This window comes from Oreochromis aureus, linkage group 13, assembly GCF_013358895.1.
Source record: "Oreochromis aureus strain Israel breed Guangdong linkage group 13, ZZ_aureus, whole genome shotgun sequence".
NCBI lineage: Eukaryota > Metazoa > Chordata > Actinopteri > Cichliformes > Cichlidae > Oreochromis > Oreochromis aureus.
This window is the reverse complement of record NC_052954.1, coordinates 35,268,411-35,340,499: the sequence shown is the minus strand read 5'-3', so window position 1 is coordinate 35,340,499 and position 72,089 is coordinate 35,268,411. Positions and strand designations below refer to the sequence as shown.

At 43.2% G+C, this 72,089-nt stretch overlaps 2 protein-coding genes and 1 long non-coding RNA gene across 4 annotated transcripts in view; all 3 read right to left on the bottom strand.

The window, feature by feature from the left end:
- ppp2r5d (protein phosphatase 2, regulatory subunit B', delta) overlaps nucleotides 1-1,984 on the bottom strand; it is a 25,884-nt gene extending 23,900 nt beyond the window's left edge. The window contains exon 1 of the mRNA XM_039621834.1: nucleotides 1,194-1,984. Within this exon, the coding sequence (XP_039477768.1) occupies nucleotides 1,194-1,220 (27 nt within the window). The 5' untranslated portion in view covers nucleotides 1,221-1,984. The remainder of the gene's footprint in view (nucleotides 1-1,193) is intronic.
- A 21,967-nt stretch (nucleotides 1,985-23,951) lies between these two features.
- znf318 (zinc finger protein 318) lies at nucleotides 23,952-44,531 on the bottom strand. Of its 2 annotated transcripts, none has more exons than XM_031736089.2 (11): nucleotides 44,105-44,531; nucleotides 40,368-40,477; nucleotides 37,403-37,973; nucleotides 36,101-37,286; nucleotides 35,180-35,274; nucleotides 34,883-34,982; nucleotides 34,194-34,510; nucleotides 30,047-30,238; nucleotides 29,810-29,903; nucleotides 29,126-29,244; nucleotides 23,952-28,563 (listed from the first exon to the last, which is right to left on the bottom strand). In XM_031736089.2, the coding sequence occupies exons 1-11, from the start codon at nucleotides 44,360-44,362 to the stop codon at nucleotides 25,717-25,719; spliced, it is 5,889 nt and encodes a 1,962-aa protein (XP_031591949.2). In that variant the 5' UTR covers nucleotides 44,363-44,531; the 3' UTR covers nucleotides 23,952-25,716. The 2 variants fall into 2 exon arrangements, with proteins under 2 accessions (XP_031591949.2, XP_031591950.2); XM_031736090.2 differs by having other exon boundaries at nucleotides 30,047-30,235.
- Nucleotides 44,532-49,059: 4,528 nt separating this feature from the next.
- On the bottom strand, nucleotides 49,060-52,517 carry LOC120443240. Its single transcript, XR_005615266.1, has 4 exons — nucleotides 52,320-52,517; nucleotides 50,481-50,592; nucleotides 49,639-49,896; nucleotides 49,060-49,118 (listed from the first exon to the last, which is right to left on the bottom strand). It is a non-coding gene; the product is annotated as an uncharacterized LOC120443240 (long non-coding RNA).
- Between the last annotated feature and the right edge of the window lie 19,572 nt (nucleotides 52,518-72,089).

The window sequence follows — 72,089 nt, the reverse complement described above, 5'->3', positions numbered from 1 at the left end:
TGAGGCGACTTTTGTTGTGATTTGGCGCTATATAAATAAAATTGAATTGAATTGAATTGAATTGAATTGAACTCATTTTGGGGTCAGATGTTATTTTTGATCTCATTTTGAAACTTTATTAATATTTTTAGGTTTAATTTAAGTCTTGTTTTTTGCTGTATTTTGCAGTTCTCTCATTTTTGCAAAGAATATTTTTTTAAAGATATTTAAATGGAATAAAAAATATTTGATCGTTTAAACGCGTTTTAAATACTCGTTGCTGTGTTTGTGTTTTTATTTTATTCTTTAATACTTTTCTCGCTCATGTTTAAAATGTATTAATTTTTTTGTGTGATTTATTGAGCGAGTCGTTTTCATTACATAAATGTGACTTCAAACCTGCTTTTGTAAAATTATTTTCAGTTTAAAGTCGCCGAAAAATACAATTTCGGACATCGGAAACAGCCGATTAATCAATTACTCACAGAGAGAAGATCATCAATAATCAATGACTGTGGCCGTTACTTATCAGCAGTTTTTCTCTTTTGGCTTTCTTGCTGCTCCGTTCAAGTTTACAGACTAAACAAATAATCGATAACAATCAGCAGAACCGAACATAAGTGCTGGGTTATAAACTGATCAGTTATCTGATCATTACGATCAATGATTGATCAGCTCTGAGCGCTGCATCATTAAACAAATCGCTTTAATCCGGTATTTCTCTGGGTGTGTGAGGTGAGCTCAGACTGCGCTGTGAGCCTAGGAATCGCAGCATCCAGCGGGACATCTACCGGTCATCCTGTAGTCTCAGTTAACGGCTAACCGCTTCTAGCGCCTCAGACCCTCTCCTTCACCCGAGCCCTGCATCAATAATTCAGGCACAGTCAGCGACTCTTTCCGGAGCTCCGGCAACAGAGCACGGCTAATCACGGTGGCCAGCTACACGCTAATATCCCTGCTAAGTGTGCGCTCAAACACTCAGCAGGTGTGCGGTTAAACGAAGCGTCTCCGCGGCGGGCGCCGAGCACAGACTCGCGGCTAGCCGTTAGCTTAGCGGTCCTCTGCTAGCTGGGCCCGAGCTAACAGCTAGCAGGTGAGCTAGCCATTAGCTCGGTGAAATAAAACGTCTGAAGTCTCCAGCAGCAGAAAAAACACCCGCCACACCGAATCTCAGTGGAAAAATGCCCCGGGCACGCCAGTGACGCGGATCTTACCTTTTCTTTCTTGGTTTTGTTCGGCATCTTGACCGCGTTGCGGGGCTTTTCCACGGAGATTCCCTGATGTTCCTCCCCGGGACTCAGACGCTGTCACTCGGTCTGTCTCAGCTCCCTGCGACCTTTCCCGAGCCGCCCAATCCGATTGGCTGCCGGCCTGGACGTCTGCCTAGTGATACGTGGAGTGATTTTTCTGATTGGCTGAGTTTTAGTATAACGGCGAGGGTGAGGCTGCAGGAAGGTGAGGAAGAACTGGAGTCTTCCCCAGCAACATAACACCTTCAACCTGATGATACCGAGCCCCGCGGACCGGAGCGAGCCAGAGAATCGCCAGAACCACCCGAGTCCCCCGCCTGTCCCCGATGCAGCGGCAGCAACATGTTATAATCACACAGACAGGAGCCCGAAGCTCAAAGTTCCAGCTGTACCCACTCACAGAATCAGAACCCAAGAACACATCTCAGCACCTGAAATCATACTTTTGATTCTTCAGCATGAATTTGTTGCAGCAACATGCCTAACCGGGGGAAGACCTCAGGGGAGACCCCGAACCCCCTCTTCTGGTCTGGGAGCGCCTCAAATTCCACAGGTGGACCCAGAGGTGTCGCTGAGGAGAAGATCTGGAGTCCCTGCTCAACCTGCTGCCACCGTCATCAGCGGAGGATAAAGGATGATGGATGATGGGTCGATGGATGGAGGCAGCAACATGTTTGAATTAAGCAGCTCCAGATGTTTTCAGCTGTGTGCTGCAGGCAGTTTTACTTGTAATATTCCTTCTTTAAAAAAAAACAAAAAAAAAACAAAACTTATGTCATTTATTCATTTTTTCATTTCTTTCATTTTCATGTTTTCCAAGTTTGGGTGTTCTTTTTTATTTTACATTTTAAATTTATTATTTTTTCATCTCCATATTTTTCAAGTATTAGAGTCATTCCATGAAAATGGCACAATTTGAGTCCCTCTCGTCTCTTATGGTGTATTTCATCTATTGGGTCACCAAACTTTCTATTTAAACAGCTTTACATATATATTGAAATGTACCCTTTAATACAGTGTAAAAAAATTGAACTAATTTTTATCTTTTTATGGGAAATAATACAGTTTTTTCATTTGACACCACCTATTTTGTCATGTCCCTCATGGCCTTGATGAAAGTTTACTTTGAAAATACCAAATAAAAATATTTAAAAAGTCAATAAATTTTGGTATCAACCTAAACATCTATTTGTGCTTTTTTGCTGTTATATTTGTTTTTTTCAAATTTAATTGTTAATTATTCATTAAAATCACAATTATTCCTGTACCTGACTAGCCCCTCAACCCCGTTACATGAATGATCCCACCGCCATCAATACAATGGTGTGACCCAGAATTCCATATACATCAGGAAGTGACATCACTGAAGTCTTTTGGACAACAGGACCACAGAGACAGGCAAGTTGCTCCATTCTTTTCCTTTATTTTAGTCATTTATCTTGTGATATTGTGGTCGTCAACCTCAATGACTCAACACCGTAACATGAAAAAAAGAAAACTATTACTTATGAAAAAGTTTTTTGTTAGTTCATGAATATATGGTGATTTTGAATTTCATGCATGCCATGTGCTCTCTGTCTGGTATTCACTACATTGAGCAGCGGGCAGTTTGTGCAAAAATCTCAACCCAGTCACACTCAACCCTGTCATGTTTTTGATTGTAACGGGGTTGTGAGATTGTGATGGGGTTGAGATTTTAATACTTTGGTTGTTAAGTTATCCAATTATTTAAATTAATTATTATTATATTCAATCACCATTCTTATACTGCATGCATGCTGAATGTGATTCATGTTCCATGTTAAGGATGCGAGTAAGATGGCACCAACAACAGCAGCAGAAAGGCAAAGAAACTTCTACCTTTTCACTACAGAACTGGACAGAAGAGGATTCAAGGCTGGTTCTTGGAATTGTTTCAAGGCTAGTCATGGAAAAGGAGCACCAGATGGTGTTGGGGGAGCCTTAAAAAGAGCAGCTGACATGATGGTAGCAAAGGGGCATGACATCCCAGATGCAGAAGAGTTATTCAGGGCCTTTTCTGAAACAAACACAAGTGTGAAACTGTTCTTTGTGAAAAGTGAAGATGTTGAGGAAGCAATGGAGAAAATGCCAAAGCAGATACCAGCTGTTCCTGGAACCATGAGAATTCACCAGGTCATTACTGTAGCTCCAGGAGAACGGATGGTTCGTGATGTAAGCTGCATGTGCACAACACGGAAGCAGTTTAACTGCAAGTGCTTCAACACCAAGTGTTTCACTTTTGGCCAGAAGATAGAAACAGCTGTATCACAGACAGGTAGTGGGGGGAATCCAGAAAAAGAAATCCAGTGGGAAAGTCTAGAGCTGATTGGTAAATGGTGTATTCTCAGATATGACGATGATTTGTATCCAGGCATCAGTCTAAACATACAAACAATACAAGTCCAGGTCAAATGCATGCATCATGTTGGCCGCATCAGGATGATATCCTCTGGTACCTGTCTGATGATGTCCTTGAACTCATTCCACCCCCACGGGCTGTGACAAGGCGCCATGTGGAAGTCTTGAAAGAGGTGTGGAACCGACTCACAAGATGAATTCATGAAACAAAAGGCACATTCATGCATATATACAGACACACACACTGATGCAGGCACACACATGCAAAAACACTCTGACATGGACGCAGACACAGGCACTGATACAGACAAACACACTGAAATCGTTAACTGATTATTATTGTTATTGGTTCAACCAGTTCATCAAGTTTAATTGTATGTTATCGGAGCAAGGATGAGGTGACTTTTGGCACACCTCATGAGGCTCTCTTATGCCTAGACACACACACACACACGCATTATGTTACATTTGAGCAATTCACTTTACAATGTTTGTTAGTTGTTAATATGCTGTTGTGGTTGTTTTTACTTTAGATTAATAAAACTTAATTCTACTGCAATTTGTATCTGGTGTCCTTCCTATGGTTACAAAGTGAGATATAATGCTAATGGAAAGCCCTATACATTGAATTTAAGAGTAAACAACTGTTTATATGTAAAGCTGTCTCTTCAACCCTGTTACCATCTTCAACCCTGCTAGTCTCAACCCCATCACACCTACATTTTCATATATTATTTTCTTAAAATGTTGAAAAAATAATTTAATGTTTGGGGATTTCTGTCTAAAATACTGAGTGCTATCATATGATCATTGATTTTGATTACAATTCTTACTTAAACTAAATTTTTGATGAAAAATGACAAGATTGCTTTCACTCATTAGTTACATTTCAGGATTTAAGAGAGTAAAAATGTGTGATTTTATGTCATTTTTCTGTGTAAAATTATTGAATTAGTATGGGGACATCTAATTACTGTAAACATATTGATTTCTTTAGAAATACATTTTATGATAATAACAGAGAGCCTCCAAAGTGTCCATAACGGGATTGAAGAATTGCAGTCACTACATCTTGAAAATATGATCAATAATAAAAGAAAACTAATGCCTGAGATGGGAAAATGCCTTTTTCTGATAGTTAAATATATCCTTAATGATGTGGGATATACATATAAATAATACATTTTGGTAAAAAATGTGAAAACATCCAAGTCCAATTTTAACCATTTTCGTGGAATGACTCATTAACATTTATACAACAAGCTCTTCTTAAACACAGAACATTAGAAACTACATTTCATCATACAAAGAAAACTTGGTTTATGGATTCAAATTAGCGATCAAAGGAATTTTATTCACGCGTTCATACTGCTGTTCATCTCTCCCACAGATGTGAATTCATATTTTCATCTCAACAAGCTTCTCTGAACCTGCACATCTGCTTCAGCAACCAATCAGATCGCCGATGAGGACAGATGTTCCTCCAGATGTTTTCAGTTAGCATCAGACTGACAGAGCTCGCAGACTAATTTCAACTTCTTATTTTTAATTTATGTTGTTTAGAGACAGGAAAAAAAAAACTAACAAAAGCAGTGGTCCTTCACTTCAACCAAACTTTATTTGTCCAGCACAGAACAAATAGCTGACAGACCATCGGCCAATCAGCCGATCGCAGGTTTGATCATCAAAACAACATCAAAGAATTTAATAAAAAAATAAAAATACAAAACTGATTTTTTATATTCAGGCAAACAATGCAAAGAATAAATAAATCATTAAAAACATAGAGAAACATCAAAATCATAGAAAAGTTTTTTAAGATTAACCAGAAACTTGAAAGGGAAAAAAATCAAATGCATTAAAGCCCCTTTTTGAGCTTATAAACGAGCAAATCGAATGACCACAAAACATTAAAATGGTAAACTAACATTTAGAGAGAAAAAAGTGGAAAATTCACATTTTAATTTGGAATAAAAATCATTCAAATATGTTTAAAATTACTACAAACAAAAAGTAAAACATAGTTGTGACTCTTTAAAAACATAATAATTTACTGGCTTTGACCATAATTGACTTCATCGTGTTTTTCTGGCATGCACGCGCACTTCTGTACAGGTTCCCATCCTCTTACCTTACTCCAAGCAGAAAGAACCAGGATCCAGGACACACCTGAAAACCATCAGGCGTGACATATACCTGTTACACCAATCAGAAATAAGATGTGCAGTGCGATTGTGAGACACGTGGAGCTGCAGCTTAAACACAGTCTGTGTGGGAAGAAAGTTTTTAGACTTTTACTGAAGCAAAACTTGTAACAGCACAGACGTGAAACAAACGTACTCCACATTACAAACATATACATGTTACTAATGCATCATAATTATTGATGTATACATTTCTTACATCCAGCAGCTGTTCATAACTTATACTCGGTGGTTATCTGCACTCCAGGTAGTTTAGAGTATAAACCACAATATCTGCATCAGAAATACAGTAGAAACAGGAAGCAGCATCACGTAGAAATTTGCAAAGTACAGGTATGTTAAATCTGAGGGAAGTACTTGAGTAAATGTACTTGGTTACTTTCCTGCTGGTCTCATCTGAGGGGCTGTAACCTGGCCGCCTCCACCTGCGCCATGAAAACATTTGTATTGGACATGTGCAGCAAATTTCTGAGCTTTAAAGTAACAGAGGCTCATCAGGTCAGCTCTGATGTGCTTTGATCTGATCTTCACTCATTCATTCACCTGTGCTCACCTTGAACATGTGACTGGAGGACCCACAGGTATAAGATAAGATAAGCTTTATTAGTCCCACACGTGGGAAATTTGTTTTGTTACAGCAGAAAGAGGACAGTGCAAAGTTACAAAGCAAAAATTTGAAAAAACACGAGAATAGGATAAGATGATAAGAATAAGATACTGTACACAATAGAATAGAATAAAAATACTATATACAACTGAGTAAAATACAACGTTGTCGTGTTACTGCACATGTGTGGATGGGTGTGTTTGGTCAGCTGTGAAGTCTTTGTTGTGGAGTCTGACAGCAGTGGGGAGGAAAGACCTGCAGCCCCCCACTGTAGGAGCTGCTCAGTGCTGTCAGAGTCTCCTACAGGGGCTGGGATGTATGTTCCTAAAGAAGCACTGGTCAATCAATCACTGCTCACCTGCGAACGCCTCACTCCAGTTAAACTAATACCTCACCAACACATCGGACTTCGGCAGGTGATCAAGTTTCTGATTGATGACCTTTGATCTGGAGGAGCTCGTGTTTCCTCCACGCTCAGGTCAGAAAGGAAACGGATGCTGGAAATTTGGGTCACACCCAAACAGCAAAATGATTCCAAAGAGGAATCTTGACAGAGACGCATCGATCGACCGAGGGACTCAGACTGACAGCACACATAGAAACAGGAAGTGATGTCACTTCACAGGAGAAAATGCTGTTTTTTTCCTCACTGACCACAACTGAGACCCTCACAGGGTTTTCACTCATCATACATGACCAGTGTAAAATGTATTCCACTACATATTACAGATTACATGGCTCAACAGGTAGTTTGTAACGTATTGTGTTAAGTTATGCAATGAGAGTAACGTATTCTGAATACTTTGGATTACTTAATATGTAATCATGCTTTTTATAGCTACATGAATGTACTATTGCTGTGTGATTTATCAAATCAAATCAAAGTTTATTTATATAGCACATTTCAAAGACCGAAGTACACCAAAGTGCTTTCCATAAGATCAAAGTACAGATAAAATCAAAATATAATAAAATTATAAATATGAAAATATGATAAAATAGTTACATAATCCAATGCAATCCGGATGCAGTTTGCCCTAATTGACCTTAAATACAATGTCGAACATGTATGTTTTAAACGTGATTTAAAAGACTGAATAGAATCCGATGCGCCAGATATGGAAAGGAAGTGTATTCCATAACCTAGGTGCTGCAACGGCGAAGGCACGATCACCTCTGGTTTTCAAGCGAGACCTGGGTTGCACTAAGAGCAGTTGGTCTGATGATCTTAGTGCTCTTATGGGGCTATACGGGCAGAGAAGATCAGCTAGGTAATCAGGTGCCATGTTATTTAAAATTTTGTAAGTAAACAGTAAAACTTTAAAATCAATTCTAAATTTAATGGGAAGCCAGTGTAAGTTTGCCAAGACAGGGGTAATAGAGTCGTACTTTCTTGAGCCAGTCAAAAGGCGAGCTGCGGCATTTTGAACTAGCTGCAGTCGTTGAAGAAGGGCGAGTTGTAGGCCCATATACAAGGAGTTGCAGTAATCTAGCCTTGTAGTAATGAAGGCATGAATAAGTTTCTCCAAATCCTTGTAGGGAATATAAGATTTAGCCTTGGAAATTAGACGTAATTGATGAAAGCTGGATTTAACCACACTAGATACCTGTTTATCTCGTTTAAATGAGCTATCCATAATGACTCCAAGGTTCCTAACGGCATCAGTAAGATGGCTAGCAGCAGGACCAAATATGTCATTCAGCCGTCCTGAAGAAGTATCTCTGTCAAAGACGATAATTTCTGTCTTCTTCTCATTTAATGTAAGAAAATTTTGTGATAGCCATTCCTTAACATCCCTTAAACAATCAAGCAGAAGATGTAATGGGGAGGACGCAAGTCCTGTCAGATGGAGATAAATTTGAATGTCGTCCGCATAACAATGGAAAGAGACATTATGTTTAGCAAATATTGAACTCAATGGCAACAAATACAAGGAAAACAACACAGGGCCCAACACCGAGCCCTGGGGGACACCACAACGAAGGGGAGCAGGTGTGGAAGAATATTTACCTATCATTACTGAGAATGACCTATTAGAGAAATAGGATTTAAACCATGTAAGGACAGTTCCTTTTAGGCCAACTACTTGTTCAAGCCTTGTCAAAAGAATATCATGGTCAACAGCATCAAATGCTGACGTCAGATCCAGTAAGACTAAGATTGCGGGACACCCCGTGTCAGTAATTAGGAGCAGGTCATTAAAAACCCTTAATAATGCAGTTTCAGTACTATGACGCTGTCTAAATCCAGACTGAAATTTTTCATATAGACCATTTCTCTCTAAATAAGCCTGAAGTTGTTGAAGCACTATTTTCTAGGATTTTTGACAAAAAGGAAGTTTAGAAATCGGTCTGTAATTCGCTAGCGTATTATGATCAAGGCTAGCTTTCTTTATAACTGGTTGCACGACTGCGTGTTTAAAGGCAGTCGGAACACAGCCAGATGACAATGATAAGTTCATTAAAAGTAGGATACAGGGCCCGATGGTATCGAACGCCTCCTTAATTATGCGCGAAGGGATGGTGTCAAGCAAAGAGTTAGAGTTTTTCTGGGTGTTAATTAATTCTTTTAACGTCGTGAGTGATGCCAGTTCAAACTGATGGAAGGCAGCTGAACATACTGAGATTGGGGCATGATTTACAATCAGGGGGTGTGAAGCCCTTAGCAGTGAAATTTTATCTACAAAATAGTTCAAGAATTTCTCACAAAGGGCCGGGGAGGCATCCATCAAGACGTCAGGGCAGGGATTAACCACTGAGTTGAAGATTTTAAATAGAACTCGAGGGTTATGACTGTTAGTTGCAATAATATTTGACAAGAAGACGCGTTTTAGCCATTTTAGCGGCCTTCTGATATTTGGACCGGCTCATGTACAGGATGTCTAAAGACACCTGGAGTTGATCTTTCTTCCATTTCCTCTCGGCTCGGCGACAATCACGCCTGAGGGCAATGGTAGATTCATTTAACCAGGGTTGACGCGAGATTTTACGGCGCTTGGTCTTTACTGGAGCTACAGTGTCCAAGATGGAGGAGCATGTAGAGGTAATAAAGTTAACTAAACCATCAACCGAGAGGGAAGCATTACTAAAGTCATCATAGCAAACTGTGTTAGTAAAAGCCTCGGAAAAGAGGGTAACAAACTCCGAATTAATCAGGCGTGTTAGGCACTGTGGGCCCTCAAAGTTCAGATCCAGGTTACATGACTGGACGTTAAACATAACTGGGAAATGGTCCGAAATCCCAGCATCTTTAATGTCAGTGATGGAAATATCCAGGCCGTACGACAGAACCAAATCCAGCATATGCCCTTTAGTGTGAGTTGGTTGTTTAACCCACTGAGTAATATTAAATGAGTCAATGAGGGATAAAAATCCTTGGCGAGGTGGTCAGCCTCACAACATAAATGAATATTAAAATCACCACAAATAAGAACACGATCATTAAGCATGAGGATAGATCCTAGAAGGTCAGCGAATTCACTGATAAAATCCTTAATACATTTTGGAGGGCGGTACACTACCACACAGAGAATCCGAGAGGAACCAAGCAGCTCCAGAAGTTGTACCTCGAAGCTGGAGTATGAGGCAGAGGGCAATAGTTGCACTCTGAGTTTAGTTCGAAAAACCGAGGCTACTCCTCCACCCCTGCCCACAGTCCTAGGAGTGTTAAAGAAGGCGCAGTCTAGAGGGAGAAGTTCAAAAAGGAGAGGACTCACCGGGCGGATCCAGGTCTCCGTTAAAACAAAACGTCCAGCCTTGAGGCTAGGAAAAGTCATTAACAATAAAGGACTTGTTCGCCAGTGACCTAGTATTCAGTAGTGCCATCCGAAGAACGTCGATTGTGTCACTCCTAGATGCACGCCCCAGCTGGCGGAGATTGGTGTAATCCACTCCTCTTCCAGTATCCCGCTTCAAACTCCAACCGAGTGGAAACTCTGCTGGTTGTACCATTGGGGCTAGCTGGCCGGCATAGTGAATCCATCGATAGCGACACTGTCTGAGGGTATACTGAGAAAGCCAAGAAGCTTCTGAAATGGAGCGGCAATTAACCACTCCAAGTGCTTTTAAATGGGCTTTGATTCGAACGCGAACACCACTCCGTCTGTCCCGCTTTCTATGCCGTTTTTTGATTTATTACTATTACTGAAGGTTACTCGCCATACCAATACCAACTAGATTTTTAAATCTTAATATAAAATGAGTAACAGTAGGGTGGACATTAGGTAAGGCTGCACTTTTTGCAATGATCTCGTATAGAAAACTATTTCTGTATCAGTAATATGTTTTCTTTTTGTCTGCAAATAATCAGTTCCACATGATTATTTGCAGTTAGCAGGTTGCTAATGCTATCAAGTCTAAAAGCAGGCTATAAATACGTGGAGATCCTGAAGGCGGCTCCAACAATGATCAGATTATATTTTAAACATTTGTTCAGTTCTCTTCCAAACCCCAGCAGCTGTCTGTTGTAAGTTTGACTGTTTACTAAAATAAAAAGAAAAAGAAAAGTGTTCTAACAGCTTACCTGTTTGTTTTTATTCAGGCATACATGTGTACTAGGTTTATTAAGAGAGATGAAGCTTGTGTTTCTGTCATGTAGTGATTGTGCAATAAAGACTCCAGAGCTGTGATGTCATCAGCTACACGATCACGCTGCGTTCTCGGGAAGTCAAGACTCCTGTGTGAACTTACAAAGTCCGGACTAGCGGGAACGCGAGAACGGACTCATGTACTTGAGTATTTAGAAACGGCCTAACAGTCTGCAGTCTATGAACCAACCTCAGCTAACACCTCAGCGAGTAGCCTTCAGTAACAGTAATAAAAAAAAAACTAGAAAGCGAAAATTTCTGAAGAAATTTTATGTGTGCCTATGCCGCTGCTAATCTGTGTAGTTTGCCATTCTTACGGCTGCTTAGGGCAAAACTCAGAAGAGCAGCCATTCTCCACCATGAACTATGGTAAAAACAAACACCGCTCACACTTCACAGATGACAGCTTACAGTTTTGTGTAAAGATGAAGTTGCTTTGTACAGCCCCGATTTGCAGACGCTGTGCACAGAGGTTCATGAGCAGAAGTCCCCATTGTACCACGGCAGACCCGACAATGTTTGCACGAACACGCTTTGAAGCATTATGTTATGGACCACTTTTCACACATGGTTGGTGTACCCACACAACCGGCTGTAGCTTTTCAACTCACAGCCCGACACACACCCAAAAACAGCCGAGAGAGCACAGACAACGCCCGAGAGGCGTGATTGCAGATGCCGCTCAGGTGGGTCCACCTCCCTGCAGCGGCACTGCAGACCACGCCCGCCACACACATCAAACACGTAAAATAAATATTTATGCACTTTTGCATTCACTTTTTGTCTTTTGTTATTTTTACACAGTGTTCTGAATGATGAACAATGGTCTACAGCCAATCTTGTGTATTATTATACAAACTTTGGTTGTAAGATTCAGATAACTATTTAATAAAAGCTAAATATTTTATATGAGAGTAAGAAAGAAAAGTATATCTTTGTGTCCACCTTTCTCTGTTAATGGCCTACCTGGCCCCCTGGCAAAAGCTTTGCTAGATCCGCCCCTGCACAGTTACCAGCTGTCAGCTACACAAAAAAGGAGCTTGGTGTTTACAGAGAGTGCAGAATTATTAGGCAAATGAGTATTTTGTCCACATCATCCTCTTCATGCATGTTGTCTTACTCCAAGCTGTATAGGCTCGAAAGCCTACTACCAATTAAGCATATAGGTGATGTGCATCTCTGTAATGAGAAGGGTGTGGTCTAATGACATCAACACCCTATATCAGGTGTGCATAACTATTAGGCAACTTCCTTTCCTTTGGCAAAATGGGTCAAAAGAAGGACTTGACAGGCTCAGAAAAGTCAAAAATAGTGAGATATCTTGCAGAGGATGCAGCAGTCTTAAAATTGCAAAGCTTCTGAAGCATGATCATCGAACAATCAAGCGTTCATTCAAAATAGTCAACAGGGTCGCAAGAAGCGTGTGGAAAACCAAGGCGCAAAATAACTGCCCATGAACTGAGAAAAGTCAAGCGTGCAGCTGCCAAGATGCCACTTGCCACCAGTTTGGCCATATTTCAGAGCTGCAGCATCACTGGAGTGCCCAAAAGCACAAGGTGTGCAATACTCAGAGACATGGCCAAGGTAAGAAAGGCTGAAAGACGACCACCACTGAACAAGACACACAAGCTGAAACGTCAATACTGGGCCAAGAAATATCTCAAGACTGATTTTCCTAAGGTTTTATGGACTGATGAAATGAGAGTGAGTCTTGATGGGCCAGATGGATGGGCCCGAGGCCGGATTGGTAAAGGGCAGAGAGCCTCAGTCCGACTCAGACGCCAGCAAGGTGGAGGTGGAGTACTGGTTTGGGCTGGTATCATCAAAGATGAGCTTGTGGGGCCTTTTCGGGTTGAGGATGGAGTCAAGCTGAACTCCCAGTCCTACTGCCAGTTTCTGGAAGACACCTTCTTCAAGCAGTGGTACAGGAAGAAGTCTGCATCCTTCAAGAAAACATGATTTTCATGCAGGACAATGCTCCATCACACGCGCGTCCAAGTACTCCACAGCGTGGCTGGCAAGAAAGGGTATAAAAGAAGAAAACTAATGACATGGCCTCATTGTTCACCTGATCTGAACCCCATTGAGAACCTGTGGTCCATCATCAAATGTGAGATTTACAAGGAGGGAAAACAGTACACCTCTCTGAACAGTGTCTGGGAGGCTGTGGTTGCTGCTGCACGCAATGTTGATGGTGAACAGATCAAAACACTGACAGAATCCATGGATGGCAGGCTTTTGAGTGTCCTTGCAAAGAAAGGTGGCTATATTGGTCGCTGATTTGTTTTTGAATGTCAGAAATGTATATTTGTGAATGTGGAGATGTTATATTGGTTTCACTGGTAAAAATAAATAATTGAAATGGGTATATATTAGTTTTTGTTAAGTTGCCTAATAATTATGCACAGTAATAGTCACCTGCACACACAGATATCCCCTAAAATAGCTAAAACTAAAACAAACTAAAAACTACTTCCAAAACATTCAGCTTTGATATTAATGAGTTTTTGGGTTCATTGAGAACATGGTTGTTGTTCAGTAATAAAATTATTCCTCAAAAATACAACTTGCCTAATAATTCTGCACTCCCTGTATTTGTCTCTCAAAAACAGTTCATAACTTCCCTTTTTTCAGCTGTGGCTCCAGAAAACATCAGCTGATACTAGAAATTAAAATCAAATGAATTCTAACAACAGCTGATCAAGCTTAAACGTGCTGCTGTTCTTTAGCGCGATAAACAAGAGCGAAAAGCCGATCGTTGATCAGTTTCATGAGTGAAGTTGCAACTGGCGAGAGAATGACAGGGAGGCTTCAGAACGACAGAATAAATCGTAATGTTTTCTCTGAATGTGGGACGATTCCGTTTGTACGGCAACTCTCACGAACCAACCCTTATGAATAAAATAAAGTTCAACATCAGTAACTTAGCGCGCACACAGCTGTCGTGCTAGCTAGCACACAGTACGATTGTAAAAGGTCAGCACAACGAAAATAAACTACACCTAAACTCTGTTTATATCTGACCCAAATAGAGTGCAGTTCATAACTTCTTACCTGAAATTCAGTTCACCCCTCAGCTCCTGCCTTCGCTTTCCCTGATCCACGATTGACCTCCAGGTTAGCAACCACCTTCGCTTTCCCTGATCCACGATTGACCTCCAGGTTAGCAACCACCGGTCGATCGGCGGTCGCCTGCCCCGCCTCGTATGTGTGGTTCGCGGCATGTCCTTTCTGTCACACACCGTGGATAGCTGCCCTCTGTTGTAGCTCCGCCAGCTCCACCACCAAACAACTCAGTTATTTTTTCCACATCGACCAGCATCATCTGCCCATATAAGCGAAAAATAAGTCCAGCTAAAACACAGACTTGGCGAGCCATCGGGTGTTGCAACAAATTTTAGCCGCGTCACTATAAGCCAAGGCTGGGTGCTTTGAGGGTCGCTAGCAGCGCTAGCTAGCTATGCTAGCGGCGCTAGCTAGCCGGCTGGCTATCAGCAACACATAAGACAACTGTTGCTAATATGGGATGTCTTGATAAAACGAGCAGATATTTGAAGTTTACACACCTATATTCTCACCTGAAAATGTCTTAAAAGTTTAGTTTGTGACCTAGAAACACGAATAAAAGACATATAAAACGAAGTGGTGGCCGCCATTGTTTGACTCGGTAGAGGCCTCTGTAGAGGCGTGCTATGAATTGTGGGATATGGAGTTTTGGGCCAAGGATAGATCTTTTCGCCTGTACTACTCCGGGTATACCACTAGAGAGAGCCAAGACACCACAAATGAAGTCTGTTTCTATGGCGCCAAAAGTAGAATCTTTCTAAATTTGCACTAAAATATTAATATTTAAAAACTATAAAAGTCATGAACACCAAAAGTCGTACCATACTAGTCCAGCTCCAGCCGCACAAAATGATCTAACATATGTAACCCTATTGTCAAAACTGTTCGGCAGAGGAGCGCTGGAAAATTTTCACTAAAATATTAATATTTCAAAACTATAATAGTCATAAACACCAAAAGTCATAGCACACCATTCCAGATCCAGCCGCACAAAATGAGGTAACATATATGAAGCTTGTCTCAAAACTGCGGGCGGGTTTCGCTGCAAAATTTCAGGCGGAAACTGGAGAATAATAATAACTAGAAAGCGAAAATTTCAGAAGAAATTTTATGTGTGCCTATGCCGCTGCTAATCACTGTAGTTGCCATTCATACGGCTACAGAGAGCAAAACTCAGAAGAGCACCCATTCTCCACCATGAACTATGGTAAAACAAACACCGCCACGCTTCACAGATGACAGCTTACAGTTTTGTGTAAAGATGAAGTTACTCAGTACAGCCGATTTGCAGACGCTGTGCACACAGGTTCATGAGCAGAAGTCCCATTGTACCACGGCAGACCCGACAATGTTTGCATGAACACGCTTTGAAGCATTACATTATGGACCACTTTTCACACATGCATTCACTTTTTGTTTTTGTTATTTTTACACAGTGTTCTGAATTATGAACAATGGTCTACAGCCAATCTTGTGTATTATTATACAAACTTTGGTTGTGAGATTCAGATAACTATTTAATAAAAGCTAAATATTTTATATGAGAGTAAGAAAGAAAAGTATATCTTTGTGTCCACCTTTCTCTGTTAATGCCCTAGCTGCCCCCCGTAAAAGCTTTGCTAGATCCGCCCCTGCACAGTTACCAGCTGTCAGCTACACAAAAAGGAGCTTGGTCTTTGTCTCTCAGAAACAACTCATAACTTCCTTCAACTCATTCATGTCACCTAAAGTGTAAACCTGTTTCTCCATCACCAATTCAGCTCTGATGATTCAGTAAGGACATCTCCTGATTTCATCTTCATGCTCCAGCAAACATCAGCTGATACTAGAAATTAAAATCAAAAGAATTCTAACAACAGCTGATCAAGCTTAAACGTGCTGCTGTTGTTTAGCGCGATAAATAAGAGCGAACAGCCGATCATTGATCAGTTTCATGATTGACGTTTCAACACGCGAGAGAATGACAGGGAGGCTTCGTAACGACAGAATAAATCATAATGTTTTCTCTGAATGTGGGACGATTCCGTTTGTACGGCACGGCAACTCTATGAACTAACCCTAACGAATAAAATAAAGTCCAACGTCAGTAACTTAGTGCGCACACAGCTGTATATAAACTCCCGTGGCAGTACGATTGTAAAGGTCAACGAAAATAAATTACACCTAAACTCGGTTTATATCTGACCCAAATAGAGTGCAGTTCATAACTTCTTACCTGAAATTCAGTTCACCTCACGCTCCTGCCTTCGGTTTCCAGCATCATCGGCCCATATAAACGAAAAATAAGTCCAGCTAAAACACATACTGTCGGCGAGCGACCGGTGCTGACACGAGTTTCACCCGCCTCAATATAAGCCAAGCCTGGGTGCTTTTTTCACGAAGGGTCGCTAGCGGCGCGAGCTAACTATGCTAGCGGCGCTAGCTAGCTAGCCGGCTATCAGCAACACATAAGAGAACTGCTGCTAAATAAACTACACCTAAACTCGGTTTATATCTGACCCAAATAGAGTGCAGGTCATAACTTCTTACCTGAAATTCAGTTCACCTCACGCTCCTGCCTTCGCTTTCCCTGATCCACGATTGACCTCGCGTTAGCAAACACCGGTCGATCGGCGGTCGCTGCATGTCCTTTCTGTCATACACCGTGGATAGCTGCCCACTGTTGTAGCTCCGCATTATAGCACCACCAAACAACTCAGTTATTTTTTCCACATCCAGCTGTAACTCCGATTCTGTGCGAGCATTTGCGAGAGACCGGGAGGTGAAAGGAGAGAGAGTCCTCGCTGTCCATTTGCAGCCAAGCGCGGCAGCTAGCTAGGTAGCCGGCTAGCTGTCAGGCAGGACCGAGGTCGCCAGAGCATTGTCGCTAATATGGGATGTCTTGATAAAACAAGCAGATATTTGAAGTTTACACACCTACATTCTCGCCTGAAAATATCTTAAAAGCTTATTTTGTGACCTAGAAACACTAATAAAAGACATATAAAACGAAGTGGTGGCCGCCATTGTTTAACTCGGCAGAGGTGTGCTATGAATTGTGGGATATGGAGTTTTCCACCAAGCATAGACGCCATTGTGTTTACCGTAACTATTCAATGGTTCGCGCAACCTTAAAACCTCCAATGGTTCCTGAAAGCAGCGAGGCTGTGCGCGCCATTGATATTGTCATCATTACGGTATCCAAATAAGGGTAGACAGGCTGTACCACTCCCGGCATACCACTAGAGAGAGCCAACACACCACAAATGAAGTTTGAAATTTGTTTCAATGGGACCAAAAGATGGCGCCAACACACCACAAATGAAGTCTGTTTATTTGGCGCCAAAAGATGAATTGGCCTAAATTTGCACTAAAATATTAATATTTAAAAACTATAAAAGTCATAAACACCAAAAGTCATGACATAATAGTCCAGCTCCAGCCGCACAAAATGATCTAACATATGTAACCCTAATGTCAAAACTGTTCGGCAGAGGAGCGGGAAAATTTTCACTAAAATATTAATATTTAAAAACTATAAAATTCATAAACACCAAAAGTCATAGCACACCATTCCAGATCCGGCCGCACAAAATGAGGTAACATATATGAAGCTTGTCTCAAAACTGCGGGCGAGATTCGCTGCAAAATTTCAGGCGGAAACTGGAGAATAATAATAATAACTAGAAAGCGAAAATTTCAGAAGAAATTTTATGTGTGCCTATGCCGCTGCTAATCTGTGTAGTTTTCCATTCATACGGCTACAGACAGCAAAACTCAGAAGAGCAGCCATTCTCCACCATGAATTATGGTAAAACAAACACCGCTCGCGCCTCACAGATGACAGCTTACAGTTTTGGGTAAAGATGAGGTCACTTTGTACAGCCCGGATTTGCAGACGCTGTGCACACAGGTTCATAAGCAGAAGTCCCTCTGTACCACGGCAGACCCCGACAATGTTTGCACGAACACACTTTGAACCAGTACGTTATGGACCACTTTTCACACATGGTTGGTGTACCCTCCCAGCCAGCTGTAGCTTTTCAACTCACAGCCCGACACACACCCAAAAACAGCCGAGAGAGCACAGACTACGCCCGAGAGGTGTGATTGCAGATGCCCCTCAGGTGGGTCCACCTCCCCTGCAGCGGCACTGCAGACCACGCCCGCCACACATATCAAACACGTAAAATAAATATTTATGCACTTTTGCATTCACTTTTTTTTTTTGTTATTTTTACACAGTGTTCTGAATGATGAACAATGGTCTACAGCCAATCTTGTGTATTATTATACAAACTTTGGTTGTAAGATTCAGATAACTATTTAATAAAAGCTAAATATTTTATACAGGAGTGCAAAATTATTAGGCAAATGAGTATTTTGTCCACATCATCCTCTTCATGCATGTTGTCTTACTCCAAGCTGTATAGGCTCGAAAGCCTACTACCAATTAAGCATATTAGGTGATGTGCATCTCTGTAATGAGAAGGGGTGTGGTCTAATGACATCAACACCCTATATCAGGTGTGCATAATTATTAGGAAACTTCCTTTCCTTTGGCAAAATGGGTCAAAAGAAGGACTTGACAGGCTCAGAAAAGTCAAAAATAGTGAGATATCTTGCAGAGGGATGCAGCAGTCTTAAAATTGCAAAGCTTCTGAAGCGTGATCATCGAACAATCAAGCGTTCATTCAAAATAGTCAACAGGGTCGCAAGAAGCGTGTGGAAAAACCAAGGCGCAAAATAACTGCCCATGAACTGAGAAAAGTCAAGCGTGCAGCTGCCAAGATGCCACTTGCCACCAGTTTGGCCATATTTCAGAGCTGCAACATCACTGGAGTGCCCAAAAGCACAAGGTGTGCAATACTCAGAGACATGGCCAAGGTAAGAAAGGCTGAAAGACGACCACCACTGAACAAGACACACAAGCTGAAACGTCAAGACTGGGCCAAGAAATATCTCAAGACTGATTTTTCTAAGGTTTTATGGACTGATGAAATGAGAGTGAGTCTTGATGGGCCAGATGGATGGGCCCGTGGCTGGATTGGTAAAGGGCAGAGAGCTCCAGTCCGACTCAGACGCCAGCAAGGTGGAGGTGGAGTACTGGTTTGGGCGGTATCATCAAAGATGAGCTTGTGGGGCCTTTTTCGGGTTGAGGATGGAGTCAAGCTGAACTCCCAGTCCTACTGCCAGTTTCTGGAAGACACCTTCTTCAAGCAGTGGTACAGGAAGAAGTCTGCATCCTTCAAGAAAAACATGATTTTCATGCAGGACAATGCTCCATCACACGCAGCGTCCAAGTACTCCACAGCGTGGCTGGCAAGAAAGGGTATAAAAGAAGAAAAACTAATGACATGGCCTCCTTGTTCACCTGATCTGAACCCCATTGAGAACCTGTGGTCCATCATCAAATGTGAGATTTACAAGGAGGGAAAACAGTACACCTCTCTGAACAGTGTCTGGGAGGCTGTGGTTGCTGCTGCACGCAATGTTGATGGTGAACAGATCAAAACACTGACAGAATCCATGGATGGCAGGCTTTTGAGTGTCCTTGCAAAGAAAGGTGGCTATATTGGTCGCTGATTTGTTTTTGAATGTCAGAAATGTATATTTGTGAATGTGGAGATGTTATATTGGTTTCACTGGTAAAATAAATAATTGAAATGGGTATATATTTGTTTTTGTTAAGTTGCCTAATAATTATGCACAGTAATAGTCACCTGCACACACAGATATCCCCTAAAATAGCTAAAACTAAACACAAACTAAAAACTACTTCCGAAAACGTTCAGCTTTGATATTAATGTGTTTTTGGGTTCATTGAGAACATGGTTGTTGTTCAATAATAAAATTATTCCTCAAAAATACAACTTGCCTAATAATTCTGCACTCCCTGTATGAGAGTAAGAAAGAAAAGTATATCTTTGTGTCCACCTTTCTCTGTTAATGCCCTACCTGGCCCCTGGCAAAAGCTTTGCTAGATCCGCCCCTGCACAGTTACCAGCTGTCAGCTAAATAAAAAAAGGAGCTTGGTGTTTATTTCTCTCAGAAACAGTTCATAACTTCCTTCAACTCATTCATGTCACCTAAAAAAAGGTAAACCTGTTTCTCCATCACCAGTTCAGCTCTGATGATTCAGTAAGGTCATCTCCTGGTTTCGACCAGCCGCTTCTACAGCTGTGGCTCCAGCAAACATCAGCTGATACTAGAAATTAAAATCAAATGAATTCTAACAACAGCTGATCAAGCTTAAACGTGCTGCTGTTGTTTAGCGATAAACAAACAAGACAGAAAAGCCGATCATTGATCAGTTTCATGACTGAAGTTTGAACAGGCGAGAGAATGACAGGGGAGGCTGTCATAAAGTTCAACATCAGTAACTTAGCGGGCACACAGCTGTATAGAAACTCCATCGTGCTAGCTACCACGCAGTACGAGTTATTATAACTGATTGTAAAAAGTCAGCACAACGAAAATAAACTACACCTAAACTCGGTTTATATCTGACCCAAATAGAGTGCAGGTCATAACTTACCTGAAATTCAGTTCACCTCACGCTCCGACCGGCAGCCGCCTGCTTCTCCTGCCTTCGGTTTCCCTGATCCACGATCTACCACCGGTCGATCGGCGGTCGCCCGCCGCCTCGTTCCCGCATGTTCTTTCTGACACACACCGGTGGATAGCTGCCCTCGGTTGTAGCTCGCGTCAGCGACTACCAAACAACTCAGTTATTTTTTCCACATCGACCAGCATCTGGACAATCCACCGCCTTTCACTGTTTGTACCGTTACTAAAAAAACCCCTCATCGGCTCATAAAACGAAAAATAAGTCCAGCTATGACCCTGAGTCAAAAAGACAGCCAGCTCGGGTTAGCTAGCTACCTGTCTAGCTCTTTGCAGGCACCGAAAACATCAGAGCTAATATGGGATGTCTTGGTAACACGAGCAGATATTTGAAGTTTACATCTGGCCAATCCACCACCTTTCACTGTTTATACCGTTACTAAAATGAATAAATAAATAAATCATCGGTCCATATAACGAAAAATAAGTCCAGCTAAAACACATACTGTCGGCGAGCGACCGGTGCTGACACGAGTTTCACCCGCCTCAATATAAGCCAAGCCTGGGTGCTTTTTCACGAAGGGTCGCTAGCGGTGCTAGCTAACTATGCTAGCGGCGCTAGCTAGCTAGCCGACTATCAGCAACACATAAGAGAACTGCTGCTAAATAAACTACACCTAAACTCGGTTTATATCTGACCCAAATAGAGTGCAGGTCATAACTTCTTACCTGAAATTCAGTTCACCTCACGCTCCTGCCTTCGCTTTCCCTGATCCACGATTGACCTCCGTGTTAGCAAACACCGGTCGATCGGGCGGTCGCTGCATGTCCTTTCTGTCATACACCGTGGATAGCTGCCCACTGTTGTAGCTCGCGTTATAGCACCACCAAACAACTCAGTTATTTTTTCCACATCCAGCTGTAACTCCGATTCTATGCGAGCATTTGCGAGAGACCGGGAGGTGAAACGACAGAGAGAGTCCCTCGCTATCCATTTGCAGCCAAGTGCGGCAGCTAGCTAGGTAGCCGGCTAGCTGTCAGGCAGGACCAACATCGTCAGAGCACTGTCGCTAAATATGGGATGTCTTGATAAAACAAGCAGATATTTGAAGTTTACACACCTACATTCTCGCCTGAAAATATCTTAAAAGTTTATTTTGTGACCTAGAAACACGAATAAAAGACATATAAAAGCGAAGTGGTGGCCGCCATTGTTCACTCTGTAGAGGCGTGCTATGAATTGTGGGATATGGAGTTTTCAACACAAGGATAAAATCTTTTCGGCTGTACTACTCCCGGTATACCACTAGAGAGAGCCAAGACACCACAAATGAAGTCTGTTTCTATGGTGCCAAAAGCAGAATCTTTCTCAGGAGCCTAGAAATTGGCCTAAATTTGCACTAAAATCTAAATATTTCAAAAACTATAAAAGTTATAAACACCAAAAGTCACACCATACTAGCCCAGCTCCAGCCGCACAAAATGATGTAACATATGTACCCCTATTGTCAAAACTGTTTGGCAGAGGAGCTGGGAAAATTTTCACTAAAATATTAATATTTAAAAACTATAATATTCATAAACACCAAAAGTCATAGCACACCATTCCAGATCCAGCCGCACAAAATGAGGTAACATATATGAAGCTTGTCCAAAAACTGCGGGTCGAGATACACTGCAAAATTTCAGGCGGAAAAAGGAAAATAATAATAATAATAATAATAATAAGAATAATAAATCCGAGGAATAGTAATATGTGTGCCTCTTGGCATAGGCACACATAATAAATCCGAGGAATAGTGGAGAATAATAATAATAATAAATCCGAGGAATAGTAATATATGTGCCTCTTGGCATAGGCACACATAATAAATCCGACGAATAGTAATATGTGTGCCTCTTGTCATAGGCACACATAATAATAAATCCGAGGAATAGTAATATGTGTGCCTCTTGGCATAGGCACACATAATAATAAATCCGAGGAATAGTAATATGTGTGCCTCTTGGCATAGGCACACATAATAATAAATCCGAGGAATAGTAATATGTGTGCCTCTTGGCATAGGCACACATAATAATAAATCCGACGAATAGTAATATGTGTGCCTCTTGGCATAGGCACACATAATAATAAGAATAATAAATCCGACGAATAGTAATATGTGTGCCTCTTGGCATAGGCACACATAATAATAACAATAATAATAATAATAATAAATCCGACGAATAGTAATATGTGTGCCTCTTGGCATAGGCACACATAATAAGAATAATAAATCCGAGGAATAGTAATATGTGTGCCTCTTGGCATAGGCACACATAATAATAAATCCGACGAATAGTAATATGTGTGCCTCTTGGCATAGGCACACATAATAAATCCGACGAATAGTAATATGTGTGCCTCTTGGCATAGGCACACATAATAAAAACTAAAAATCACACAGCAATAGTACATTGAAGAGACTGAAGTTCCGCCCATCCCATTCTTCTTATGAAGTGTTGTCGGAAATGTATTCCTGCCCGTGCACTGCTGGTTCCGTGTTCATTGTGTAACTGACCACCAACATTAACAGGATGCTTACATTAGAGCCTCTTACTGTGTGTTTTGTTTAGGTTTACACCGGCTTGGAATGACCAAAATTAGAGAGGGACCAGCCTAACACATGAAACAGGAAACGACCGCCATGTAATCCATTTATTTTAACAAAATAACTGTATCCTAATTATCACCTATTTAAATGGTAACTGTAACAGAATACAGTTACTCATATTTTGTATTCCATTACTCCCCAACACTGTAGATACCCCCCAACATGGAGACAGGCTCAATCAGAGGCTTTACCTGAGACAGGTGAGCCCGCTGGGTCACAAACTGCAGTTTAATAATCGTATAATCGGCTTGAGTATTTGGACTTGTCCCTGACTACTTCTGCCATGGGCGCCACTGCGCGGTTCTCAGATTTGACACTCGGTCACAACTTCCAGAGTCGATCCAACTCTGGCTGCAGGAATCTCTGGAAGGATTCTTAATCACTGCAGATTATTCATCAAACCTTCAAATACAAACTAAATAAGAGAGAATATCACAAACTATTCTGGGTCAGAATCACCTTCTGCTTTATACTCTATAATCATCCAGACATCAGGCTCTCAGAACTTTACTAATAATATATAACTAATAATATTTTTTAAATCAGATTTTTGCCTTTTATCTGTAGAAGTACTTAAACCTGAGCCGAGCATCCCGTGTGCTCCCGTGTGTTCCGATTTTGTCCCTATTTTGATTGAATAAAGTTTCTTTCCCTTGTAATGAGCCCACAGAGACATGTTGGAGTTTCTCCTTTTATTAAAACTTTAACACGTTACAGGACAAGCAGTTTCAAACACAATGAAGGAAGAACATCTGATGCAGTTCCAGAGACTGTTTCATTCAGGGGCATCAGAACAAGCTTTCCAAGGTCGAAACGAGGCCTTAACTGTGAACCCCCCCAAACTACACTGTGCTCTTTGAAGGAGCAGTCTTCCAACTATCCCAGAACCCCATCAGTTTCGTCTGTATGAGGCCATTCAATAGGTGATGAGGGAACAACATTTCCTTTTAGTATGATACGCTCTGCTTTCCAACCATTTGTTTGAGACCCTAACAGGGATTACAGCCTCTCATCTGCAAGTTCTTAAACAGCTTAACCACAAATTTAGCACGTTACAGTGAGTTAATCTGGGTTAGCTGGATCAAACACTGAGAACCAGTGAAAGGACCATGACTCAGATCTTCGCCTTCACATTGACATATTTCCCAGACACTAAGAAACTTTTGACGATCTGGTTGCTAAATTAAGCCTCACCTCGTGTTCTGAGATGCCATATTCTCTGAAGGTTCAGGAACTTTGAGGTCCAGGTCTCAGGTTCTTTTCTAGCATTTCCCAGCCACAGATTTATCTATTCTGAGACAGATGATTCAGTTCAGACCCTTTACACAGGGGAAGACATCCAGCAAGTCTGAGATCAACAACAGAAAGGTCGCCTATATATAAAAAAAAAAAAAAAATACACAGATGCTTGAAAATTTAAGAAATGAGTCTGGGATGAACTGTCTGAACTTTGTTGGGCTTTTTTTGACTTCAGGAATCTTTTATTTCCCGAAAGGTTCTGGGCCAACATTTCCTGTGACAAGAAGCAGAAATGAGGTGAAACCAAACGGTTGGTCCAGATGAACTGTGAAAGGGTCCAAGGATTACAAAGTGTTTCAGGTTCACCTCAGCGTATGGAAATTCACAGGAGTCTTAGCAGACTCATCCAAATCATCATCATCGTCAGCTGCAGCTCCACTTACAACAGAGAGCACCTCAGACAGACACTGCTGCCTCAAAGGACAAGTTGTGTCATTACAATAAAAGACTGTGTGCTTTAGTGAGCCTGGTTTATGTATTTCAAGGACTGGGTCAGGCTGAAAGTCCGCAATTGTGTTTTTATTATTTAGAGCCAGGTAGCATCAGGTACACCGTAACTAAAAACTAACAAATCACAACCAGACCAGGTAAGCGCTCTGATTTTATAAGGTTTCTCATTCAGTAGATCGGATGACAGCCGTCTACATGAGCTCACTTGTCCTGTTAGGTGAAATCATTGTTCATTTAAATGCAACTCCAAAACGCAAAACACCAGCGCTCGCAGCTGCCGAATACGATCAAAGAAAGGAGGTTTATTGTGTTATTTAAACAGAAATGGCATAAATCAAGCAGTTTATAGGTTTTTTTGAGTATTTAAATTCTTCTTTTAGTCTATTTGAAACCTGCGATGTGTAAGCAAAAGCTGCATAACTAGGAGACTCCTGGGTGGGGATAAATGTCCTGGACACGTTTCTATGAGATCAATCAGACCTAAAAACAAATTCTGGAGAAAACAGTGAACAAAGGAATTCAACTAAACTCTAAATAAATCTGGTCCTTTAGACAGGTGAAGTCCTTCAGCAAGTGTCTATCTCGTCACTTTCAGATGCCCTCCAATATGTGACACACTGTGGCTTCAGCCTTTCTGAATGGCCCAGTGGTTAGAATAAACCTTGCCCCCATGTCATAAAGCCCAGTCGACTCCTACTCAAAGTTAAAATCATATTCAAAGTCCAGTGAGGTCATGTCAGAGGGCAGGCCCAGTGTTTCTGCAGTTATCTTCATAATCTGAGGGTTCGCCTCACTGGACGCCTCAGCCTCCGGCTGCGACGTAGAGCCAGGATCTACCATGTCCAAGTTCTTTGGGTCTGAAGTTGCAGCATCAGTGTCACCTGAAGCTGACTCGGGTTCTGGTTCAGGCTGGTTCTGGTTCAGCTGCTGTCGGGTCTGGTATCTTGTTTGGGATCGGGTTTGCCGGGTTGGCCGAGGAGCAGGCGGGGTTTTCTTACCCCTAGTTTTAGGACCCGTTTTTGGTTTGGGTTCAGGTTCTGTGTCAGAATGAGCCTCTGGATGGAATTGGTTGCCCCTGTTTAATTCTGACTGTCGGGGCTCTATTTGACTTTCAGGACATGGTTTGAGCTGGGACTCCAGTCTGGAAGACTGACTCTCTGGGAAGATTTCGGGATCCAATTTGGCTGTCACGGACTGGTCTTCAGGTGCACTCTGAGCCTCACACTGAAGCGGAGGAGACAATCTTGGTTGAGGCATTTGCGTGCTTCTTTCATTAGGTAGAGCCAACTCAGATGCGGAGTCTTTGGCAGACTGCAGGGACCAGACAGACATGATTTGAATGCCTGAGTTTGTCAGGGTCAGTGGGTTTTGTGGGTGTTCATTTGGACTTCGTTGTGGAGATCTTTGGAGTTCATTTGGAAGTGGGAACTGAGTAGGACCTTGTGCCTTGGGCTGTGGTTCAGGCTGGAGTTCAAGGTGTTGCTGTGTCTGTGGTTTGGACTGTGGCTGAGACTCTGTTTGGGGCTCTGATTCAGGGTGTGGTTTGGACTGTGGTTGGGCTGTTAGGGCTTTTGGAACTAAAAATGGACTTTTACTGCCACTACTGCCTTCAGCTCTAGAATCTGATGCTGGTTTGCTGAACGAGGAGGGGCCCGTTTGGCTGATGCTGCTGTAGAAGATACCAAATAAATCTTGGGCTCTGGCTGCAGCCAGGTTACTCCTAAATTTGTCTGATTTCTGAGCTCCATCACACTTATTCATGAAAGGTGGAGGTTTGACAAACACCGTACGAGTCTGCTCACCCTCTGGGACACCAGGAGCTGCCACGTCAGACACAATCTTTATCATGGCTGGTTGTGCTGGAGTAGCTGTGGTAGCTGAAGAAGTTAAAGGTTTTGCCTGTACTGGGACCGGCTTTAAGTTGACTGGGACAGGTTTAGAAACTGTTGAACCAGGATTAAATTTAGAAGGTGTAGGAGTTGTGACACCTGCAGGGGCAGTCTTTGACTGGATTGGGGCAGGTTCAAACACTGGTGGAGCAGGGTTAACTTTAGAAGGTGTAGGTGTTGTGACACCTGCAGGGGCAGGATTTGGCTGGACTGGGGCAGGTTCAAAAACTGTAGGAGCAGGATTAAATTTAGAAAGTGTAGGAGTTGTGACACCTGCAGGGGCAGAATTTGGCTGGACTGGGGCAGGTTCAAAAACTGTAGGAGCAAGATTAAATTTAGAAAGTGTAGGAGTTGTGACACCGGCAGGGGCAGGATTTGGCTGGACTGAGGCTGGTTCAGAAACAGGCGGAGTAGATTTAACTTCAGATGGTACAGGCACCACGGGTGGAGGTCTAACCTGAAACAGGGGAGGGACTGCCTCAAATGGCCCAAGTTTATCAACGTATGGGACCGTTTTAGTCTGAAGCAGACCATTTCCGGAACTCAAGGGAGGAGGCGTGAGTACTGCGCCCTCTGTTGGAAGAGACTCTACTAAAGTAGGGTTTTGGGGTTTAATGGACAGAAAGGTATTCAGAGATGCAGGTCTGCCCATCAGGGTTGGCTTCCTCAGACCTAGAGCAGGTGTAGGGAGGTTGGGTCGGATCCGTCCCCGGTTGGACATCCAGGGAGCAGATACGCTTGGCTGGTTTCCCAGCTTCTCTGCGATCTCTTTGGCAACAGCTACTGACTTTGCAAAAGAGTCTTCCACCGAGGGTGACTTGTCCTTCGCAGCGGCTTCATCCTCCTTGATGAACTCTGCAGCAACTTTCTCCGCCTCCTTTGCCAGCATGTTCTCCTTCTTCTTCCAGATGAACTTTCCAAATGTGGTTGTTGCTGGTGTAGTTGGTTTACCAGCCTCCAGGCTCTGCTTGCGGAGCTTGGCCCTCATGGCTGGACTGGGGCCACAAAGAATTTTGGGCAGTTCGTAGGGTTTTGGTAGTGGTTCGGGCTTGCTGACTGCCAGCTTCTCTGGCTCAGACTTTTTAAAACCTTCCCTCTCAGGTTTAGGTTTGCATTCATCTCGCTCTTTCTCATTTTTGGATCTGGCATCTGAATATTTGCCACCTTTAAATTTGTCCCCATCATCTTTCGAACCATATTTTGGACGGTCATTAGCATCGGTGCGGTAATGGTACCGATATTCCTCATCCCTGCTGTATCTGTACCGGCTGTCCCTTTCGTCTTCCTCTCGGCTGTAATGGTACTTGTCTTCCTTCTTGCTGTAGTTGTACTTTTCATCATTATTTTTCTTGCTGTAATAAGGCCACTCCTTTTCAGGGCTCTTGGCACTCTTTAAATCCTCCTTTTTGCTTGGCTTCAGCTTATCCTCGTCTTCCTCCTTTTTCATTTTTGACTTGTCCTCCTTTGAAACATCCTCTTCTTTCTTTTTCTCCTTTTCCTTTTTCTCTTTTTTGTGTTTGGACTTTTCCTCTTTGCTGTCTTTCTCATCGTCGTCATGTTTACGTTTCTTTCCACTTGCCTCTAAGGCCAGTCCGGCCTGGCGGTCCAGGTTCCGCCTCTGCTCGTACAGTGGATTCTCATACATTTGTTTCTGGAGAGGAAGAGTCAAGAATATATATTGAATTCCACTTTGGTCATTTGACATATAAACGTGTAATCTTACAATCTACACATCAGAAATGATCAAACCCCAGAAATACACTGCTCAAATAATTCAAAGCAACACTTTTTAGAGCATGGGGAAAATTCCAGATGACAGGCAGTTAGTCTACAGCTGGCCATAGATGCCCCTCAGCCCAACAGCAGAACTGGTGTCTGTTCCTTTGTACAGGATGAGAACTGAGGAGCATTTTTAGGTGCTGCAATGAAATTTCAGCATAATGGACGAGCCTTTTCTTTTTGATTGTTGGCGTCTTTGAATTCAGTCGTCTGTAAAGATTCACAATTTTCTCTTCCATTAAACCATGTGGCTGTCCAGATTTCCAGGATGAGTGGGGGTGGGGGGTCTGACCTCTGAGATCCCATGTGTGAAGTGTTGCTTTATTTGAGCAGTCTATATCAAGAAAAGGAAAGGCAGACCTGACCACCTTTTAAGGTTTAGGTGGCGCAGATCTCTGTATGCTTGCCGATGCTTAACTCATTGAGTTCCAAACCTTATATTTCTCGTTGTGAGCGTGCGTGGTGACATGCTCTTCTGCACAGATGCCGTCGCCATAAAACTCTCTGCACAGCAGGCAGAAGAAACCTCTGACGGGTACCAGGAACTCTGAACCTGCAGCGCGACACACACGACATTTTCAACCCTCAAACGGAGGATAAATGAGCTACCAATCATGTTTACCTTATGGAAGTGTCCATTTCCAGTACCTGTCAAGAAAGGAGAAGGTTAAAGAGACGGGGTGCTGACTTTTTTGGAAAACAGATGGTAAAGAGTCGAGTGATTATTTCAGAGCAGTGAAAGATGAAAAATGCTGCAGCTCCTCAGCAATAACCGGGGGCCTGCAGGAGATGCAGTCAAGCTGTTTTTGGGGTGATGCCGACACACCTGCACCAAGAACTTAGCACACTTTACCAACTGTTGTTGCATTTTCAGCAGCTTTCAGAACCATGTGAGGCATGAAAAAGAAACGAATCAGCACTGGAGGTGCGGACAGGAGTCTCCCCTATGCTCCGATGCGAATCACTTCATTATCACTGTTTTCATTAAGAGACAGAAATGGCAGCAGAGATCCACACTGAGCTCCACCTGGAACCAAAATACGGCTAACAAAATTCAGTGGTTCAAAAAACAGACTGTGATAAGTCTGCAGGATCCTCTGATGGTGCAGCACAAGTACCTTTAGCGGGTTTCGTCAGCTTCTCGTCTGGTGGCTGGTTCTTGTTCATTTTGCTTGGAGTGGAAGCCCATGGTCGGTCATAGGGGTCCAGAGTCTGAGGAACGGAGAAGAACATGAAATGTAAAAGAGCAAAGACGAGGAGCCCGTCGAGGTATGAATATCAACTGAATATCAAAGAGAGAGAATTTCAGACAATGTGGGCGATGATGCTTTAAAGTGTAAAACATGAAAACAAACCTTTAGGTGCGTTTTGCTGTGCAAGTGTGTGAAAAAATCAAACATGGAACCACACGTAGCGTTACAGTTTTTGCACCAGTGGTTTCCAGCGTCATAGTATTCAAATGGCTCGGGGGGCGGGGCTGGAGCTGCAGTGGCGTCGGGCGGCGTGTGCAGGGACGCCTTTGAAGGCGACAGAGTCACGCAAATCTGCTAAAGAAGAACAAAGAAAGAAAAATGATGGAGAGTCAAGATGGTGGGCAGAAGAGCGACAGCCTGCATTCAGAGCAAAAACAGGAGCTCCTTTTAAAGGGTTTCTTACCTTGTGTGACTCCGCATTGAAGATGTCAACGCGTATCCCTCAGACGGTTTTTATAGCGGCAGTAACTTCTTACACAAAATTTCAACTTGAGCACAAACTTGCAGCAATCACGATGAAACTCAACAGTCTAAATTCAGTCTATAACCCAATGCTCAGCAGCGTTGTTTTCATGACCAGTCGCTCATTAACGCAAACTAAAATCTGGATCTGACTCGACCAGTATCCACGCCTTGGTAGCGTTACACCTTTCTGATGCTGACACCCAGCGTGTGACAGCCAAACCAGCCGAGCAGCAGCTGTAAACGTGAGCCACACACGTATGTGCTGCTTTAATACCTGAAGTTGGATGTGTCTGGACGAGGATGGGGTGCTCTTCAAACCAACATCGCTGCGTAAGTGCACTAAATGATGAGCGAGCAGTTACTGATCATCATCGATCTGTATAACCTGGCTCACGGGGCCTTCGCTGGTGTGGCTGTCACAGCTTCAACAACCAATCACTGATGAGGCAAGCTGCACTGTCATACACGCAAACGCTTCTGAAATGTACACTGTGATTGTCCTAGAAGCACGAAACATTCATCATCAGTCTGCAATGACTACGATTCAGTACAGCCTTCCCACTGTCGCCAAAGCGCTCGCTCATAGGCGGTCACATGACTGTTGGGTTTTCTCTGCATGTGTTATTGTAGGGTCTACCTTACACTATAAAGCGCTTTGACCTATCTCTAATAATCAGCTATGTACCACAGGCCTTCAAGCTGGCTGTAGTTAAACCTTTACTTAAAAAGCATCTCTAGACCCAGCAGTCTTAGCTAATTACAGGCCAATCTCCAACCTTCCTTTCATATCAAACATCCTTGAAAGAGTAGTTGTCAAACAGCTAACAGATCATCTGCAGAGGAATGGCTTATTTGAAGAGTTTCAGTCAGGTTTCAGAGCTCATCACAGCACAGAAACAGCTTTAGTGAAGGTTACAAATGATCTTCTTATGGCCTCTGACAGTGGACTCATCTCTGTGCTTGTCCTGCTAGACCTCAGTGCAGCGTTCGATACTGTCGACCATAATATCCTATTAGAGCGATTAGAACATGCTGTAGGTATTACAGGTACTGCACTGCAGTGGTTTGTATCATATCTATCTAATAGACTCCAATTTGTAAATGGTAAATGGCCTGTATTTATATAGCGCCTTTATGGTCCCTAAGGACCCCAAAGCGCTATACATATCCAGTCATTCACACACTGGTGATGGCAAGCTACATTGTAGCCACAGCCACCCTGGGGCGCACTGACAGAGGCGAGGCTGCCGAACACTGGCGCCACCGGGCCCTCTGACCACCACCAGTAGGAAACGGGTGAAGTGTCTTGCCCAAGGACACAACGACCGAGACTGTCCGAGCCGGGGCTCAAACCGGCAACCTTCCGATTACAAGGCGAACGCCCAACTCTTGAGCCACGATCGCCCCATGTAATGTGCATGTAAATGGAGAGTCCTCTTCACACACTAAGGTCAATTATGGTGTTCCACAGGGTTCAGTGCTAGGACCAATTCTGTTTACATTATACATGCTTCCCTTAGGCAGCATCATTAGAAGACATAGCATAAATTTTCACTGCTATGCAGATGACACGCAGCTCTATCTGTCCATGAAGCCAGGTAACACACACCAATTAGTTAAACTGCAGGAATGTCTTAAAGACATAAAGACCTGGATGGCCGCTAACTTTCTGCTTCTTCATTCAGATCAAACTGAGGTTATTGTACTCGGCCCTGAAAATCTTAGAAATATGGTATCTAAGCAGATTCTTACTCTGGATGGCATTACCTTGGCCTCCAGTAACACTGTGAGGAACCTTGAGTCATTTTTGACCAGGACATGTCCTTCAATGCACATATTAAACAAATATGTAAGACTGCTTTCTTCTATTTGCTAACATCTCTAAAATTAGAAATATCCTGTCTCAGAGTGACGCTGAAAAACTAGTTCATGCATTTATTACTTCCAGGCTGGACTACTGTAATTCATTATTATCAGGATGTCCTAAAAACTCCCTGAAAAGTCTTCAGTTAATCCAAAATGCTGCAGCAAGAGTCCTGACAGGGACTAGAAAGAGAACAGATTTCTCCTGTTTTGGCTTCCTTCATTGGCTTCCTGTTAAATCCAGAATTGAATTCAAAATCCTGCTCCTCACATACAAGGTCTTAAATAATCAGGCCCCATCTTATCTTAATGACCTTGTAGTACCATATCACCCTATTAGAGCACTTCGCTCTCGCTCTGCAGGCTTACTTGTTGTTCCTAGAGTATTTAAAAGTAGAATGGGAGGCAGAGCCTTCAGTTTTCAGGCCCCTCTTCTGTGGAACCAGCTTCCAGTTTGGATTCAGGAGACAGACACTATCTCTACTTTCAAGATTAGGCTTCAAACTTTCCTTTTGCTAAAGCATATAGTTAGGGCTGGACCAGGTGACCCTGAATCCTCCCTTAGTTATGCTGCAATAGGCGTAGGCTGCCGGGATTCCCATGATGCATTGAGTTTTCCTTTCCAGTCACCTTTCTCACTCACTATGTGTTAATAGACCTCTCTGCATCGAATCATATCTGTTATTAATCTCTGTCTCTCTTCCACAGCATGTCTTTGTCCTGTTTTCCTTCTCTCACCCCAACCGGTCGCAGCAGATGGCCCCCCCCTCCCTGAGCCTGGTTCTGCCGGAGGTTTCTTCCTGTTAAAGGGAGTTTTCCTTCCCACTGTCGCCAAAGTGCTTGCTCATAGGGGGTCATATGATTGTTGGGTTTTTCTCTGTATTTATTATTGTGCGATCTACTGTACAATATAAAGCGCCTTGAGGCGACTGTTGTTGTAATTTGGCGCTGTGTAAATAAAGCTGAATTGAATCAACTCAACGAGAGAAACTCCACCTCCAACTACTCCAGACTGGCGGAGCTTTGCCATGCACGGGTATAAATGTTGGCGGCCATAACAGTCCAATCTGACAACATGTGATGTCACAACAAACAGACAGAATGAGAGGAGAGCGCATTAAAGCCCGACACAAGCACACGTGAATCCTCCTAAGCTTTGCAGAGGTACATTAGCTTGCTAACCTTTATGGAAATAATATTTTATTTTCTAGAAATACTTTTTTGACTTCCTGTTTCTACGTTTCACAGCTTGCTGAGCTGAACTGGTACTCTAAACTACATCACTCGACCACAAAGATTGAAATATTTTCAAACCGTCTTATTGTTACTACAGCTGCATTAAAGCGCACTCTCACTCTGAGCGTAACGAAAACAAACAGCAGTAAAAGACATTAAAAGACATTTCTATGATGATGAATGGATTAAACTAATTTACATTAGACATTAGTGAGGTTTTAGCTCCACCCAGCGATTATACAAACCCTTCACATCCCCGATAAACTTCTTGTTTGTTAGCAAAGCTTTAAAAACATTTCATTTCTCTGAGCTATCTATTTCCAGTCTAACGCGACAAGATCGCAGAATCTTGTCATGAAACATTTAAACTTCTTATATTAGCATTTTTATATAAAACCATTAAACAGCTGATGTTCAATGAAACTAGTTTCACCGCTGACGTGATGATGAGGCAGAAAAAACTACAGGCGCAAAGTAAGATCTTCCAAAATAAAAGCATTGAATTCAAAATAACAGCTTTAGAGGACAGTGGTCTGCAGGTGAACCTCACTGAGTGAATAAAGGAACATGTTCTCAGTGCTTCTCGACACATCTCGTCTGAGTAAACTCTGATCAATATCTGACCCTAGCTATGCTTTCTAACTCCAATATCACTTCCTGTTACCTCCTCTGCAGGTAAGTATACCTTCATCGCAGGGCCGCTGGCCGCCGGCCGCCCTTCTGGGCTCCTTTCTGCCTCACGTTTCTTCTTCTGTGGTGGAGTCTGCTGCTCAGCCTTCTGGACCTCGGGCGGTTTGCTGATCCTGCGGGGTCGGTCCGACGGGTTCAGGCCAAGGATGAGTGCGACTTTCTCGATCTCGCTGCGTTTCTTCTCGGCAGCCTCGTGCTCCTTGCGGAGGTTGGAGATCTGGGCCATGACCTCCTCCTGCAGGTGGCTGATCTCCTGCAGCAGAGGGTCTTTGTGGCCATCCTTCTCCCGGCGCTTCTTCCTCAGCAGCTCGCCTGAAAAACATTGCAGGGCAAATGTCAAAGCGCCATCAGTGACATCCCATCGATCAGAAGGTGCCTCCTGCAGCTCCATGTTTTCATGTCACAGCTAAAACAACAAACACCAAATGAAACTTTCTACAGCGGCGGGTTTCTGAAATGATCTGCTGTACACAGCTGTGCATGTGTTGAATAAAAACAAATAAAAAGAAGACCCAGAGGCGATCCCTGAGGATCTCCAGTCTCATTTCAGCTAATAAAAGTGTCTGATTTTATACTTCATTAATAAACTTAAAACCAACACCAGCTTTATAGGACGTCCTACCACATCCTGGCTGGGACTGCTGGGTGGGCGGAGCATAAATCACCTGTAACACAGTAACACACCTTGCTGCTTCCTGAGCCTCTCCAGCTCCTTCATCAGATACTCCTTCTTCTTCATCCTGATCTCTCGCTCCTGCTTCAGCTTCTCTCTCTCCTCCAGAACCTGAACAAACCAACACAGTCACAGGTGTGAACATCCAATCAGCTGAATCAGCGAGTCAGAGGCTCCGCCCAAATCTACATCTTTCCTTCTTGGAATGATCCACATCTCAGTTTTTCAGGTGGAGCCAAAGGATGTGGAGGCATAAGCTTCCTTCTGACGTAAATGCAAAGATGTGGGAAGAAGCGATGGAGGCTGACCTTCTGTTTCTGGCTCTCGTTGTTCTGCTCCTCAGACACTCTCACAGCTTTGGCGCTCCCCTTCTCTGCGTGCTGGGTGGAGCTCTTCACCAAACCTGAGGATGGACAGACACATTTATTTACACTGACTGACCCACAGCTTCTCATCCTGCACTCGCTGCTCGATGAATCCAGTTTATTCTTCCAGCGCTCGCCAGTTCTGTACACTGGATTCAACGGTGGCCAACCATGTTTTACACTGATTATGGAGGCGGGTAAAAATAGTAACAACACATTTTAAAACTATCTGAATGTTTATGACTTAATGACGTGCAAATATTTGTGTAGTGAACATATCAGCCTTCTCAACCTATTAAATAACAGCTAATAAAAATGGCCAAGTACTCTGAAGCAAACAGACTGTACATAAAGCTGGAAGCAGCTTCTTAAAGCTGCATTTTTTTTTTTTAATGTCCAGTAGGGGGCGACTCCACTGGCCTGACTGTAGAGAAGCCTTTGAGAGGGACTGTCCTGCTCATGAAATTAGCTAGCTAACAGTCTCAGTCAGTGCTTTCAGGTCTGACTGTATAAAACATGAAGTTTATTTAAGTCCCGTTACAGTCACAGAGGAGCAGCAAGCAGGGGACAGTCATTGGATAATGAACATTTAATCACAACTCATTAGCCAATGAGGATGCAGAGTCTCTGTGACAAATCAGTAACTGTTATTGAACAGTTACTGATTTGTCAGCCCTGTCTGCTACATGCTGTTTTGAGGAAGCTGCAGAGGAGAAGTGAGAGGACAAACACTACAGCAACCTACACGCAAGGATCCGTGACAGGAAGAGGCGGGGCCACCTGGTTAGCAGTGAGGAAAACATCCCGCAATAAATCGTCACGCTCAGACTAAATGTGATAAGAGTTCTTTAAAAGGAGACTGACCTTTGACCCCTGGCTCAGGGGTGTAAGCCTGTTTGTAGGGCAGTGTGGGGGGGTACTCCTCAGCACCTGTAGGGGGAGGCATCCCCATGTTTGGGGGTGGATATGTGGGGGGCCACTGCTGGGGTACGAAGGGCAAGTAATTCCCATACTGAGTGTACACAGGCGGGGGGTAGCTGGGGTGCATCATGGCGGGGACCTGCGAGGGGGGGTAGGTGGGGATGGGTACACCTGGATGAGGGGGGTGGCCGCTTGGCTCTGGAGTCTGACAGGGCGGCGCTGCCGTGTTGCTCCACTCGCCTTTCTCCTCTTTAACGTCACGGTCTTGGTGGGATTTGAGCTGAGCTGAGCTCTTCCTGCGGTCATCCTCGTCGCTGCTCCAGCCCGCGCCAGTGGCACCGCCACCCCGTCCGTGGCTCCGACTCCGGCTGGTGCTGCTGGAGCTGCCACTGTGGCTTCGTGACCTACGGCCCCGCCGGCTGCCGTCAGAGCTGTCGGAGGAGTACCGTCTGCGCCGTGTGGGCGTCTTTGTAGGTGGTTTGTTCCCGTGGAGACGTTCTTTGGTCCTGGCAGCCATCTTGGTAATTTCGGCCACTCCAAGGTCCAGACCGATGGTTTTAAGCAGATCCTGGATCTTCTCGTACTCTTCTAGTGCCTGGCGCTCGCCCTCCTCCAGGGGCTCGGTCCCAGGCGGGTAAGCGGGGTTCGACACCTGGACCGTGATGTTCTGGTCGGGGCTGATGGTGGGCCGGCTCACATAACTGTCCGTGGAGTGAGGGGGCTGAAGGGTGCATCCGTGTGTCTGAGCAGAGACCAGTTTCTGCTGTGGGTAGTCTCCATACAGCACCTCCTCAGTTACATCTCCATACAAGTCTAGACTGTGGGGCAAGACTGGCTCCGGCGCCGGCGGTTTGGGATCCTCCGAATCGCCATACAGGAATCTCTCCTCATCGTCAATGTCGTCTAGCACCTTCTCCTGAGTCCTGGGCCCCGGCGTTGTCATCCCCAGCAGGCTGAGGATTTCTTTGATCTCAGCGTCGAGGCCAGCACGGCGAGCCATCTGTGGATCAGACCGCAGCTCCGCCAGCATGGACGCCACCATGCGAGGGTCAGCGCCTTTAACGGCGTGCAGGAGCTGATCGGCCAGTCGGGACATGGAGCCATCCTGAGTTTGAGGAGAGTCCGTGCTCTGTAACAGAAATACTATGATGGTCATTTTGAGGAACTCCGCCGTGGTCATCTCTGCTTTTTGGCGGACAGAAGCGTGTATCAAAACACCGACTTAAACACTGTCTGCAAACTTACCCTGACAGATGGCGAGTCCTCTGAGCTGCGTTTCTTCAGGATGGATTTTGTTGGTAATGTGAGCAGCTCCTCAAGTTCCTTCTTGCGTCGAGCCATTTCCAGCTCCTTAAACCCTTTATTCAAATCTGTCGCATCACCTCTGCTGTGGCTGCTTGAGCTCGAGCTGCTGCTCGCACTGCGACTGCGACTTCGGCTCCTCTGACGGCTCTTACTGCGAGCATAGCTTGTCCCTTTGCTGTAGCTCCGCCCTCGACTCCTTCCTCTGGATCGAGACCTAGATCTGGACCTAGATTTAGACCTGCTGCGGGGGCGACTCTTGCTGCGGCCCTGACTCTTGGCCCTGCTCCGGTCCGGACTGTGGCTCCTGTTGCGGCTCTGGCTCTTGGCCCTGCTCCTGGCCCGGCTCCGGTCCGGACTGCGGCTTCGCCCCCGGCTCTTGGCCCGGTTCCGTTTTGGACTGCGGCTCTGGCTACGGGGGCGGCTCTTGCTCCTTCCAAGACTCCTGGCCCGACTCCGGTCGGGACTGCGGCTGCGAGGTCTGCTCCGACCCCGGCTTTGCTCGTACTCCCGTCTGTATGGAGACAAAAACATAAAGTAGCTAAACCTCACTGGTTGTGCAGATAACACATTTTTTAACATTCACTGACACATAATTGTCAGAAACCTCGAAGCACAGGCCAAGGGGGCGGTGTGGCAGCAATTTTTCACACCAGCCTATTAATCAACCAAAGACCAAGACAGACTTTTAATTCATTTGAAAGCCTGATGCTGTTATCATCTATCGTCCACCTGGGCCTTACACAGAGTTTCTCTCTGATTTCTCAGACTTTTATCTGATTTAGTGCTCAGCTCAGATAAAATAATTATTGTGGGTGATTTTAACATCCATGTAGATGCTAAAAATGACAGCCTCAACATGGCATTTAATCTGTTATTAGACTCAATTGGCTTCTCTCAAAATGTAAAAGAACCCACCCACCACTTTAATCACACTCTAGATCTTGTTTTAACATATGGCATAGAAACTGAACATTTAACAGTGTTTCCTGAAAACCCTCTGCTGTCTGATCATTTCCTGATAACATTTACAATAATTGATTACACAGCAGTGGAGAGTAGACTTTATCACAGTAGATGTCTTTCTGAAAGTGCTGTAACTAAGTTTAAGAATATAATCCACCCACTGTTATCATCTTCAATGCCCTGTACCAACATAGAGCAGAGCAGCTATCTGAATGCTACTCCAACAGAGGTTGATTATCTTGTTAATAATTTTACGCCTTCATTTTACCCATCAGAGAAAAAATTACCCATAATCATCTCACAGATGTAATATTATCTACAGCTAGTTTCAGTACCACTGATATTCATTTAGACTCTTTTTCTCCAATTGATCTTTCTGAGTTAACTTCAATAATTACTTCCTCCAAACCATCAACGTGTCTTTTAGACCCCATTCCTACAAAACTGCTCAAAGAAGTCCTGCCATTAATTAATGCTTCAATCTTAAATATGATCAACCTATCTCTAATAATCAGCTATGTACCACAGGCCTTCAAGCTGGCTGTAGTTAAACCTTTACTTAAAAAGCATCTCTAGACCCAGCTGTCTTAGCTAATTATAGGCCAATCTCCAACCTTCCTTTCATATCAAACATCCTTGAAAGAGTAGTTGTCAAACAGCTAACAGATCATCTGCAGAGGAATGGCTTATTTGAAGCGTTTCAGTCAGGTTTCAGAGCTCATCACAGCACAGAAACAGCTTTAGTGAAGGTTACAAATGATCTTCTTATGGCCTCTGACAGTGGACTCATCTCTGTGCTTGTCCTGCTAGACCTCAGTGCTGCGTTTGATACTGTTGACCATAATATCCTATTAGAGCGATTAGAACATGCTGTAGGTATTACAGGTACTGCACTGCAATGGTTTGTATCATATCTATCTAATAGACTCCAATTTGTGCATGTAAATGGAGAGTCCTCTTCACACACTAAGGTCAATTATGGAGTTCCACAGGGTTCAGTGCTAGGACCAATTCTATTTACATTATACATGCTTCCCTTAGGCAGCATCATTAGAAGACATAGCATAAATTTTCACTGCTATGCAGATGACACGCAGCTCTATCTGTCCATGAAGCCAGGTATCACAGACCAATTAGTTAAACTGCAGGAATGTCTTAAAGACATAAAGACCTGGATGGCCGCTAACTTTCTGCTTCTTCATTCAGATCAAACTGAGGTTATTGTACTCGGCCCTGAAGATCTTAGAAATATGGTATCTAAGCAGATTCTTACTCTGGATGGCATTACCTTGGCCTCCAGTAACACTGTGAGGAACCTTGGAGTCATTTTTGACCAGGACATGTCCTTCAACGTACATATTAAACAAATATGTAAGACTGCTTTCTTCCATTTGTGCAACATCTCTAAAGTTAGAAATATCCTGTCTCAGAGTGACGCTGAAAAACTAGTTCATGCATTTATTACTTCCAGGCTGGACTACTGTAATTCATTATTATCAGGATGTCCTAAAAACTCCCTGAAAAGTCTTCAGCTGATCCAAAATGCTGCAGCAAGAGTCCTGACAGGGACTAGAAAGAGAGAGCAGATTTCTCCTGTTGGCTTCCCTTCATTGGCTTCCTGTTAAATCCAGAATTCAAAATCCTGCTCCTCACATACAAGGTCTTAAATAATCAGGCCCCATCTTATCTTAATGACCTTGTAGTACCATATCACCCTATTAGAGCACTTCGCTCTCACACTGCAGGCTTACTTGTTGTTCTCAGAGTATTTAAAAGTACTAGTATCAGATTACTTAGATGAGACGTTTCGCTGTGAACATCTTTTAATGGTGAAATCATTTCCTTTTCATTAGTAACACAAAAGGACCACATCTGCTCTTTCTTTATCCAACTGTAATGCCTTCAACCATCACAATAAATGCAAAATCTACCTAATGATCACCTTTCGAGATGGCACAAGGAGGCGGAGCCAGAAGGTCCATTCAGCTCGTTGCCAACGGTGATGACGAGGTTGTGGTCCAGGGGAATCGGGCCACGTGGAGACAGAGACCTCTGTAAGAGAAACTCAAAAATTCAGTTTGATCAAATGGACCAATACGGCAATGCCATGATGATCCATTTGGCAAAATAAATCCATTTGGTATCCTAGTTGGTCTTCAGACAACAATTCTGACGGCTAAAGAACCAAATGGGACAGACAAAAAAAAAAAAAAAAAAAAAAAAAAAGAGAAACTCAAAAATTCAGCACTAAATCTCTCAGAGTAGAATACAGAGAGGACAGTCCAGCGCCTGTGGCACGTAATGGGAAAAACGAACCTTCTCACCATCAGCGTCTGTGACCTGATGGAGATGTTTTATGGCAGCTTCGTGTTTTGTTTGGGGTTTTTTCAGGTTTCTGAGATTCTGATTACTCTACAGTTTCTAACCTGAGCGTTCCTGAGCTTACAGTACCAAGTGTGGTGGGAGCAGAGCTGGATTCAGCCAAAGTCCTTCTTGAAGTATCTCCAGGCACTTATTCTGAAGAACTATAATCAACTAGAACTTTATAGGTCACTGGGACATAAACTTCATGGCTGAAGCAGCACTTAAACCAAAGTAAGATTTTACAAAGCTCTTTGTCTTGCAAGTTAAACGTCTACCAACGTCATTATTACCAAGAAACATCCTAATCAGAGTCTTGCTGTTCAGCATACGTGCTCCAGATGCCCTTTCTTCTGCTCACCTTCAAGGCCCTTCATAACCTTGCTCCTCCTGACCTCTCTGACCTGTTAAGCACTACCTCTTCTGATCTTCTTCTTCTATCGAGCTTGCTGTATCTTCTTTCCGCCTTAGCACCATGGGAAGCAGAGCTTTCAGCTGCTCTGCTCCCAGGCTGTGGAGCGCTCTACTCCCACATAGAAGACACACTGGTTCTCTCCCCCAGATTAAATCTCAACTCAAAACTCATCCGTTCAAATCTGCATATTCACTGTGAACCTATTGTTTATATTCTTATTCTACGTTTTGTCATTGTTCTACTGTCTTATTCTATTGTTAAGTGTCCTTGGGTGTCTTAAAAAGCGCTTTTAAATAAAATGTATTATTATTTTCTGAGGTTGCTCCTGGAGGATCCCGAGGTGTTCCCAGGCCAGCTGAGCTGCTGAGTCTCCGATGTTCGTGGTCCAAGCTCTCTCCACGGGGTTTTCAGCCCCTCCTGCCCTCTCTCTGGGAACATTACGCTACAAACAAAGTGCTAGCCGTGGAATCTTCCTCCACAGAGCATCATTACTGCTCCACACTAATGTGAAACCCACCATCACTGCCGTTAGCTGTATGTGTTTTTATGATGAGGCTGAGGAGGTCAAGTTAAACGTTCAGGGCTCGCAAAATCGCTAGCCCGACGTCCCGGGGCTAGCGATTTTTCCAGTCGGGCTACCAAAATCTATCTCAGCCCTGCCCGTCGGGCTATCATAGGAAGGGAAAATATATGTCAATGCTTTTGCATTTTCTTTCGCAAATGTAGCTGAGTAATTATGTTATTGGCATCGATGAGCCACTGCCAATATGTGACACATTGAAATCGTGTTTGAATTTGTGCTTGTTTTTTGCTTTCACTTTGCGATTGCGCGAACGGTGTGTAGAGAGCGGCAGCACTGATTGGTGAGTGACGATTAATTGCGCACCAATTCCTGTGACATCGTCTTATCACTCATTAGCTTACTATTCAAACGTGACAAGTGAAATCTCCCACAGCAAGCTTAAACATGTGAGAGGTTGATTGCGCAGAGAATCGCTGACCGTTATGTGAGTACGTGTGTAAAAGCAGCAGGATTTACGCCGGTATTTTAGTTCTGCTGAGCTAGGGCTGTGCGATATGACCAAAATCTCATATCCCGATATTAAGACATCTATCGTCCGATAACGATATAAATCACAAAAATGTAACATTTTCTGTAAATTCTGTGAATGTCGGGCAGCTCGATTTGCGTGAAGTGTTTCCAGCTGGTCGTCGCGTACCTGGAGTCGAGTGTTTTAACTGATGCATGAAACGATACATTTTTAGACATAGGTTGTAACGGCCGCCGTTTTCTTTGTGAGTATTTATTACACAGCGTGCTGCGGGGAAAAGCCTGTTCTAACGTTTGAGTCTAAGGTTTATTTTTAGCACCTGACGGCTCTTTTTGCTTCTCATCCGTAAATACTCTGCATCTTTCACGTGATTCAGTTTATTTTGAAAAGTCTCAACAGGATCTTGAGCTTTATTGTGAAAGGTTTATGTGGAAAATAAACAAGCGGACACGAGGTGGTTTTACCGTCGTTGTTGCTAACGACAACGCATAAAAACAAGCGCTTGTCCTTCTGTAGTGTGGTTATATTAAATATAAGAGAAAGAGAGAACTTTAGGAAATTAATATAGCCACTACAGTGACCATCAAAACGATGAAAAAAATATTGCCCTAAACAGTTTATTTTGCGACACCACGAAACAAACGATAGCGTAAAATGAAACGATAGACGTTTTTATATCGTCATCCGATATATATCGTTATATCGAACAGCCCTATGCTGAGCCAAATAAGACAGGTCAGGGTGAAGAAGGGGCAGCCAAAGAAAAGCCGACCACAAAACGGAAAAGTTATGACAAATCAGACTATGAGGCAAAAAGAAAGCTCAGCTTTTTTGGTTTCATGGACAAAAGAATTTCTGTGGCTGGAATATGACGAGCTAAATAACATCATGTTCTGCCGGGTGTGTTGTGAGTTTCATTTCATTTGAGTCCACAAGCGCCTTTGTAACTGGGACCAGTAAGTTTAAGAAAGACCCCATCAGAACCCATGAGAAATGCAAGAAATGCATTATTGCCCAGTCTGCAGTATCTGTCCCAGAACAAACAGCAATTGCAAAAACATACTAAAAATAAACCAAGCACAACAAGAAGTCCTGAAAAAGCTGTTTAGAACAGCGTGCTATGTTGCAAAGAGTGAACTACCATTGTCAAAATTTAGCAGTCTTTGCAAACTTCAAAAAGCAAATGGCCTCGATCTTGGTTCCACTTACCTCTTACCCTTGACTTCAGTGGAAATTTAAGATTCAGGATCTGACACAGACTGATTCATGTTCTACACAGTTCTGACAAGTTCATAGAAATTTCTGTTCAATTAGAACCAAATATTTGAGTTGATGATTGTAATTTTTATACAGTTGTTGTGATTTGTATTTTAACAACTTTCTGATTAATTTTTGTTTCCGTTACAATATTATACTTTAATGTATAATATTGTAAAGGAAACAAAACATTAAAAAATTGCTCTCTTTTTTATTCGGGCTACTTAAGTTTATTTTGGGCTACCAAAAACTGAAGAGTGCCTGCCCGAAGGACTACCAGAGACTTTGAAATTTTGCGAGCCCTGACGTTTCAAGGCTCGCTGTGTTGAAACGAGTCGTCGGGCAGACACGTTAAACAATAAAACTAAATAATAAACGCGGTACATAAACTGAAAGCTAAGCTCGCGATAAATTGGTCGGTTTTTTTAAAGGAGTCTGGTCTGAAGCTGATTCCAAACACACTGTGTATAAATGAGAAACAGACATTTTTCCTCTCAGCCGTATCCGTCCCCGCAGACCACCCACACCGGTGTGTGTCCAGTAACCTGCCGGCTGTCCGATGTGTTCGGCCCGTTCGGACCCCGGCTCTCTCACCTCTCTCGGCGGACCTCCGGTCCATAACTCCCCGCCGCGATTGCTGTCTGAGCCCGGGGAAGGGTACCTCCTGCGCGGCGGCGAGCGGCGGTAGAGATCCGGGGGTCCATGGTCATGGTAGCCGGAGTGGTACGGAGGTCTGGGCCGGCTCCGGTCGTCCCTGTAGCCCGGGGCCGGGTAGGGCCTCGGCGGAGGCGGACCCCGGCCTTCAAAGGGAGGCGGGTAGCCCCCTCTCGGAGGAGGCCGACCGCGGTACATCTCCTTCCGCGGAGGGCCTGCGGCTCCCCGCGGGCACGCTGCGTAGGTCACTGAACGAGGACGACCGAAGTGCGGATATCCGCGGATAGATTGCAGCTTCTTTTCTGCGGATATTCGAATAAAAACGGAACTCAGAGGTTTAGCTACCTGCAGCACACCAGCCTCCCGCTGCTTCTTCCTCTACTGCTGCTGCTCACCGACATAAACAGCGCTCAGCGAGCTGCTGCCATCCGCAGGCAGAAACCTGTACTGCACATTCACAGCAGCGCTCTCCTCGGCATCAGTTCTTCAACTCATCTTCCTCTGGGCCTTATCCTCACAGTTTTCGTCACAACAGCAGTACAATACAATATAATATATCATATCATATCCATCCATGTATTCTTTTGTGCTTATCCATCTCAGGGTTTGGGAGGATGGAGAGGGTAAACCCTGCCTGGAGAGCTTGCCAGTCTAACAGAGATAGACAGACAACCATTCACACTCAGAGTCACACCTACAGGTAATTTAGAATCGTCGATTGACCTGACGCCATTAACTGCATGTGTTTGTGAAGTGAAAAGCATATTTAAACTGTCCTGAATGAGCTCTGCAAATGTCACGGGGTGGAAATGGACAAGTTACTTAGGGTTTTTATTGTGCATGTTTTGCTGTGTTTTACTTCCTTTTAATATTTTAATATTGTACAGTGTTTTATTTTTATGAGTTTTATTGCACGTTTTTATGGTATTTATTGGTGACTTGTCCGGAAAGACTCCGCCCCTCCCCGATTATGAACCTGCTACACCTGCGAGGTCCCATAGGCCAATAAGAGGGCCTACCAGACTACTGCGAGGAGGCTCGGGGAGGCTTGAGAGACAGGTGCAAGAATGGCAGACTAGAAGTGGCAGGTGACGGCCGGAGTTGGCGTCAGTGCGAGTCTGGTGAAGCTTGGCGTCAAGCGGGCAGGAGGATACAGCGCCAGCAAGCAGGGATGCGGAGCGAGCGGTCCGACTGCTGCAGCAACAGGAGGCCAGATGAGCTCTGCCCACCCGGGGTAAGTCTTTTGACTTGTCCCCTTTAATGAATGATAGCCGCCTAAAAGAGTAGTGACTGCCGCTGCCTTTCTTTCTTTAGCGCACCGGGGCGGAGAAGAAGGCGAGGACGCCGTCGGGTTTCCCTTCTGCACCGCTTCACTGGATTTTTAATTCTTAGTGACTTTTATACCGTGGCGGTTGCCACTGGACTTTTAATGTTGTGTTTTATTGATTTTTTTTTTGATTTTTTTTTTTATTTTTATTGTGTTGTCCCCTGGCCAGGGCTGTTTTAATTCATTTTATATTTTTAACTGTTTAAATATAATAAATTATATTTTAGCCTTACAGTTTTTAAATTTGTGTGCATTCCCTTGGCTGCTCCACTGCTCTGTCCGTTTTGAGGAAGGTTTCCCTCCTTTAATAGCACTGTGCAAAAAAATCACCTTCCCTCCGGTACACAAACACCCCTCAGGCATGAAGCCGTTCACTTTCATCAACAACTGGATTCCCTGAATTATGATGCATGTTCCTTTACATCTGTCGTGCACTCTAGAAGTTTCCTGGACATGTAAATTCTTATACATCAGCCATTTTGACAGAAACCGATTGGTATGCAAACTGATAGATAAAAGCCAGTGGTGTTTTTTTTTTTTTTTTTTTTTTTTTATTACAATGATAAATGAGGAATTTCAGGCAGATTTGGAGCTCAGTAGCAAACCTGTGTGATGGTTATAGAGCCTGCAGTGAGACAGCATTAATGAATCAGTGAGCAGAGTATATTCATTAATGAATTTCAGGGCTTCTTTGTATCAATGCATCTTTAAAAAAGAGTCAATAGGATAAAAATGCTTCACTGATCCTTTGAGTAAAAGCAACAATAGTAAAAGTGTGAACAGATTCCAGCTGATGCAGTGAAACCACAGAAAACTGATCATGTTTCATTAAAAACTTTGCATCCAGTTTCCTCTCAGAGCAGAAGAAACGAAAAAAAGAATCTCCTGTTTAAAACATTTAAAACACTTTTACTTTAACAGGTAAAGGAGCGTTTATAGAACTTCACCAACAGATCAGCTCATTCACAAATGTACTCCACGTTACAACAGAAACACGATAATCCAACTTTTGTTAACACACAGCAGGACACCGTCAGTCGTAGATGGGCCTTGTTATGGAAATTTTAACAATAACCTGCAACACACCCAGTGAGCTTGATTTGAAGTGGGTTTAATAAACACATTGCAATGTGGAGAGAGCATCCCAGTGAAACACCAGGACCATCTCTGCCTTGTGGCCACCGCCCTCACATCTTATATACAGAGACAGACAAAGAACATTGCACAAACTAACATGTTGGCCCCTCTCACGGGGGGCTATACCTCCTCCCGCACAGAGAGAATTATGACCTTGTTTTCTGCTTAGCCTTCACCTGAGGATTTACATCCCTGATAAGCAGAAGAAGTCTCACTATCTGTTTAATGTCTCCCATTACAACGGCCTCACTGTGTTAACTTTCCACATGCATGTAAAGTAGTGGCAGGAGTGCTCTTACTATGGTAAAGTGAGAAAGTGATATTACTATAACTAATGTGATATAATTAAATATGTGATTAATATATGAAAAAAGAAATCTGCCACCACAGCCTCCCCAGAGCCCGACCTCAGCATCATCCTGACAGAGAACACAACGAAAGGCTGAAACATCCAAAGAAGAGCTTCCTCCAAGAAATGTCCTCATATGGACCAAAGTAAATATGGACTTCAGTGCTTGCATTAAAGCCAGCAGCTATTCCCCCTCCCTCCAGGATGAGGACTCTGCTGTCTCGCAGGCCACACCCAAGGCAGTGCGCCCACCAGAGACAGATGAGTATGGAAGAAATATAGTATCATCAGAATCCAACTATTTTTAGACATTGAATTTATAACACTGAATTTTTATCCTCCAAATTTCCCTGCAAAAATATTCACCTGCAAAAATTCACCTGAAAAAAATTCACCATCAAATATTCACCTGCAAAAAATTCACCTGAAAAAAATTCACCATCAAATATTCACCTGCAAAAATTCACCTGCAAAATTCGCCTGCAAAATTCAACTGCAAAAGTGTTGAACTTAAATGACCCAAGCCAGAGCAATCAGCACTAGATCGAGTCGAGCGGCTCTCAGCCAATTAAATTACGCTGTTTGATCACATGACACCGTTAGCCAGCAGTGTGTCTCCTGAAAAGAGAGCTGTTTAGAGGTGAGGGATTAAGGCTGTATCCCAATTCAGGGTCTGCAGCCTTAAAGTACGCAGCCTCAACGGTCTTCAAGGGCCGCGTACTCAAAGACCGCTAAGGCCGGAAGTGCGAGGCTCGTGAAAAGGGACGGTCTAGCCTCCGTCGCGCTTCCCAGGTTGCCTAGCAACCATAACACCAACCGCTGGAAACGTTTCATACAGCTTTGTTTGACAGAAATGAAGGAGAACATATTTTGTTCGTGTGTTTGTTTCTACACCAGCTTTGTGTGATTTCATAAGTATCTGAGGCTGAGACCACAGGACTGTAAAATATGATTGTTGGCCTTCATATCTGTACTGAACAGTCATTTAAGATTAGCTAGTAAACAACAATTAGCCAATGTTGTTCATGAGACTAAAGTCAGTGTAAATATGATATGGCCAATATTATAGTTATTATATTAATCATTATAAGTTATTACAGCAGTGAGTTTGAACTCTCAAATCAAATAACTTCTATTGTCACATCACATGTGCAGGTACAGCACATGTGAGTGAAATTCATGTGAGTGAACTCTGTGTCAAATACTGAGCTTCAGTAAAGATTCAAGTTGCAGTTATTTATAAGTCCTATCACCTTAAATCTTCACTCAAAGACAAATATCTTTGACAGTGCATATATAGGTGTATTATATATAAGAGACAAATGTTGTTCATTTAATATGTTGGCATTACTAAATTTGGCTCAATGCTTACATATATGTGTAAAAAGAAAATGTACGAGCTGTGAAAACTGTTTCTAATAAACAAAGAGTAGACTGATATATTAAATATTCCTTTATTGGGTGAGAAAATCAGACCATGTCATAACTGCTTTAAGTCACACAGAATAGATATCAGAGCCTTAAACAGGCCGACTTCTGCTAAATGGGTCAAACTGGGCAGAAAGTATACAAACACATGACATCCTTATAGAATATGATGTAACACTATAGATCAACTTAGCTCAGAATATATAAAGCATACAAACAATTACAACAATATGATGCAACAAACACAGCAGTGCTACTAATCCAAAATACTCAAAGCTTCATAGAACTGAAACAAACATTTATCTTTAGCTCCGTTCTGCTGCTGATACATACTTTAGGTTTCTGAATATTAAACTTGTTGCTGCCTTTCATAGTGTGTAACTTGAAGGCCCTGAGTACTTTCTCCCACACTGAAAACACTGGGATGATAACATTATTTGAACATTACCTAATAAGACTGATTCAGGACAGACAATTAGTTATGTTAAACTTTCCTAGCAGTCCTTCACAAACAGGGAACAGTCTGTCTATTCTCTCCATCTGTCAGCTGCTGCTGGCTCTTCCTCCTCCTCTTCCTCACACACTGCTGAGTTCGTCCTGGTGGATCATCAGGGTGCAAAGCCTCACAGATGATGTGCAGCAGTGGGTCCCTCAGTCTGTCCTCACTCTGGACACTTGCAGTTGTCACACATGGAAATCAAATGTGTGATAAGCTGCAGGATTCAAACACAAGTGTAACTTGTAAATACATGTTCATACTTTTATTCCACAATCAGAGAGAAAGAAACAGAGAGAGAGTGCAGGACAGACAGACAGGTGACAGTCTCAGGTGTATACACTGCTACAAAACAGCACAAGAGAAGGAGGATTTAGTGTTTGTGTTATTACGAGTGCTAAACAAGAAGAGTTCCCAGATGGTCCAGTGGACACATGTGTGACTCCTGTGATTAAAGCATCTTTCTTTCAGCTTAACGAGTGAACCGTCAGCTCGTTCAAACACACGTTAAAGTCCGTTTGGCTCCACACCACCGAACAGAGGCAGCAATATAACATAGCTAACATTAACAGTGCAGTGAATCCTGCTTGTGCCGTCATATTCAGGACTGCAAACCGAGCAGCATCACTGACTTTCAGCTTGTTGTGTTTGTGGATTTATGACTGACTTTAATTATCCATAAAATCATCACATTCTCTGTAAGAGAATCAATGAGTACTAAAAATGTGCACCTTTACCTGTGTGTTTTCTGGAACAGGAACAGCTCCCACAGCTGGTTGGGACTCGTGTTGTTTTCTGTTCGCAGTGGATGGTTGTCCCATCCACTGCAAAATGTATTAAAATCATCCTCCAGTCGAGGAAGAAAGATGTAATGGCAGCAAAAGAGGTGTGCAGCATTTGAAATGTCAAGAAGGCCTTCTTCCTCAAGGTTGTGAAGAACATCGTAGTAAATGCATGCAACGGCCACCCAGAGGCCTCTCCACAGTCGCTCTATTCTGAAATAATATATAAAAAATATTTAAATTAGGTATGGCCTTTCTTTGGTGTGTATGAGAAATTCCCTGCTTGTTTCTAACCCTACATGAAATGTGTGCATGACAACAGTAATAATATATTATCAGGGCATGTAGGAAGGACCCAGGCATATCACTTAAAAGGTGCCAAAAGGGTTGTAATGATCAGTGGCAATACATGAGATGACAACCAGACCATTAACACAGAATGAACATTCAGGAAGGAAGTAACAGACTGGAAAAGGTGTGTGAATAACTAAAAATAGGACAGAGTCCTGAAGGCTCTTTTGGGGTTTGTAGGACCTGTCCAATATTTTCTTCCTTGAGGGGTAAATAATGGAAATTGAAAGAAACAACAACAACAACAACACCTGACACATATGAGACAATATATCCTGCTGGATGGATAGGGCACTGTTCTCTAAAGACATTTTACTATAAAACTTTTTTCATAAAGCTATACCCTTTAAATGTTTATGTATTTTTAAATAATGGAAATAAAGCTGCAACACCTTCCATCTTATGTCAGAAACATTGGAGGTTGACAGTATTTTATGAGAACAAACCTTTGATTGTGCTCACTCATTCCTGAAATAAAACTGCCTCTTCCTGTGCCATGAACAGTAAACATCAGCCGTGCAACCTCCACATTTTCCCCATCCGTGGTTGCCACGAACCCTGAAAACAAAGAAAAGTACCCCAAAACATTGAAGCTTTAAACAAACTTAGATCTGACAATAAAGAACAACATATGCCTTAATCAAAGTGTTTAAAAAAATGTAAAAGAATCCTTAAAATCTTTGATTGCTACTGCTCTAGAAGGCATAAAAAAAAAAAAGTCTCATGAATGCACTTTCCAGCATGTGTCAGTATGAAGTTTAACACAGCTGTTAAAACATTTTTCAGGATTTAACAGGATAGTAACAATTATTTAGATTTATTGAATTTGTAGGAAATTACACAAGTGCCATCTTGTATCATTATGATCTGTGTAAAGAGACAATTTTAAGAATATATTTGCAAAAATACGTTAAAGTTGGAAGTAACTGGCCAATGTTCCACTCTTGAAGATCAGCTGTGCCCATTTGTTGCACATTGTGGGAATGGAGAAGTTGAGGCCCTTGCAGGCTACCCACAATTTTCCCCAAACTGAGCGACCCAGCTAATTCAACACCTTTACCAAGCAGTGCTGTTATGTAATTGGATACAAGGGGTGAGATAGTAATATTTTCCCTCCTTGGTTGTAGCTCCCTGACATTACAAGGGTAATCATTTTATGATGTCGGGTTCAGTGTTACACCAGGATTTCAAATACAATATCATCATCAATAAGAATTAGTATTATTATTTCAGAATTGTAGGTAACCACTTTTAAATGCCATAGACTACTTATTTGTTTAATTTGATGTATTCTCTCTAGGAGAATGCAGAGGGAATATCCTGTTTAACTTATGCTATCTGTTTAAGTTTAGATAGTATTTGTAAAGATATTGACCATATCCTTTTCTGAAAGTGTGGATATAATGGAAGGGGTAAGGTACTGGCATGCCACAACTTTATAGTTGTTAAATTCTGGGTACAAGTATACATGCCCATCTTGTACATGTTTTTAATATTATTATTATCATCATCATCATCATCACCACCATCCTACCCAATTACATGTTTCTTTTAATCAGGTTATGCTGTTTTAATGACTTTACAGTATAATTTACACTGTATTCCTTCAATTTTCCCTAATTGTATGTTATATTAATCCTATATTTCCGTTTTAATATTTCTAATGTTTGCCTTGTTTTCTTCACTGCCTGGTCTGCTTCTGTCTCGCCTGTATGGATGCATTTACACCTAAATTTCCCCAACAAAGGATGTTTTAATTCACCACTATTTCAGTGAAACACGAGTCACCCATCTTCCTGATACCGGTCTCGAGTTATTGGTCACCAAAGCACACACCAACTTCATACTGACGGACATATCACTGCCCTATTCCCGCCTTGTCTGACCGTGTTTTGTGGCTTTGGTTCACTTCACCTCACTCTTCCCCATTCTTGTCATTAAATCAAGCCGTTCTGCAACCATGGCAGCCATTCACTCTATGGCTTTATTCATGGTGTATTTTACCCTTCACCAAATGCCGTTCTCGTTTCCCACATTATATTTGCAGTGTTCGTCTATCTATCAATATCTGCGGAGTATGGTTTTGTACCGAGTATCCTATTTTGTAGAGCACAGCATGTAAAGGTTAGCTCGGTTAGCAGGATGCTAGCATGTAGCGCTTAGTGAGACACGCCTCAGACGAGTTGAGCAAAGACCCCGTCTGTGTACTTTATACGTGACCAACGGATTTAAATAAAATTAACGTTTCAAAAGACAAACTTGAAGATAAAACACAATATACTTACCGGAGAACCGCCAGGGTTTGCCGCTGCCATCTTGCCACTCCTAAATTCAAAACTGCCTCTGCAGACAGGCAGGGGAGGCGCGGAAATGTTCGTTGAGTTAGTCAAATGTTTTCCTCAGTTCGAGTAGATGATAAAATAAAAGAAAAATGAATGGGATTTTAAGTAGGACTAGGCGTTCTGTAATGATCTCTATTTAGGAGAAAACTTAATCACTCACCTCTAATCAGCTCTCTTTTCAGGAGACACACTGCTGGCTAACGGTGTCATGTGATCAAACAGCGTAATTTAATTGGCTGAGAGCCGCTCGACTCGATCTAGTGCTGATTGCTCTGGCTTGGGTCATTTAAGTTCAACACTTTTGCAGTTGAATTTTGCAGGCGAATTTTGCAGGTGAATTTTTGCAGGTGAATATTTGATGGTGAATTTTTGCAGGTGAATTTTTGCAGGTGAATATTTGATGGTGAATTTTTTCAGGTGAATTTTGCAGGTGAATTTTGCAGGTGAATTTTTGCAGGTGAATTTTTGCAGGTGAATTTTTGCAGGTGAATTTTGCAGGTGAATTTTTCAGGTGAATTTTTGCAGGTGAATTTTGCAGGTGAATATTTTGCAGGAAATTTGGAGGATAAAAATTCAGTGTTATAAATTCAATGTCTAAAAATAGTTGGATTCTGATGATACTATATTTCTTCCATAGATGAGAGCTACTGCAGGCACATCAGGAGGAAATGAGATCAGAGCCTCGGACTTTACTAAATTGTCAGGTCGGATTTATTTAACCCTTTCACCATAGTGGTTACTACAGTGGACAGATATTCAAAGGCTGTTTTCTTGTATTTGTGTCTGTGTTGATGGCATACTTGCACATAAACCACTACATTGGACACTGATGTGTCACTCCATACCCTGTCACCCACTGGTCAGCCAGTGGACATGTGTAAGTGGACATGTAAAAAAAACTCTTTGAGAAGCACGTTTGGACTTCCGGTAAGCTGCCACATGGAGTAGTCACGTCGTCGCTCAGCTCCGCTCAATTCCTTTTTCAAACTTTACTTTCCTAACCTTTTTTAAACCACCAGCTATGGCACATACCCATATCTAACTACAGCGCACTCTTATGGCTTCAAAATTGACTTCGAAGAATAAGGCAGGTAAAAAAGATGACCCATCTCGTGACCTGACGGTGGACGCCATTGCTGGGCTGTTAACCCAACACAAAGAGGAACAGCAGAACTCAAGGCTGAATTTAAGTCTTCCTTCACTCAGCTGGAGGCAAAGTTCGATCAAGTTCGCCTAGCGGTGGATGAACATGGCCAGCGTCTGTCTTCGCTCGAGCTGGCAGCGGAAGATGCGGGTCAGCAGATCAAAGAGCTCGAAGAAGCATATGGCAACCTTCGAGAGGCTAACTCCAAACTAGCTGCCAAAGTCACCAACCTAGAAGGCCGCAGCCGTCGGAAAAACCTACGAATACTTGGCTTAGCAGAATCCACGGAAAGTGGCCACCCAACTGACTTTTTCGCTGCCGCCCTCTGTGAAATCTTTGGTGGTAACATACTGCCATCTCCTCCAGAAATCGAAAGAGCTCACCATACATTAGCCCCGAAGCCAAAACCGGGCGACCGACCACGACCAGTGATTCTACGCTTCCACAGATTCCAGACCAAAGAGCTCATTATCAGGGAGACACGTCGGAGGGGTGTTCTAAACTACCGGGACCAGCGGATTTGTATCGTGGAGGATTACTGCCCCAAAATCTTAAACCAGAGGGCCGAATACAGAGAGGTGATGGCAGAGCTTTACAATCGAGGCCTGAGGCCCCCTCATTGGCATATCCTGTCCGTCTCCTAACCATAATCCTGATCTTCAACGTATGCTGCTCGGTTGTTTGTTAATTGCCCCTTGGGGATAAATAAAGTCTTCTGATTCTGATTCTGATCTGTCTCCGTATCACCTTAGCCGGAGGAGAGAGGAGGTGGGTACATTCCGTTGAAGAGGCCCAGCGATACATCGACAACCACCATCCAGCTTCTATCAGCTACGTCAAATTTCTAAAGCTAAGCCTTTCCTCTCCCCCAAGGACCTTGAAAAGCTTATTCATGCATTCATTACCTCTAGACTGGACTATTGTAACTCCCTCTATTTAGGCCTCCCTCCCTCCTCTCTTCACCGGTTGCAATTAGTACAGAACGCTGCTGCACACCTTTTATCGGGTGCCAGAATGCATGATCATATGACTCCAGTTTTAGCCAACTTACACTGGCTTCCTGTGAAATTTCGCATTGATTTTAAAATTCTTTTACTCACTTATAAAATCTTAAATAACACTGCCCCTAGCTATTTAACTGAACTTCTTCATTTGTATAATCCTATAAAAGCACTAAGATCTTCTAACTAGATGCTCTTAATGCAACCTAAGTCTAGGTTGAAAACCAGAGGCGACCGTGCCTTTGCTATTGCAGCTCCTAGACTGTGGAACAACCTCCCTATTGCCATTCGCTCTTCTGAAACTGTTCAGTCTTTAAATCTTGTTTAAAGACCCATCTTTTCACTCTGGCTTTGATGTAAGATAGTTTGATTATCATTTGGTTGGTTTCTGCGTTTGTCTCGTCTTGTGTTGTATTTGTCTTATTTTATTTCCTAATTTGTGAAGCACTTTGATCAAAACTGTTGTTTTTAAATGTGCTATATAAATAAATTTTGATTGATTTGAACCACCCTACTGCGACAGACTGCCTTTCTTATCAACACAGCACCTTTACTCGGACGATAAACCCCTTTTTTTTCTCCTTTTTCTTCTTCTTTTTTTTTTTTTTTTCTTAAGCACCCCACAACCTTTTCAAAGGGCCTGGACTCACTGTCAGCGCCTCAGATACGGTCAGGTGACGTAGTGTTTTAATTCCATACCCTCCTGTTCCATCTTAACTCAGATCTAGAAGCGTTTATATATTTATATTTATTTTTATTTAATTTATTCACTTGCATTACCACGGTCTACAGGGAGTGCAGAATTATTAGGCAAGTTGTATTTTTGAGGAATAATTTTATTATTGAACAACAACCATGTTCTCAATGAACCCAAAAAACTCATTAATATCAAAGCTGAATGTTTTTGGAAGTAGTTTTTAGTTTGTTTTTAGTTTTAGCTATTTTAGGGGGATATCTGTGTGTGCAGGTGACTATTACTGTGCATAATTATTAGGCAACTTAACAAAAAACAAATATATACCCATTTCAATTATTTATTTTTACCATCCATCCATCCATCCATCCATCCATCCTCATCCGCTTTATCCGAAGTCGGGTCATGGGGCAGCAGCCTAAGCAGAGAAGCCCAGACCTCCCTCTCCCCAGCCACCTCCTCCAGCTCATCCGGGGAACACCAAGGCGTTCCCAGGCCAGCCGAGAGATATAATCTCTCCAGCGTCCTGGGTCTGCCCCTGGGCCTCCTCCCGGTGGGACATGCCCGAACACCTCACCCAGGAGGCGCCCAGGGGCATCCTTGTCAGATGCCCGAACCACCTCAACTGGCTCCTTTCGATGTGGAGGAGCAGCGGCTCTACTCTGAGCCCCTCCCGGATGGCCGAACTTCTCACCCTATCTCTAAGGGAGAGGCCAGCCACCCTTCGGAGGAAGCTCATTTCTGCCGCTTGTACCCGCGATCTCGTTCTTTCGGTCACTACCCACAGCTCGTGGCCATAGGTGAGGGTCGGGACGTAGATCGACGGTAAATTGAGAGCTTCGCTTTTACACTCAGCTCCCTCTTCACCACGACGGACCCGGTGCAGCGTCCGCATCACTGCAGCCGCAGCACCAATCCGTCTGTCGATCTCCGGCTCCCTTCTCCCATCACTCGCGAACAAGACCCCGAGATACTTGAACTCCTCCACTTGGGGCAGGAACTCATCCCCGACCCGGAGTGGGCACTCCACCCTTTTCCGGCTGAGAACCATGGCCTCAGATTTGGAGGTGCTGATCCTCATTCCCGCTGCTTCACACTCGGCTGCGAACCGTTCCAGTGCGAGCTGGAGGCCCCCACCGATGAAGCCATCAGAACCACATCATCCGCAAAAAGCAGAGACGAGATTCTGAGGCCACCAAGTGAAAGCCCTCCGCCACTTGGCTGCGCCTAGAAATCCTGTCCATAAAATTATGAACAGAATCGGTGACAAAGGGCAGCCCTGGCGGAGCCCATCACCCACCGGAAACAAGTCCGACTTAATGCCGGCAATGCGAACCAAACTCTTGCAACGGTTGTATAGGGATCGAATGGCCCGTAACAGTGGGCCAGACACCCCATACTCCCGCAACACCTCCCACAGGACACCCGAGGGACACGGTCGAATGCCTTCTCCAAGTCCACAAAACACATGTAGACTGGTTGGGCAAACTCCCATGCACCCTCAAGTATCCTCGAGAGGATAAAGAGCTGGTCCAGTGTTCCGCGACCAGGACGAAAACCGCATTGTTCCTCCTGTATCCGAGGTTCGACTAACGGACGAACTCTCCTTTCCAGCACCCTGGCATAGACTTTCCCAGGAGGCTGAGGAGTGTGATCCCCTGTAGTTGGAACACACCCTCCGGTCTCCCTTCTTAAAGATGGGGACCACCACCCGGTCTGCCAGTCCAGGGTACTGCCCCTGATCTCACACGCAACATTGTAGAGGCGTGTCAACCAGGACAGCCCTACAACGCCCAGAGCCTTCAGGAACTCGGGCGGACCTCATCAACACCAGGGGCTCTGCCACCGAGGAGTTGTTTAACTGCCTCAGTGACCTCGACCCCAGAAATTGGCGGGTCATTCCCTCATCCCCAGACTCTGCTTCCTCCTCGGAAGACGTGTCAGTGGGATTAAGGAGGTCCTCAGTATTCCTTCCACCGTCTGACAATTTTTTCTCAGTCGGCGTCAGCAGCGCACCGCCAGCACTATACACAGTGCAGGTAGAGCACCGCTTTCCCCTCCTGAGACGCCTGACGGTTTGCCAGAATCTCCTCGAGGCAGTCCGAAAGTCTTTTTCCATGGCCTCTCCGAACTCCTCCCACACCCGAAGTTTTGCTTCAGCCACTGCCTGAGCCGCATTCCGCTTGGCCTGTCGATACCTGTCAGCTGCCTCTGGAGTCCCACAGGCTAACCAAGCCCGATGGGACTCCTTCTTCAGCCTGGTGGCTCCCTTCACCTCTGGTGTCCACCATTTGGTTGGGGATTACCACCACGGCAGGCACCAACCACCTTGCGGCCGCAGCTCAATGCAGCAGCCCGGCAATGGAGACGCTGAACATGGTCCATTCGGACTCAATGTCCCCAGTCTCCCTCGGAATGTTGTTGAAGCTCTGCCGGAGGTGTGCGTTGAAGATCTCGCGGACTGGGGCCTCTGCTAGACGTTCCCAGCACACCCTCACTACGCGTTTAGGTGCACGGGTCTGTCCAGCGTCCTCCCCGCCACCTGATCCAACTCACCACCAGGTGGTGATCAGTTGACAGCTCAGCCCCTCTCTTTACCCGAGTGTCCAGAACATATGGTCGCAGGTCTGGTGATACGATTACAAAATCGATCATCGACCTGCGGCCTAGAGCATCCTGGTGCCACGTGCACTTATGGACACTCTTATGTTCGAACAAGGTGTTCGTTATGGCCAAACTGTGATTTGCACAGAAGTCCAATAACAAAACACCACTCGGGTTCAGATCAGGAGGCCGTTCCTCCCAATCACGCCCCTCCAGGTCTCGCTGTCGTTACCCACGTGAGCATTGAAGTCTCCCAGTAGGACAACAGAGTCTCCAGGTGGGGCACCTTCCAGCACCCCCAGGGACTCTAAGAAGGCTGGGTACTCTGAACTGCCACTCGGCGCATAAGCGCAGATGACAGTCAGGACCCGTTCCTGACCCTGAGGCGCAGGGAACAAACCCTCTCATCCACCGGGAAAAACCCCAGCGTGCCGGCAGCAAGCCGGGGATATAGAATACCCACCCCAGCCCGCCGCCTCTCACCAGGGGCAACTCCAGACTGAGACAGAGTCCAGCCCCTCTCCAGGAGACTAGTTCCAGAGCCCAAGCCATGCGTGAGGTGAGCCCGACTATATCTAGCCGGTACTTCTCAACCTCACGCACTAATTCAGGCTCCTTCCCCACCAGAGAGGTGACATTCCATGTCCCTATTGCCAGTCTTGGCAGCCGGGATCGGTCCGCCAGGGCCTCCGCTCCTGGCCGCCGCCCGACACACATTGCACCCGACCCCTATGGCGCCTCCTGCGGGTGGTGGGCCTGCGGGAGGATGGGCCCATGTCTCCTCTTCGGGCTGTGCCCGGCCGGGCCCCATGGACTAAGGCCCGGCCACCAGACGCCGCCTCGGGCACCCTCCCGGGCCTGGCTCCAGGGCGGGGCCCCGGTAACCCTATCCCGGGCAGGGTAAACTGTTCCCGATGTTCTTTTCATACGGGTCTTCTGAATCGCTCTTTGTCTGGTCCCTCACCCAGGACCAATTTGCCATGGGAGACCCTACCAGGGGGCAAAAGCCCCCAGACAACATAGCCCCTGGGATCCCTGTGACACACAAACCCCTCCACCACGATAAGGTAGCGATTGGTTTTTACCAGTGAAACCAATATAACATCTCCACATTCACAAATATACATTTCTGACATTCAAAACAAAACAAAAACAAATCAGCGACCAATATAGCCACCTTTCTTTGCAAGGACACTCAAAAGCCTGCCATCCATGGATTCTGTCAGTGTTTTGATCTGTTCACCATCAACATTGCGTGCAGCAGCAACCACAGCCTCCCAGACACTGTTCAGAGAGGTGTACTGTTTTCCCTCCTTGTAAATCTCACATTTGATGATGGACCACAGGTTCTCAATGGGGTTCAGATCAGGTGAACAAGGAGGCCATGTCATTAGTTTTTCTTCTTTTATACCCTTTTCTTGCCAGCCACGCTGTGGAGTACTTGGACGCGTGTGATGGAGCATTGTCCTGCATGAAAATCATGTTTTTCTTGAAGGATGCAGACTTCTTCCTGTACCACTGCTTGAAGAAGGTGTCTTCCAGAAACTGGCAGTAGGACTGGGAGTTGAGCTTGACTCCATCCTCAACCCGAAAAGGCCCCACAAGCTCATCTTTGATGATACCAGCCCAAACCAGTACTCCACCTCCACCTTGCTGGCGTCTGAGTCGGACTGGAGCTCTCTGCCCTTTACCAATCCAGCCACGGGCCCATCCATCTGGCCCATCAAGACTCACTCTCATTTCATCAGTCCATAAAACCTTAGAAAAATCAGTCTTGAGATATTTCTTGGCCCAGTCTTGACATTTCAGCTTGTGTGTCTTGTTCAGTGGTGGTCGTCTTTCAGCCTTTCTTACCTTGGCCATGTCTCTGAGTATTGCACACCTTGTGCTTTTGGGCACTCCAGTGATGTTGCAGCTCTGAAATATGGCCAAACTGGTGGCAAGTGGCATCTTGGCAGCTGCACGCTTGACTTTTCTCAGTTCATGGGCAGTTATTTTGCGCCTTGGTTTTTCCACACGCTTCTTGCGACCCTGTTGACTATTTTGAATGAAACGCTTGATTGTTCGATGATCATGCTTCAGAAGCTTTGCAATTTTAAGACTGCTGCATCCCTCTGCAAGATATCTCACTATTTTTGACTTTTCTGAGCCTGTCAAGTCCTTCTTTTGACCCATTTTGCCAAAGGAAAGGAAGTTGCCTAATAATTATGCACACCTGATATAGGGTGTTGATGTCATTAGACCACACCCCTTCTCATTACAGAGATGCACATCACCTAATATGCTTAATTGGTAGTAGGCTTTCGAGCCTATACAGCTTGGAGTGAGACAACATGCATGAAGAGGATGATGTGGACAAAATACTCATTTGCCTAATAATTCTGCACTCCCTGTATGTAACTATATCCCCCCTTTTTTTCACTGTTTTTTTTTCTGGGTGTGTGTTTGCTTGTTTTTGCTTTGGGGTTTCTTTTCCATACCTTTCTACTGTGCTGTTTACACTAACAGAGTGCGCTGTCAGTCTTCCCTTGTGTTTTTGCTTTGTTTTTGTTTTTTTCTTCTTCTCTTTTTGTCTATGGGGTAGTCACTCTTCATTCTTGATGAAGGTTTCAAGTACATTTTCCAGACTTGAGTGAGAGCCGAGTTAGTAGTAGTTCCGATCTGGAAGCTGTTTCCTTTTGGAGGAATTCATGTTGTATGGGGGAGCTTGCTGCTGTGTTCTCCAGTAGCTGTCCTTGGCTCAGGGTGATGGAGGGGGGTTCAGGCGGGGTTTTTGTGTGTTGTTGGAGGGTCTCTTTTTTTAACCCACAGAACTCGCATGGGGTGTTATTCCATGTTCTATTCTGGGCTTCTCCCATACTTTTCTCTCATCCAGGTATGACAGACTGCTTATACATCCCTTCATTATCTTCCTATAATATTACATGATTAGTCCCTTAAACCTGCTCAGCTGGAACGTTAAAGGTTTAAACCATCCCATCAAGAGAAGAAAGGTTTTTGCACAAATTAAGCAAGAAAATGCCTCCATCTTTTTACAAGAAACCCATGTCAGAGGTTCGGATAACTCACGGCTTATGTCTCGGTGGGCAGGGCAGCAGTTCTATACCTGTTTTGAGGCTAAGGCCAGAGGAGTATCCATTCTCATCAGCCCTAAGGTTCAATTCAAACACCATAACATGATTTCAGATTGACACGGTTGTTTTGTCATTGTTTCAGGGAGGTTGTATAACACATGAGTAGTTTTGGTCAATGCATACGCTCCTAACACAGATGATCCCAAGTTTTTCGAACATCTTATTTCTAATTTACCAGACCTAGGCTCGTACTCTTTGATACTTGGCGGAGACTTAAACTGCTGGTTGGACCGTGTTTTGGATCGATCCTCATTAAAACCGGCCTGTCTGAGTAAGTCAGCCACGCATATTCATTCCTTTCTTTCTACATATGGGGTTAAGGATATCTGGGAACATCTGCATCCGACCGACAGGGAGTATTCTTTTTTCTCTAATGTCATCACACTTTTTCTTAGATAACTACTTGACGAGTATTGCACGTGCCTGTGAATACCATGCCATACACTGTAAAAATGATAACTAGTAATTGTTGATTTGAGTAAAGTTTTCAAATTAAACTGACTTAGAAATAAAACTTTCCATTTACAACCTAAAATAGCTTGTCTGCCCAACAAATTTCTTCCATTGTTGTCCTAACTAAGATTTTCTAGCGAGCATAACAAAGATTATCAACTTTTGAGTGGATTTTTTGAGTTGAGTTGGGAACCAGTGGGAAACCCCGTAGGTGACTGGCACATGTGGTCTGAATAAGTTTGAACTAGACCAAACGAGCCTGAGCAGACTGTGTGATAGTTGTTTGTCGATGTGTTGTGAACTGAAAACCTGCTAAGAAAATTTGAACAAACGTGGCCAAAGTTGGATGAAAACTAAAATTTTTCGACCATTACGGATTTTACCTGGTCTGAAGTTGGAGTGTATTATTTGACCATTTTTTGGACAGGTGCGGGAGCTGCCGGCCATTTGCACTAGCAGGTAAGCTAATGACATCTGTTATTAGGATTTTCTACAAGCGCTAGGCTGCATCCTCCTGAGGACCCAGGAGGGTGAAAGCAGTAAAGCACTGAAAAAAAGCCAAACAATAACATATTTAAGTCATCTAAGGGACTTATATATCATGTTTAAGCTAGCGAAGGACACGCGGGGTTGAAAATGATATGCCAGGAATTGCTGTTCTCGCTGCTCTAGCGAGCCTTGAATCCCCAGCTAGCTATCGAAGCTGGTGGTAACAGACGTCTCCGAAAACGTAGAAGCATTTTTGCAAAAATGTGTTGTCTTAATAAACTGAGGAGATATTTGAAATTTACACAGCTACATTCTCGCCTGAAAATATCTTAAAAGTTTACTTTGTGACCCAGAAAGAGTAATAAGAGTAATATTAAAACTAAGTGGCTGCCGCCATTGTTTGAAACTAGATTCGGCTGGGCGCGCTATGAATTCTGGCATAGGGTGGGCCACGAAGGATACACCTGACCCATCCTTCAAAGCTGTGGAAAGTATTGTATTGTTTTGAGAGCCTTTTGTTGGTGGAGTATTGATTTTATGTACAATTCCACGGGTAGACGCGATCTGTATGGTCAGACTTTGCAAATGCGCAGTAAGGATCGGGAGTCCGATCCGTAACTTTTTTTTCTCGTTTTTTCTACATAATATTGAAATGTTTCATTATTGCAAACATTTTCTCTCAGGCGGAGAGAGGTCGTGGAGTGTCAGCCTATGGTATCTGAGGTCCAGGAGAGATGACCTGCGCTGTTTTCCTCTGAGGAGGTAAGACTGTCCTAATTTATTTATAATATAATTATTATTCAAATTGGCCATTATTTATACTTATATTGAAGTAGTACGGTATTTGCTGGGGTAATGCATTGGCCAACTTTATCTTGTGCTACCACTCCAGTCAAGGCCCTCTCCAGTGTTATATTGAAATCCTTACCCTGAACATTTCTGCCAGTACAAGAAAAGAGTCCCCATGCTAAATCGAAATTGTGAAACAGAAAAGCAATCTCATAATTTTGACTTAGCATGTTTTTTTTCTTTTTGTGCTAGAAATAGGACTTCTATAGTCTGAGATTGTTAGGGAAAGAATACTAAGGCAGGTCACAGAATCTGATTGGTCACAGATTTTGGTGCAACTTAGAACATAATATGTATTTTCATATTGATACTGGGTTTTGTGGGGGGTGTTTCTATTCCTGTGCAAAAGACGTATTCATGAGAGATTTTTGAAGTAGGTTTTGCTGTTGATAACACAATCAGGCATATAACATGGTGCAGACTGTCCAAGACAGCTACCCAGGAATTTTCTGTGCTGAATAAATGACAATATTTGGTGAATGTATTGTTTAGATATCTGAAAAATTTCATCGGATCACAAGCAAAGACCTCCTGGGGACCTTCAATGCATCCCTTGACAAAGTTGTGCCTGGCCTGCTGAAACTGTACTGGTCTAAGAAGGGAGCTCTTGGTGAGGAGATGGAAGACCTCCTGGATAAACTTGATGAACAGGTGAGTGAAGTGCTCCTTTATCTGACATTTTAGAAGAGAGTATACTTTTCTCTTAACAGAAACTGAAAAGATGTTGGCTTCAAACAAAACACATCAGTGGACATGTCAGTAAAATGAATGTCATGAGTCATTGCTTTGTTCTTATTTGGCAGTATTTTATTTAATTTGTAAAAAGAAAGTAAAATTGTTAACATGGTGTTGTTGTTGTTGTTGTTTGGTTTTTTGGGGGGTTGTATGTTTTGTGTGTTGCTGGGTCTGACCTGTGCTTTACTTTCATTACTATGAGATTGCATTGTGTATAGTACACCATGTTACTACACTAATTGAAATTCTTGTTTTCCACTGAACACTCTTTAGACATCCAACACTGTGTCCAACTTGCACTGAGAGGCCTGCCCATTTTCCTCAAGGGAAGATGCAACAGGTTTTCCTGAAGTGCTTAGTAAGTACAAAAAAGTAATGCAAGTAAAACTAATTGCTATGAGATGTTTTTAAAGGATGAGTTTATCCAAAATGGAAATGTACACTTTCTCAGTGCAGTCCAGATAATTTTATAGTGGGGATTGCAGTTGTCATAACTCTCACTCTTTTTTTCTGCTGAGCAGCAGCTGGGCATTGTTAGTGGTTGTTCCATAGCAGAAAATCTTTTTTGTACAAAACTCACAAGGTGGCATTAATTAAAGGAAAATAAGCTTTTTCTTCTTAAAACCTCCATGAGTCAAACGACCAGCATGGTATAGAGGTTAAAGTTAAAATCTTTAGAAAGTTCTTTTGTCTTTAGTTTTTCTTAGCTTTCAATAATTCATATTTTACTTTTCTTCAGGACACTGACATTTTGGAACCAGTGTTGAACGGTGCATCAGTTGCCATCCTCACCATCCTACAAGATGACGATGCTGATACGTCTGTGCGAGAACATGCAGTTGTGTTGGAAGGGGACATTGTGCTACATAACATTCCAGATCTCTCTACTGCCCTGGCACACCTCTTTGGCCTTCTGTATGCCCTCAACATTGATTATCCAAAGCAGATGAGTTTTACCTTTGAAGCAATTCAGGCCATCTTATTTTGACCTGGTCGGACATTATGAAGGCGAAGTGGATAAATCATTATTCGAAATGTAAATTTTAGTCAGATGAATCTGTATTGTTGATAATATATGGTGAAAATTTGTCTTGTAGTATTGTAAAAAACTTGTTATAGTGTTAGTTTCCTCTTCATTGATGGTAACATTTCTAAGAACTTTTAACTTCCATAGTTCATCATAGTAAGCCTGTGTAAAATGTCAATGTCTGGGTACATAGGCAATCGTTTGTGCCACTACCCTATTTAATGTGCAATAGTAATGTTCAGCTTTTACAAGACGGTCAGGGTGTGGGTGGGTGTGTGTGTGTGTGTGTGTGTGAATTATTAAGTTGCTGGACACTTTTCTTTTTTGGTTCTGGACTCTGGAATTTTAACGTCTCTGCTGGGGTGCTCAAAGCACCCAAAAGAAACTGGCAACACGTTTTTGTTTGTTTGTTATTTCTTTTCTTTCTTTCTTTTTGTTTTTTTTTTAACAGAAATTCACCCTACTACCCATGACATTCTGAAATGTACTGAAAAGACTGTTGAACAAAATAAATAAGCTTTTAGATAACATTGAATTGTGCTTTGTTTTATTCTATATCATTTATTAAGTGTTTTTCAAGTATAATAACAGCATACATTTTCCTTTGTTTATATAGGTAAATTTTCAACTCACTGGAGTAAGAATTGTATGATTACTCAACAAGAATATCTGTGTTTGGTGAAGGCAGAAATACATGGCATTGAAACCAGAATTTCTTTGTTAGACTTACAGGATTATCCTAATTAGGTGAACAAGAAGATCCAAGTTGGCAGAACTTGTAAATCTTAGTTAAGTCAACAACAGTTGGCAAAAGTTGAGAAAACTCAAAAATCTCTTGCATCATGTTGCCTTGAAATTTTACGTTTTCTCAACATTTTCTTTTTTACAGTGTAGTTATCTAATAATAATAATAATAATAATGGATTTATATAGCGCTTTTCAAGGCACCCAAAGCGCTTTATAATGCCATTATTCATTCACGCTCACATTCATACACTGGTGGAGGCAAGCTACGGTTGTAGCCACAGCTGCCCTGGGGCAGACTGACAGAGGCGAGGCTCCCATATCGCGCAATCGGCCCCTCTGGCCAACACCAGTAGGCGGTAGGGTAAAGTGTCTTGCCCAAGGACACAACGACCAGGACAGAAAGGCCAGGACAGAAAGGCCGGGGATCGAACCAGCGACCTTCCGGTGACAGGTGCACTTCCCAACCCCCTGAGCCACGGTCAGACCGTGCCCCCTTAATTCTGACTCTGTCTATGCCCGACTTACCTAGAACGGACAGGAGTTGGCATTTTAACCCCACACTACTATGGTAAATGGCCTGTATTTGTATAGTGCTTTACTTAGACCCTAAGAACCCCAAAGTGCTTTACACATTCAGTCATCCACCCATTCACACACACATTCACACACTATCTGATAATACCTGTCCACAGTGTCCAAGCGCTCTTTTTTTTTTTTTTCTTTTCGCCGCCCCGCAATGGCTCTGCGCCCCCCTAGGGGCGGGCCCCACACTTTGGGAACCTCTGAGCTAAGCTTTGGCCGTTTCTCAATTCTCAAATGCAGTGATGCGCACTCGCTCTCGGTGAGTACGTGCCGCCGAGAACGCGAGCACGGACTCGCGATATGTACAATTGGAACACCTGCGCACGTGATGATGTCACAGGTCTGGAGTTTTTACTGCCGTCCCCTCCTAATTTAACTGTGAGTAACATGTTATGAAGCTTAACTTTAATCACAGCCAAACCGGTTTACTCAGGAACAAATAAAACACTGAAATAAACCAAACATTAACATTTAGAAGTGATCTAAGTGACTTATATATCATTTTTAACTTCAGTAGTGAAACCTCTATTAATAAAAATAGTGTACATGTACATACGTGTACATACCTTAATAAAAACAAGCAGGTGAGATGTTAGAACGCTTTTATTTCTATTTTAGTGGACACTCAATACTATAGACAGCTGCTGGGGTTTCTTTAACCTGAGTAGTGAGAAGACTGGGGGGGGTTGAAAACGATGTGCCGGGAGTCCGCTGTTGAGTTTTGGACGAAATGCATTCTGGGATATTTAGCTGTCCCAAGTCTACACCGATGCATGCTCGATAAAGCGGGCGGGCGAGAACACATCCGGGACTTTTTCGCGTTCTCGGCTTGATGCGTACTTCGAATTGGAACAGTACTTGGTCTCCGACTGATGACGTATCACGAGTACACGAGAACGCAAGTACGCATATTGAGAAACGCCCACAATCCCAGTTTAGACCCTCGCTGTAACAGGTGCGGGTCTGACGATGCCAATCTAACCCACATGTTTTTGACCTGCCCTGCCCTGGTAAATTTTTGGGAGGTTTTCTGCACTTTGAACAAGGCTACCAGCATGAAACTAGCTCTCAACCCCCTACTTGCTCTCTTTGGTACAGCGGGAGAGGATAATAAGTATATTCCCAGAGCAAAGTGTAGGGTGCTGTCTTTTGGTTCCCTCCTGGCTAGGTGTGCCATTTTGATGAGGTGGAAGGCTGCTGCGCCGCCCTCCCATGTTTAGTGGCTTGCTGATCTCATGTCATGTCTCAATCTGGAAAAGATCCACTGCTCCATCCAGAACCAAAAGGGCACATTTGATCAAATTTGGGGTCTCTTTCTGGAAAACTTCTCTAAACTTCAACTTAAGGATGTTCCAGCTGACTAACGGATTTGCTTCTTCATAGTGGTCTGATGTCTGTCTGTGTTAACAGGATTGTGAAGCTCAGTGATGTTGTATCTAACTTCTGTGTGGTTCTTATGGAAAGGGTTAGTTAATATCATAATCCCTCCCGGGTTGTGGCTTCTGTTATTTTGTTGGAGGGGGGTTGGTTTTTTTCTCTTTTTGTTTTTTTTTTCTTGGTTTTGTTTTTTTGCCAGTGTCCGGCAGCCTCGCCTCTATCAGTGAGCCCCAGGGCAGCTGTGGCTACAATGTAGCTTGCCATCACCAGTGTGTGAGTGTGTGTGAGAATGGGTGAATGACTGAATGTAGTGTAAAGCGCTTTGGGGTCCTTAGGGACTAAGTAAAGCGCTATACAAATACAGGCCATTTACCATTTTTTCTTTGTAAAATATATCCACAAATACTCAATAAAAATATTTTGAATAAAAGAAAAGCACATGTTTAAAAAATGAAGTTCACACCCTCTAGCAGATCATTACATGAAGGAACCTTTAAAAAAACAAACAAACAAACAAAACAAAAAAAAACAAGCGCGTCCATGCTCACAGGTGTACACACAGGTGATCACACACAAACTACACCCTTTTTGGCTCTTACCTCAAAGCACACTGTGCACTGTCGATCTTACGTGCTGCACAATAATGTCTAACATTTAGTATTTACTGTCATATTCCCATAGATCATTGTGATGTTGTTTATTACTCTCGTTTTCTTCTGCTTGCTTTCTCTTTCTTTCTCAACAGGTGATCCAGGTGATCGATATATGTATTTTTTTGTCTGCTTATTCTGTTGGTTTTTGTTTTTTGCCCTTTTTCCCCGTCCCTCTTCCCCGCTGTTTTTTCTTTCCCTCTTTCTTTCCCCAGTTAAGTCTGTCCCGTATTCAGCAAGTGAAAATAAAATAAACAATAAAAGGTGAATCAAATGGACCATTACGGCAAGGCTGGGATGGTCAATTTGGTAAAGTAAATCCGTTGGGCATATTTCTTCGCCTTTAGACAATAATTCTGATGGCAAAAGAACCAAACAGGACAGGTTAAAAAAAAAAAAAAAAATGAAGTTCAAAAATCTTTTTTTCATGCCTAAAGATGAATAAAAATACTTAAGAAAACAATCCTGATTGAGGTTGTCATAATTCAGCATTGAAAGGGTTAAATACCCTCCTCCCCCCCAAACTGAGATGCCTACAGATGCATCTGTGACAACAAACTAGACTTGTAGTCAAGACCGCCTAATCCGAGACCAAGACAAGACCAAGACCAGAGGGTATCGAGACCAAGACAAAGACCAAGACCAGAGGGTATCGAGACCAAGACAAGACCAAGACCAAGACCAAGTTGAGACGAGACCAAGACCGAGACCGAGTCGAGACGAGACCAAGACCAAAACCAAGACCGAGACAAAAAAAGTCTTTAAACTGCAGCCAGATGCTGCTTCGTTTACAGGTGTCAGGCATATTTATGTGTTTTTGCTTTCGCACAGCCCTCCTCACCGCTGTCTACTGTCTCACTCACTTACTGAGAGGACAGACGACGCCCACTTGACTGTCGCGTCTCTCACCCTCTCTGTTTTTCACATAATGATATTATCCTATATCCTCGCATGTGATTGGCAACAATATGGAGGGATTGGAGCATAGCTGAGCCACTGTGTGAGAGCTGAGCAGCCAAAGGAAATTAAGTGAGGGTAGAAATGACTGTAAGATTAATAGGCTCTGTTTTGAGTTTTGTTCAAAAAAGAATGACTTCATATAGGAAAAAAAATAAATATCACATATGCAGGACACCTTAAACTAGTTTTTAATTAAGCAGCAAGGCAGAACAAAGTCGGGCCTGTATCAAGACACAGGGACTAAATCCCAATTCAACCAGACCCAGAACTGATCCGAATTAAAACAGGACTACAACAGTTCAAAATCAGGACTACTTAGGACTTAACCAAGACGGAACCAGAATCAGAACTAGATGATAGTAGCACTGAAAATCATCATAGACCTGCACTACACTTATTTTTTAATTCTACCAAAGTACGCTATTTAGATTCTGAAAAGTTTATATAATTATTTAGCCTTGTTGTGCAAACAAGCCTGCATAACTTAATAAATATAGAATTTGAAAAGTAACAAATGGTATCTAAAAAGAAACAGGTACTAGATACATGTTCTGATGAGTTTTGGCAAACAACCATTTGACTAACGTGTGTCTCACCTGCTCTTGTTCGATCTCTGTTCTGTCCTCATTCTCCATCTCCTCTCTGCTCCTCTCTCTCCCTCTCTGTTCCTCTCTCTCCCTCTTTGTGCTGACAATCAAGCCAAACACCAACATCATCAAATATACAGTTGAAACCAGATATTTACATACTCTTCAGATAAAAACACAAACACTTTTTAATTGCAACATCAAATCAGACTAAATGTTTATTTTTTAGATTGATAAATATAAAAACATATTTGTTAACTTTAAGAGTAAAGAGAAAAACTATATGTATTTCTTAATTGCAAATGGCACCAAATTGTATTCAAAATTGAGCCACACACACTTATGGAGCTCCACAATTCTGTTCCTGGTGTTTTGGTTGACATCTCTTGATTTTCACATGTCACAGAAACAGGCTCTGTGTTTTGCCTTATATGCATCCACAGCTGTGCCACCAATTTACTCACATGGACTCTACTAACCTATCAGAAGCTTCTTAAGCTCAGAATGGAATGTCTGGAGTTTTTCTTATTAATTAACAATAAACTTAGTGTATATGTACTCCTAAATTTGATGAAAGGGATAAAAAAATAGACAGCTCTGTCTCTCTTTATTCTGTCATTAAACTAATTCAAAAGATATTTCAACATTTATTTATCTAAAACAAAAGTTTACTCTAAATTAATGTTTAACAGTAAAAATAGTTTTTATGTTTTCTACCTAAAGTGTATGTAAATATCTGGTTTCATCTGTGAATATACTGCTGTGTATTGAAATTTCTCTTGTTTTGCATAGATATACTGAACAACATACAAAACATAATATATAAAATAACATCTACCTGAGTTTTTCTTTGAAAGAAGCTTCTTATGTCCATTGTTGTGTTCATCAGTACACAATTGAAACCGATTTAGAGAGTTTGTTTAGCCGTGGAGGGTAACAACTGAAAATATGAAATGTAGGCTAAGACTCTCTAAAAAATCAGCATTGTTGTTCGCTTTTTATTTATCCATTTGTTGATTCACTCGAAGAGCAAGTAACGCATAACCAACTGATCAGTTTGATATCAATCTTTTGTGATACACCGTCATATTTACATTATTAGTTCAGTACGAATGATTTGCTTTGGTACCTGGTCAAACTTAAGCTCTCCTCTGTCTGCAGCAAACTCGCAGGCAGCAGCTTCCCCCTCGCTCACATGCGTGCTGTGCTCAGTCGCCTAGTACCTGAGCTCGGACCATACCAAAATTAGGGGAATTTACGACGGTGCCCCATGCTTCTGAAAAAAATGACCCGGGCTTAAGCCCAGTAAGCCACCCCCGCTCCGCTAATGGTTGACTCCAAATCTCCGGAACACTATGTCGATTTGAGAACGGAAGATCGAAACAGCGAGACCAAGACCGAGACAAGACAAAAGTCCGTCGAGACCAAGACAAGACCAAGACAAAAGTCCATCGAGACCAAGACCGAGACCAAGACAAAAGTCCGTCGAGACCAAGACGAGACCAAGACGAGACCAAGACCACGTAAAAGTGGTCTCGAGACCGGTCTCGAGACCAAGACCGGTCTCGAGACATCCAACTCTACAACAAACTTGTGTCAGCTCTTCGGTTTGCACTTTATGAAATGCATTGTTCACAAAGGTAACACCATCACACTTTTTTAAAGAATCAGAATCTTTATTGTCATTGTGCTTTAAGAACAACAGAAACTGTATCCAAACATGTTCAGTGCAAGTGAAAAGAGAAAAGTATAATAAATAAATTAATTAATAAATATAGTATATAGAAGACTGTAAATGAGAATGGACAAGGGAAAATATGGTTATTGCACAGTGATTTAGTCCTTAGAAAAATATTGCACAGTTAAGAGTTTACATTTTCACAGTGGTTTATCCCCGAGTATATTTATTAATGCAACAGCCAGACACCGCCTTCCTGAGGGTAACAGCTGGAACAGGTGATGTGCACACTGCCTGCATGTTAAAAGATCAGGGCATGCTTTCACTTAGGAACTTCTCCCTCCTCGTGGTACCCCTGAGTTTTGTTTTAATAGTTCGTTTTCCTTTAAAGCATGGCACGTCTCTCTGCTTTCATCAACCTAAAATGCTTCTCCTGGAGATCCCTCCTCATGCCTCTGAATACCAGCTGCTGTTCAGCTTTAAATCTCAGAATAGTTTGGGACTCATCATGTTCCAGTCAAAAAAACTGTACAAAGTATAAGTGCAAATATAAGTAATACAAACTATTATACAAATTATAATTGGAAAACAGAGCAGTGCACTCTGCATATGACCCAAATGATATAACAGTGGGTTGTTTCACCGTGTTCATCAGAATGAAAGCCTGGGGGACGAAGCATCTCTCTCTGGCGGCTGGTTTTTCATCACAGAGCCAGTTTATTTACCAGTTTGCAACCTGAAAATATAACAGCAACACTTTCCCCTGAAGGGCTGTGAGAGACGTCCTGAGATTTACGGCTGACTTGTTGGAAATTACGAAGCACATTTGCAGGAAACAAAAACTGTAAAATTAGCAGTAGCAGGATTTTGAAAGTTTTTCAGGGAAAACAATGGAAGCAGCAAACTTTCAGCTCATCTTCTCAGGCTGCAGAGATCCGTCTGCTTCAGCTTCTGTTTGATGAAATATTCAAACTTATGTTGAATTTCACGAAGGCTCATCTG

What these genes read in the sequence shown, in the direction of transcription:
- znf318 (XM_031736089.2), bottom strand. Translation starts at nt 44,362, where the DNA reads ATGTACCGCGGTCGGCCTCCTCCGAGAGGGGGCTACCCGCCTCCCTTT. An exon ending in CCGGAGGTCCGCCGAGAGAG is followed by an intron (nt 40,478 to 44,104) that starts GTGAGAGAGCCG and finishes TTTCTCTTACAG; the next exon opens with AGGTCTCTGTCTCCACGTGG. An exon ending in GAGGCTCAGGAAGCAGCAAG is followed by an intron (nt 34,511 to 34,882) that starts GTGTGTTACTGT and finishes AATGTTTTTCAG; the next exon opens with GCGAGCTGCTGAGGAAGAAG.